This window comes from Archocentrus centrarchus, unplaced genomic scaffold, assembly GCF_007364275.1.
Source record: "Archocentrus centrarchus isolate MPI-CPG fArcCen1 unplaced genomic scaffold, fArcCen1 scaffold_94_ctg1, whole genome shotgun sequence".
In the NCBI taxonomy this organism is placed as follows: domain Eukaryota; kingdom Metazoa; phylum Chordata; class Actinopteri; order Cichliformes; family Cichlidae; genus Archocentrus; species Archocentrus centrarchus.
Window position 1 is genome coordinate 214,757 of NW_022060303.1, and position 72,089 is coordinate 286,845.

Genomic DNA, 72,089 nt, shown 5'->3' on the forward strand with positions numbered 1-72,089 from the left:
GAGACTACAACAACAGCTGCAGACACAACAACCACAGCAGCCGAGACTACAACAACAGCGGCCGAGACTACAACCACAGCTGCTGACACAACTACCACAGCGGCCGAGATTACAACAACCACATCTGCAGAAACCACAACCACAGCGGCCGAGACAAAAACCACAGCTGCCGAGACTACAACCACAGCGGCCGAGACTACAACCACAGCGGCCGAAACAACAACCACAGCAGCCGAGACACCAACCACAGCCGCCGGGACAACAACCACAGAGGCCGAGACAACAACCACAGCGGCCGAGACTACAACCACAGCCGCAGACACAACAACCACAGCGGCCGACACAACAACCACAGCTGCCGAGACAACAACCACAGCGGCCGAGACAACAACCACAGCGGCCGAGACAACAACCACAGCGGCCGAGACTACAACAACAGCAGCCGAGACTACAACCACAGCTTCAGACAAAACAACCACGCAGGCAGACACAACGACCACAGCGGCGGAATCTAAAACCACAGCGGCCGAGACAACAACCACAGCGGCCGAGACAACAACGACAGCTGCAGAAACAACAACCACAGTGGCCGACACAATAACCACAGCTGCCGAGACTACAACAACCACAGCGGCCGAGACAACAACCACAGCGGCAGACACAACGACCACAGCAGCCGAGACTACAACCACAGCTGCAGAAACAACAACCACAGCTGCAGACACAACAACCACAGCGGACGAAACAACAACCACAGCGGCCGAGACAACAACCACAGCGGTCCAGACAACAACCACAGCGGCCGAGACAACAACCACAGCAGCCGAGACTACAACCACAGCAGCGGAGACTACAACCACAGCTGCAGAAACAACAACCACAGCGGCCGAGACAACAACCACAGCTGCCAAGACAACAACCACATCTGCCAACACCACAACCACATCTGTCGAGACTACAACAACAGCAGCCGACACTACAACAATAGCAGCCGAGACCACAACCACATCTGCCGGGAGCACAACCACATCTGCCGGGACCAAAAGCACAGCTGCAGACTCAACAGCCACAGCGGCCAAAACTACAACCACAGCAGCCAAAACTACAAGCACAGCGGCCGAAACCTCAACCACAGCCACCGAGACTACAACCACAGCTTCCGTCTCAACAACTACAGCTCCCGAAACAACAACAGCAGCAGCCAATACAAGCACAGCTGCCGAGTCAACAACCATAACTGCCATAACAATAACAACTTCCATAACAGCAACTACATTTGCTGAAACAACAACCTCAGCATCCGAAACAGCAACTACAGCTCCAAAAACAACAACCGCAGTGGCCAAAACAATAATCACAGCTTCTGAGACTACAAGTACAGTGGCTGAGACTACAACAACACCTGCCAGAATCACAACCACAGCAGTCTTTCCAACCACAGTAGCTGACTCAACAACCACAGTGACCAAGATAACGACCATAGGGGTCGAGACAACAACCAAAGCAGGTGAAACAGCAACCACCGCACCGACACCGACCACACACGTTCCTGCAACAACTACAGCTACTCTAACATCATCAACATCTTCAGCAGCAATAACCAGAGCTACTACAAAGAGATACGTCATCTTCAGATCCCTTCAGAGCAGTTTTACAGAGGACTTGTTGAATCAATCATCTGCAGCCTTCAACAGTCGATCTTCTTCAATAAAGGAACAGGTAAACAGCCTTTGTGAATTCCATAATGTTACTCTTAGATATTTTATCTGCTCATTAAAATTAGCACATAAGTTAACCCTTAACAGCAGCGATTGTCACCGGTGTCCCTGTTACCTGCCCTAACTTGCCGTGATCAGCTAGTTAAGACCAAATGTATATTTCACCGCTGAGACCTCAGATCAAACACACTTTGAATTACCATAATTGCGCAGCCATTTATCCTTTCCGACAATTTAAAATGGTTTCTAAAAGCTGCGAAATTGCCCTTCACTCCCAATATAACTAGTTATTACGGTAATTATTGCCATAATACTGCAAACAGCGGGATAGTGAGGTACTAAAAACTTTGAGTTGAGATTCACTGTTCTGAAAGGCAATTGCATATCATTCATATCATTTTTAAACTCATCAAACTAAATAGTGATCCTCTGTGCAGTCAGGACCCTGAAATTGGTCAAGGCAAAATTAGGATTCAAATGGAAATATGTATTCATCATGCAGTTGGGTCCCATTCCAGACACTCAAAACTCCCCATAAGGGAGCAGCTTTTTGATTTCTTTTTTGTTTGTTTGTTTGGGTGATTCTGTGGGTAATCACAACACAATTTTCTTGCATTTGTTTATTGCCTGCTCATTCTACTTTACAATTTGTCACATTTAAAAACAGATAAACATTGTTTCAAGGAATTCTGTTTTATGTTTTTAGATTGAACCTGCTTACAGGCTTGCGTTCCCTTCTGTCTTTGTCTCTCTGGCCGTGGTGGCGTTCAGGTAATTTCAGTATTTTAACATATTGTGTTAAGAGCACTGATCTAAGTTTGATATTCAAAACTAGGATATTTCTCTCTGTATTTGCAGGCAGGGATCAGTCATCAACACCATGGAACTCCAGTTTGTAAACTCATCCGTTCCTAATGACACTCAGATCAAGGATGTTTTGATTAGTATGACTTTAAAAGTCAAGGGCTTTGACATAGAAAATTCAACCATTTCAGTCAGTGACACATGTAAGTAAATTTTAATCTTTTTGAACACAAAGTATCAAATGTTTAACAGTGACTATATTAAACATTTTCACCCTCTCTCCATCTAAATCTACCACAGCTGCAGCAACAACTACCACAGTTACCCCATCAACAACCACACCGGCAGAAACAGCCATCACACCTGCAGGAACAAATACCACAGCAGCTCCAACCACTATGACAACTGAGAAAACAACTACTGCACCTGTTCAAGTTTTTCTGTTTTTACAGTTCCTTGAACCATATGTACCTGAACTCAATGACCCCAGCAGCAGTGTGTACAAAGATCGCGAAAGACGGGTTAAAGAGACGGTGCGTAATCTTTCAGACTTAACAATTCTCTTATTGACTAAGAATCTTTGCCGTAATTTTTATCTAGCAAACAAATCTAGCAAATCTCACAAAATGTCTTCAGTTCAATAAACATTTGTAGATAATGTAATTTTGAAGGAGTCTTTCCTGAAATGTTTGTATGGTTTAAACTTTTTTTTATCTTCTGTCTGGTTTTTGCAGTGTGATAGAATATACCGCCCAAAATTTCCTTACTACATTGGTGCCGTTCTGATTAAGTTCAGGTAAAACATTTTGCTAACATTATTGTTAAGTTATTTTCATCCATATTACAAGTTAGTTTATTTATTTATTTCAAAATTTGAAAGATTTCAAAATTGTCATGTTCAACTTCAACATAGATAATACAATCAAACATCTCTAATATGAATTTGACATTTGTCTCACTTTCTTTTATCACACAGTGTTGTTACAGTCCAAACACGAGTGGATAGAACTGAGGCAAAGTTGGAGCTTGTGTTCAATCAAACAGCTCCCAATGCAAAAGTCCCAGAGAAGAATGTCATTGTTCAAACTTTAAAAGATGCTATTCAGAATTCCAGCATCAATTTCACCATCACCATATTTCCTGACACAGTATCAGTAACTTCTGGTGAGTATTTGAAAATGGAACCAAAGTTTGTTTTACATTAATCATGGAACAAGAAATTCTCTTAGTCTGTACACATATATTCATTAATCCAATTTTTGAAAATCTTTATATAGTTCCTGTCAATGTCACGACTGCTGCACCAGCAACTACCAATTCCACGACTGCTGCACCAGCAACTACCAATTCCATGACTGCTGCACCAACAACTGCCAGTTCCACTATGGTTGCACCTACAGCTTCCCTACCTGCAACTGCTATATCTACTGCATCAACTGCAACTTCGGGTGGAGCACCTCACAAGATTAGTCCCAGCACTGCTTTCATCTTGGTGCTGTTGTTATGGCTTCTACCAAGTCAGCAATAGCATCTGTGCTGGTTTCCATGTGGATGACCAAGCAAACAACTCTGCCAAGTTGAACTCTTTCACTGATATAAAAAAAGGGATTTGAGGTACTTTAAGATATTCCCATCCAGTTTTTTTTACTGGGTAAAGCAAAAATCCTGACTACATACATGTGTTAAGGCGTGTTTTTTTGCTTGTGAAGGAATGAGTCAGAAACAATTTAGTCCTCATGCAAAAGAATTTATATATATATTGAAGAATCAGAAAAATCACATGTACATGGCTCCTCTCAGCTCGGAAAATCGCAGTCTGCAAGCAGTTAGCTGCAACCAACCTTACTGAGAAGAGTACTTCCTCTAAGCTAACCTAACTTTTTATTTCACTGCTACTCACAACCCTATTAATTCAAAAAGGCATCACCAGCTGAGCTAATGCACATGATCCCACCCAATTGTCAGGTAACAACCCCCTAACTTACCATCCCCACATAGCCACCAGCAAGGGCGTAACTTTGGGTCCAACATTGGGGGGGTTAAGCTCTCTGCCTATTTATTTATTTATTAAATCGTTTACTTTTCTAAAAGTATTCAGGAGATTTTGGGTTAATTAGAAATGTATTAGAAATACATTGTAATGCTTTTACTATGTGTTTATTTAACTTTATTTGTATTTACTCTGCACCTTCAACAATTAAGAAAAGGCTTACATTTTTCACGTTTCTTCCAACAGTAACAAGTATCTTTCATGAACCTGTTTTGTTTTACTACCAGTTTTGCAGCCCCTCATTCCACTTTTAAAGAAACTGTTTTAATTTGGCCTGCCAAATACAATAAATAAAATATTTTACAGCAGTCTGTTCTCCACTGAGCATGTGAGAGTTTAATGCAATCTTTACTATTAAACACGTTCTGTAGAGAAAAAGGTTTTAACTTGATGTGTTTAAAATATAACGAGTCTCATCCTGGACCTTTCTGGGACTCTCATCTTCAGTCCTGTTATCAGTACTAATATTAGTCATTACTAACTAAATACATAAAATGTTATGTGTGTGTTCACTTGAATAAAATTATATACTTGTTTAATGAGTTTAGTTTATTACATATTACAGGTATTGTACTGTGCCGCATGTGTGCAAATAACCACTTTTTTCTTCTTTTTCTTTGACTCATTGTCAGATTAGGAGGAGCAGGTCTAACGGAGCTAAAATACCTGAACCGGTATTCATAGTGTGTCTGGTACACAGCGGCATAGTTATTAAATCATCAGCTAACAATACATTTACATTTACCTCATTTTTATTTTTCCGCTTTTTTACAAGGGGTTCTGTGCTCTTCATTTTTTCAAACTACACCCGCTGCCCAGCAGCTGCTTCCACAAGAAAGCTGCCGCTTGGTAGAGAAAGCGGGTTGGGTGATACCAAGTTTTTGTGGGGGGGGTTACATTACCAAATGATTAAACATGCTAGTAGTTTACCTAAAATTGATAATGAATAAAGAAAAATAACATGTTATCCATGTAAGATGTTTTTTGTAAATCGAAATGATTTGACTTTATTGGGGGTGGTTATAGTGATTGGATGAGATTATTGGGGGGTCATAACCCCCCTACGCCCCCCCGCAAATTACGCACATGGCCACCAGAGGTCTGCCCGAGGGGTATTTTGTCCTGCAAACATGGCTTCAGTGTAGTTATGATTATTTTGCTTAAGATTGATTACATACTCACAGTAATGGCCTGGCAGAATCCCCACTTGAGTCCCGGTTCCATTCCTAGAAAAACAGGTGTAATTTCCTGCATACACTACAACAGAAGGTGGAATGTTAGCACGTTTCACTTTTGGATACAAATAATTCAGAGTGTTACAGGTACCGGGTTTTGGAGCATTGGTCTGTTTAAACAGTTTGACCGTGCAAAGCAGGCCCTCTGGATCATTTCTCAGGCTTAAACGATAAGGCGCTGTACCCAATGTGGGCCGTGCCTTAGCACACGCCACACAATCCATCCATATTCAGCTTGATCGCACTTTTAATGACCCAGCAGACCAACATGTACACATAACACTGTACGAGCGGCAGACATCAGGCACGCATATTCTACCCAAGAAAACAGTTACAACAATGCTTATAATAGTCTCAGTCTGCCCCCTACTGGGCTCAATGTTACTGCAGCATTAACACAGCTATATTAGCTGGCAACATCAAAATAACAAATACTCATCCAGAATGTAAATATGTAAGAACAATTAAACATCTACGATACCACATCTCCTCCCCTTCAAGTTGACAGCTTGTACTTGTCTGAAACATAAAACAGTGGCAGTAAAATATACACCAATATAGAACAATATTATATATATATATATATATATATATATATATATATATATATATTTTTTTTTTTTTTTTTTTTTTTACTCCAAAGACACATCTGTGAACTTAGAGCACATAACTTCTCCAAGAAAAAAGTCTCTATCTAACAAAGTCTTTGAGATGCACATGTGAACGTCTCTCTCTCTCTGAGAACGTTGCACCTCAGGCACAGCTGGTGCATCAGGCTGAGCCTGGATGTTTGGAGCAGGTGGCAGCTCCTGAGGATCACATGACAAGGGTTGTGAAGTTGTGTCCATTATGGTGGGTAAGCAGTTGTGGGAACCCGAGTCTGTTTCAGGTCCCGGCTCCCCCTCTGTGTCCAGTTCACTTGGGACAGTGTCTTTTAATCTGGATCTCACCTGATCCACATGTTGTTTCAGGGTTTGACCATTTCCAATGGTGACAGTGTATGACACAGGACCTGATGAGCTCAAGATAACAGCTGGGATCCACTTTGGACCGTAGGAGTAGTTTCTGATGAACACCTTGTCTCCTGGTGCAAAACTTCTCAGTTTCTTCTTTGTCTCATGACTCTCTTTCTGTTTCAGTTGTTTTTGCTGCACTTTGGTTTTTACACTGCATGAAAAGTGGGTTTTTCGACAGTTTCTTGCATGTAATATTGCCGCGCGCCTTGAGCTTTCGGGCTCTCAGCAGGAGGCTTTGGCCAGAACAATAAACTGTAGGGAAACTGCCGTGGACTCTCTGTGTCAGTGCTTCCTCAGCTCCCCCTCTCCTCAGGTCTAGGGCAGGCTCTCATATGTAAAGGAGGTTTCTGTGAGTCATACAAATGCAAATCAAGTACTCACCAGTGGTCACCAGTACTCGCCAGTGGTCTACCCCTCCCAACAGTTGTAAGCAGCATATTTTTATTTTGAGATATATGTAATCAAATTTACATTATCATCTTTTAAGCCTATTTCCATTACAATGTGACTACACATAAATTATACAGCGAAACATTCAAACAAGACTAAACTCCGAAGAAGTCATTCTATTTTATAAATTAGTATTATCTAGTTGGAAATGTACTTTTGGATGTTTTCAGCTTTTGTCCCTTTTTCCAATAAGGCTGTGAGCTTCTGTCTTGGAGTTTTTTGTGAACCCTGAACTTTAGTGGACTCAGGGAGATAAACAAAGGCTATAACTTGATTTTGGTGACACTACAAGCATTATTTTCATTGAAAAGCATACTCAGTTTTCAGTCTAATTCACTGTAACAAAAAGTCTGTCACACCATCATCCTCTTCTGTGCAGTGGCTTCCCAGCTAGCATTGAACATTCAGACAACATCCCATGAACGCTGCCATAAACGTTCAGTGAATGTTCACATGCATTAATGACATTAAAGACTACCAAGGCAGATGTAATAAGAAAACATATAAAACATATAAACAGAGGAAATCAGTGCTGTTCTCTTCCGTTCAAACTGAATGGCGTTCTTTATCTACGCCGCTTTCCTGGTACGACAATGGAGGTCGTCGTCTATATTTTCAACACCCCAGAAGCTCCTCGTGAAAGCGGGCCTCTGTACCGGCCAGCTTCAACCAGCCCCGCTGCAGACGAGAAGACACTGCTGGCTGCAATGAGTGGGTTATCTCCTGTTTTTTTGCAACTTAAAGACAAGATGGCGTCTATTGTGTAGAGACTCGATGCTCTGGACTCTAACAAAGAAAAGACGGCAGCACAATCTGAAAACTGCGATAAGACTTGGTCGTTTCTGAAACAAAAATACTAAGAGTGGTGGAATGGTCACAGTAAGCTGACAGACGTATTGTGATTTGGTTTCTTATTTTTATTTGGTTTCATCTTATAGGAAGCAGTTCGCGGCCTGCACAACTCCGAATCCAATAAAAGCCGGTATGATCCTCTGCAGAGGTAAGAATCAAAAACAAAGTACGCAGTATTCAATGTGTGGAGGAGAGAAGAACTTACAATGTTTTTACTCTTATTTATTTTCACCTTTATTTTCCACAGACTGTGTTCGCCTCACAACCCGAGTGTGAGTGTTCCGTGATATAATTGTGTGTAAGTATCTATTGGTGGTGTTTGTTTGTGTGTTTTTTGCCTGAAAATGTTTATGTATGCACTGTGTTTATGCTCTTTATTTACAATGTACAAAAATGTTTTCCAGCTTCTTGCAAAACCTACGAGACGGTCCGCCGCAGCTTCCGCTACAGTCAGCCTCACGTTCCGGAAAAGGCGGCAGCCATTAAAAATCCTGCCGGTGACATGCAAGAAGGAAGCCGGTAAGACGTATTGTATTGTATTGTTGGTCTGCTGTATTTGTGTAGTTAGCTTGTAAATGCAGTTTTATTTTTGGGAAATATTACTTATTGTTTTTTTTAACTTTATATAAAATCTGGCTTCTTTTGAACAACCCAAAATGTATATAAAAAGATGATGCAGTGAAGGTGAAAATAATTAACACTGAATGTTTATAGTTTTAGCAGCTGTAACATTTCGGGACCTAAAAGTTAAAAAGTGTATAATCAGTTTAAAGGTGCCTCAAGGGTTAATGACCAAAATCACTTAAGTACTTTTATCAATGTTGCATTTTTTCAAAGTACTTGTTCATTTGTCTTTTATTCACAGGATGCACAGGAGTTGGTACTTTGTCACATAACCATTGTTTTTGATGACAAATGTAACCCACATACTACTGATCGGTATGAATGGGCCCTGAGTTCGTATTCAACGACATTAATTACTTAACCACTATAACATCACACACTCTACAATTGGAATTAACAATACCACACTTTAATTAGAAAACCACCAAAAACACACTTAAATCAATATTTCAGTTCTTTCAGGTCAATTAACGGTTCAAAATTACATGTATCCCCACACACCACAGTCCCAAATAATGTTATTAAACAAAACAAACCCGTTGCAGGCCTGATTCGGAGCTCGGGTACGGTGAGACCAGAAACTTTGCGGTCCTTTCACTCAATTAGAGCCAAAATAAAATAATAAGCCAACAGTACCTTTTTCCAATATGGCGGTGCAAACGTTCAGTCCACGTAGTCCTTCCCACACAGGCAAGAAACACAGGGAATACCCGTCTGGTCGCCGTTTCCCGCGTAGCCAGAGGAACTCTGAACTATAGGTAGCTCAGCGCGCTATCTGGGATCCTCTTTTGTCTGTGTGCGGTAAGAGTCAGCCGAGTCCTGTAGCGATTAGCCGGGCTAGCCAACCGCAGCTTTCAGACGATCAGCGCGGTTAATTTCCGCTCGATTATCTAGCGAGCAAACCACGACTTTCAAGTCCAAACACTTAGAGGCGTAGGCTGCGCCAAATTAAACTGTCCTCCTTCCGTCCACCTGGCCGATGTCCGAACACGGAGTACCAGTTTAACTCTCCATAAAACTTTCACTTTTTCAGTCAAAGTCTAGCGCACCTCTCTTCTCGGGTCTCTCTTTTTCCTTCTCCCTCACGCACACTCACACCACCTCCAATCAGCAGCCAGTACAGAAACAGGTGACTAAAATGAAACACTAGATTGGCTTTCCTTCACAACAAATGAAATGAACAAATAAAATAGAATATTTATGGCAAATTAATTATCTTAACACCTTAACATTTGAAATTTTAACATTCACATAAATGCATTTAACCACATTCAATCAACTTATTTATGTCCATTTCCTACAGGGCTACACCCTCCCCCATCAACACGTCTGATGTCCTCAGCAGACTAACATCTTAAGTAACTTAATGAACTGCATGGTAACAGGAAATGGGTAAAGTGTTTAACATTAGCTGTCTTTTTAGCCCTTTCCAATCTGTATCACAATACCTCTGTGTACAATAGTCAATGGTTGATCTCGAGATTTTCCTGGTTTATCGTAGGTCAACCTTACTACTGGTTTTACTGACCTTTTGGGCCTAGTCCTCTTTGTAGGTAGTCTTGAGCCAGGGCTACTAGACTGTCTTACACCTTCATCATTGTTCGAACCATCGTCAGGCTCAGTGCTGGCTTCATGGTCAGTGTCACGGTCAGAGTCTACAGAAGAATGATCTGGTCGGTCAGAGTAGTTGTCACTCAGTGGAATGTAGTCTCCCACCTGTTCCCCTCTACTCACAGTGTCATCCCTCCTCTGAACCATTTTCTCAAAATAAGTCCTATAGGGTCTAGATGGCAAACCACCCTCAAAATCAGATGACTCACTTGAACTCACCCCTTCACTTTGTATGGAATGATGGGTGCTAACCCTCTCAGGCCGCTTCTGGCTGTCTAATCTCTTTGCTCGCTTATTGGATGCATCCTGTGAGTACTCCATCATTGGGATTCGCACTAAGTCTCCTATAGGAAGAAGATTATCCCTATGTAATGTCCTGACTCTGTCCTTGCCATTCTGGGATTTTACTTTGTAGACCGGCAAATTTGGCATTCTGGCCACAACAACATAGGGAACGTCACACCAGCGATTCTCAAGCTTGTGTTTCCCTTTTATTCCAAGATTTTTCACCAACACTCTGTCACCTGGCTCTAGAGTCTGGGCCACAAGTCTCTTGTCATAAGTCCTCTTGTTTCTCAAGTGCGACTTGCCAGAGGCTTCTGCAGCCTTCTGCAAATCCTCCTTCAGTTTGGTGACATAGGAAGAGTGCTGATGTTCTGCCCTTTCATTTAGATGTGTCCCAAAACACACATCCACTGGAAGTCTAGCTTCTCTTCCAAACATCAAGAAGTACGGCGAATATCCGGTAGCATCACATTTAGTGCTGTTATAAGCGTGCACAAGATGTGTAACATACTGACTCCATTGCCGCTTCTTTTCCTGCTTCAGAGTCCCTAGCATTGACAACAAGGTCCTGTTAAATCGTTCGGGCTGACGATCACCCTGAGGATGGTACGGAGTAGTCCGCGACTTCCGTATGCCAAGGATTTTCAGCATTTCCTTAATGAGTCTCGACTCAAAGTCTCGTCCCTGATCCGAATGAATCCGGGCTGGCAAACCGTAGTGCACAAAATACTTCTCCACCAAAACCTTGGCGACTGTGAGAGCCTTCTGGTTTTTGGTTGGAAATGCTTGGGCATATCTTGTGAAATGGTCTGTGATCACTAGCACATTACTTATTCCTTTGGAGTCAGGCTCCATGGACAGGAAATCAATACAGACCAACTCCATCGGCCCTGTGCTAACTATTTGGTGCAGTGGTGCAACTCTTTGGCATGGAGTTTTCCTCAAGAGGCACTCTCCACAGTTTTTTATGTAGTGTTCTGCCTCGACAGACATCTTGGGCCAGAAGAATCTGCTTCGGAGCATATCAACTGTCCTTTCCACGCCCATATGACCTAAGTCATCATGCATGGATTTCAGCACCACAGCTCTGAATTCAGCAGGTAGCACCAGTTGGTAAGTCTTTTCTCCTGCACGACTTATACTCAGTCGGTGAAGGAGTCTGTCTTTCATAATCAACTTTCCCATTTCTCGTTTCATGGCAAGTAAGTCTGGGTTTGTCTTGATCTCATCTGGCCATCTGCCACTCTTTATGGCCTCAATGGTTGGTCTTATTACAGGATCTTGTTCCTGTGCTGCCATTAGCTCAGGCTTGGACAATTGCCTCAGATTGTTCAACTCCAAGTTTGTAGAAAAGGTGTGAGCATCAGGCACACAATCTGGATGGGCTCCAAGCTGCTGCGCGTATCTTGGTGAGTCCTCAGGAGAATTAAGGCCACCAACTCTCTGGCAAATAGACTTAACACTCTCCTGAGAGATGTTTCGCATTTCTGTCTTCCTTTCTCCTGGCTCCATCCGGGAAAACAGATCAGCATCAATGTTGTTTCTGCCAGGTCGGTAAACAATGTCAAAGTCATACACTGACAAATCTGACAACCATCTATGTCCTGTCGCATTGAGTTTTGCTGACGTAAGGACATAGGTTAGCGGGTTGTTATCAGTGTACACTGTAAAGCGGACTCCATAGAGATAATCGTGGAATTTCTCAACCACAGCCCACTTAAGAGAGAGAATTTCAAGCTGATGGATGGGATAATTCTTTTCTGATGAACTGAGTTTACGGCTGGCAAATGCAACCGGCCGAAGCCCTTCAGGATGCTCTTGATACAAGACTGCACCAAGACCTGACAGGCTAGCATCCACATGCAGCACATATGGCTTACTAGGGTCGGCAAAGGCTAGAACTGGTGCATTCGTGAGGCAGGTTTTAATAGCTTCAAATGCCTCGGTGCACACTTGATCCCATCTGTCTCCAAAGGGATCCCTCTCATCCAAATAGGCATGATTCTGCCCTGTCTTGGGTCTCCTTCCCCGCTGAGTTGGGGCGTACCCTTTAGTGAGGTCTGTCAAAGGGCGGACAATGGCTGAGTAATTGTGGATAAACCTCCGATAGTATCCACAAAACCCTAGAAATGATCGCAAGGTCTTAAGGTTGTGCGGCCTAGGCCAGTTCACGACAGCCTCCAGTTTGCCGGGGTCGGCTGCGACACCTTCTGCTGACACTATGTGACCCACATACTTGACTTGCGTCTGACAGAACTGACATTTGTCAAGTGAAACCTTGAGTCCTGCCTCTTTGAGTCTGTCCAACACTTTCAGGAGTCTCTCTTCGTTCTCCTCTAGTGTTTTCCCAAACACTATTAAGTCGTCCAGGTAAACTAGTACCTGGAGCAAGTTCATGTCACCGACGACCCTCTCCACCAACCTTTGGAAGGTTGCAGGAGCTCCAGTGATGCCTTAAGGCATCCGCTCAAACTGATAGAAACCTAGCGGACATATGGAAGCGGTTTTCTCTTTGTCCTCCTCCTTCATGGCTATCTGGTAGTAGCCACTCCTTAAGTCCAGGACGGAAAACCATTTGCTTCCAGATAGACAATCCAGAACTTCATCAATCCGGGGGCTTGTGTATTGATCAGGCACAGTGCGGCTGTTGAGTGTGCGGTAATCAATGCACATTCTGACTTCTCCGTTTTTCTTTCGAACAATGACAATTGGAGAGGCATAAGGACTCCTAGACTCCTTAATTATGCCTGCTGCCAATAACCTCTGTATGTGACGACGCACATCATCAATATCAGCTGGAGCAATGCATCTGGACCGCTCACGAAATGGTTGCGGGTCTGACAGACGAATTGTATGCTCTACATCTCTGGCTAACCCCACATCAAGTTCATGAGAAGAGAATACATCGGCCCTTTCAGACAATTTCTGACGGAGCCTGGCTTTCCACTCCTCTGGAACAGGAGATGAGCCAAAGTTGATAAGACTGATGTCAAATCCCTCAGACACCAGCTGTTGTTCTGACATGGTTGTAACAACATCAGTCGTGCACAGACAGCCTAAGGTGGTGCCAACTGGAATCGTTATGTCTTTAAGTGACTCGTTTTGCAGAAGAACTGTGAACTGGTTAGCATCCACAGCATTACTTGGGATTGTCATGGACTGTAACAATACACCAGCGGGAAGAGGGTTGGTAGAAGAAGCTTCTACCATCAAGATCTCATGAGGCAAGGGCTGTTTTAGCTCAACTTTACAGGTTGCTTTACAGCTGCTCCCTGCAGGTAGCACAAGAGAACCAGGACCCTGCCACTTGACACACCCTACTTCATCATCATCTTCTTCCTCAGGGCAAGCGCTGTGCACCATCAAGGGTGAAACAGACACACCTGAGGTACCCTCACAGAGCTGGGCTAGCCTCTTGGTAAGGTTGGCAGTGGCATTGGTTCCTAAAATCACTGGAGTCTGGTCAGGGCCTGAGGGGTCAGGACATATCAGTGCTAGGACTGACATAGTGGTTGGTGCTCCCACTACTTTCTTTGGAAACTCTATGTCCACCACCACATAGCCACGATATGGGTAGCTTGAATCACTCAATCCCCAAATGTTTAGCCGACTCACAGGGTGAATAGGGATATCTGATAGGTATCTCTGGTACCAAGACTCAAAGATTATGCTGACTCTTGAGCCGCTGTCTAATAATGCATTACACAGGTGCCCATTGACTTTTAGTGGCTCTAAAGATGGTGGCCCAATCAGGCCTTCTGGAAGCCCATGGGACTCCAACACATCCACTGCACTTTTCCTAACTGTACCGGCCACTTCTTCGGGGATGGTTTTACCTGTAGCTGGTTGGGGTTTACCCCTGGTTTTCTTGAGAACTCCAAGGAGTCTCTGAATAACCTTGTTCTGGTTCTCAGGCTTGTTACACTTTGGCGCTATGTGGCCATTTTCCCCACAGCGGTAACAAAAGCGTTCTGAGTCAGGTGACTGCCTGGCTGATGGAGTCCCCACCGCCATCACAGTTGGAGAAGCTCCCGCCTGACAGGACAGCCGTGTACCTACTTTCTTTTGCAACTGCTTCACTTGTTTCTTTAGGGCAACCACTTCAGGGTCCACATTATTCTCTGAAGCTAGCTCTCTGCTATCCAACTGCTTTTCACCCTTCTCTGTTTCTGCAGGAGAATGGGTAGCAAGTGCTGCAAACATGGCTTTTACTTCTTTAACCACTTAACTGGCGGCTAAAAAAAACAAAAAACGCCTGAAAAAGCATACCCAAATTAAATCAGCTGCTGTTCCTGAACTCTTTGGAGTACACACAAAAGTTTAGTGTCTTTGCGAAGCAGACAACCTATATTTTTCATTTATGTAGTCAAAAGCACTGTAACTGTAATGAGTTTGTAGCTATTAAGTTTGGAACACAGAAAAAGTAGACAATTTTTGCCTCGCCTAGATTTTTCCTGATTGTTATCATGTAACTACACACTGAATATAGAAGGTAACGACTGGAAAATACATTGGAGCTGTAGAATGAAGTCTTTTTGTCGTGCATTTCGAATTTCATCAAGATAGCACAAAAGCCTATTGTTTTGTAAAGGTTTTTGTGCATTGATGCCCTGGCGTGCTCTCTCATGTGCCATTTGGATAGTCCAAGTGCCGCATCTAAGCCCCCTTTGACATGCAAATTTTAAAGGGCTGTAACTCCTCAATGCTTCAACATACAGTCATCAATGAGGGCTCTAATCAAAGATACTGTCCTGAGGAATCCTGTACTACACACAAAATTACTGAATAAATCATAAATAAAGCCATATTAATCCAATAAAATATGAATGACACTATTGTACATTGTAAAAAAAAAATAGTCACAAAACAAATCACCATTTCTGTAAATGCTATTTTATTTTTCAGAGTAATGTAAAAAAAAAAACACAGCACAGCAAACTGCAACTATTTACAATTATTCTGCTCTACCCCCACCCCCCCTCACATGGAATTTTCAATGTGCCACTGGTTATAGCAGTCTCTGTTTGGGACAAAGCACAATGGCTTGTCACATGTGGTGCACTGGCCCTTCTGGCCTGTGCTGTAACAGGCATTAGATCCTCTTCATCAGATGAAGAAGCCTCTTCCACCATCTTCTCTTTGGCTGGCTGCCACTCATGATCAGAGGTTCCCCTAATTTGTAAAAGAAGGAAAATGTCAGGCCTTCATGCACCAAAAACCCAGTCATTTTTCAGTGATTCCCTTACACACGCAAATAAATACATTGTATATCAAAAAAAGTTACAGTAAATGCAGACAGTGCATACACACATAAAATAAAAACCACACAATCCTCCCAGTAGTCCTTGTCTGATACAAAATGTACAACCTCCTCCCATACAATAACCCCCACCCCCAACTTGTAAAACTTTAGACACTTACTGGTCATCTCCATCGGAAAACAAATCTTCTTCTGATGTTGGATCATCAGTTGAACCCAAAAAGTCTGATGCTGAAATGTCGCTCTCTCTCCGTGTGAGCAATTCCACAACCTCCTGAGCGCTGAACTTGGTCTTGCCGGCGGCCCGCTGTGCCATTTCGCAAAACTCCAAAACAACGATGCGATCACGACGAATCTCAAATGAAGCTCTGAGACGCTGTCCACCTCACCTTGCCCTTTTATCGGGTGATGCTGACGTAATAGAGAAGCCCGCGAAACCCCCAATCGATACTTACAGTACACCTTTCCCTACCCCCAAACACCTGGCACATTTCAATACGTAAATCACACCACTATACAGCGCCCACGCAAACACACAATATAAGTGGCGCCACAGCGGCGCACGGTTATATTTTCTGTGTAATGGTGCATGCCAAGCTCAGCATTACATACATATTTACATCAGAACGGCATATAATACGAGGACGAGCTGAGAATAAAAACTTACCTTCTGCCTTCTGAGTAACAGGTGTTCATTTGCAGCGATAAAACTGGTCAAATCAGCGACGACATTCTCTAATACAAAATAATCCACTCTCGTGAGTCATTTAGTCACTTCGTTGAATAAATGTAGTCTGTTTTTGATGCATTCTGACAATCCATTGCCGAGAGAAAACATTGTAAATACTGTTTATGCACGTCAGCGCATAGACTCCTACTTCCTGTTTGGTTTACGCATGGAGGACGCAGCAAATACGCACTGAATACGCAGGGAGTTTATGCCTTCATGTGAAAACACACCCCATAGTGCCATACACCCACGTGTCGGGAATTTTATTGGCTATCCATCTGTGGTTTTAGATTTCAGGTTAGAGTTGACCAATAAGAACGATTGGAGAACATTTGGGGGCATGTCCTTAAATGTCACATGACGCTCTCTGGATATTATTGGCTCTGGAAAATCCATTTCATAACATGATTGGCTAAATGAGGTGTCAATCGAATTCTGAGGGTCTAGTCTGTCATATAAAAGCATCGTGAGGGCGAACGGCAGCGTTACTGTGACGCTATGAGGCTTCAAAGTCGGAAATCGCTACAGAGGGCCCGGGGGCGGGCCCTTGCCAGTTAACAGGTTAAGTTCTGCTTTCAGGCTCTGTATCTCTGATTGCCTGTTGTCAGCTTGTGGCTTAACTTGAACTGAGCTCACTGAGCGGTTCAGCTTAACTCTGGAAGCTTCATATTCTTCCTCTATGCGAATTTCTCGCAGTAGTTCAAGGAAGGTTGGGGGTTTGGTCCTCCTCTCTCTAAGACGGAGGTTAATTAGCATTAAGTCAGCATCTACTGCACCTTTAAGTAGCTGCTCAACACGTGCGGTGTCCATACTGTTAACTGGGATACCACCTCTTTGTACAACTTTTGTCAAAGCACGCTCTAACCTGCGGAGAAAATCAGACAACTTTTCCCCAGGTTGTTGATGCAACAGTCTAAAGGCAAAATACAAGTCATCTTCGGACTCTGCCAGTCCAAAGGCACTCTCTAACGCCTCTAAACATCCTTCAGGGGTCACATCCGGATCAGATAAACGCACTGCTTTTATCACATCTAACGCTGGCCCCTTTAAACTCTCTATGACTCTCCTCCTTTTTTCTTTTGGAGAGCCAGGACTCTCTTCGACCAGCAGGTATGCTTGCTCTAACCAGTGGTCAAATTGTTCCTCACCGGCTGGGGTGGGGATGTTACCTGAAAAAATTCTCAGGCGTCGGTGTCCTGCATTCTCTGGGGACGGTTTAACTGTTTTGTCCAGCAGGTCACCAACAGCACGCAAGATGGACTCAGTAGGAGACACTGGCTGTGATCCAGCCAATAAAGCTTGCACATCCTCGGCAGACTTTCCTTCAGCCTCCAACAGAGCTTTCAGTTTACCAGCAAAATCTTCCTCAACCCCAGGAGTTTCAGCTACTACACAAATTGGCCATGCTGTCAATCCATCAGGAGAGCGAACTTCTTTTGGGACTGCTGAGTCAGTCACTTTTTTTCGACACTCACAAAGCACTAACACTTGATTGTCTGTGTCACTTAGCATTCGTCCTCTGACTCTTACGTGCCCAAAACACTTGATAGTCTGTAGTGCATCTTCTATCTGCGCAATCTCTGTGTGCTCTGGAACTACAGTCAGTAAAGCATGACTTTCATCTAATGTCTCTCCCCTACACCAGTTCTTCAATCTGGTCACTATGCTGGTATCCATGTCAAAGATACTGTATTAACGTTCCCTCATGTAATACAGTTAGAAACTCAATACTTTTTTTTTTTTTTTTGTTTGTTTTGTTTTTATACACATCAAATATAACACAATCCCAGCGGTGCCTCCATTTATGTAACCCACATACTACTGATCGGTATGAATGGGCCCTGAGTTCGTATTCAACGACATTATTTACTTAACCACTATAACATCACACACTCTACAATTGGAATTAACAATACCACACTTTAATTAGAAAACCACCAAAAACACACTTAAATCAATATTTCAGTTCTTTCAGGTCAATTAACGGTTCAAAATTACATGTATCCCCACACACCACAGTCCCAAATAATGTTATTAAACAAAACAAACCCGTTGCAGGCCTGATTCGGAGCTTGGGTACAGTGAGACCAGAAACTTTGCGGTCCTTTCACTCAATTAGAGCCAAAATAAAATAATAAGCCAACAGTACCTTTTTCCAATATGGCGGTGCAAACGTTCAGTCCACGTTGTCCTTCCCACACAGGCAAGAAACACAGGGAATACCCGTCTGGTCGCCGTTTCCCGCGTAGCCAGAGGAACTCTGAACTATAGGTAGCTCAGCGCGCTATCTGGGATCCTCTTTTGTCTGTGTGCGGTAAGAGTCAGCCGAGTCCTGTAGCGATTAGCCGGGCTAGCCAACCGCAGCTTTCAGACGATCAGCGCGGTTAATTTCCGCTCGATTATCCAGCGAGCAAACCACGACTTTCAAGGCCAAACACTTAGAGGCGTAGGCTGCGCCAAATTAAACTGTCCTCCTTCCGTTCACCTGGCCGATGTCCGAACACGGAGTACCAGTTTAACTCTCCATAAAACTTTCACTTTTTCAGTCAAAGTCTAGCGCACCTCTCTTCTCGGGTCTCTCTTTTTCCTTCTCCCTCGCGCACACTCACACCACCTCCAATCAGCAGCCAGTACAGAAACAGGTGACTAAAATGAAACACTAGATTGGCTTTCCTTCACAACAAATGAAATGAACAAATAAAATAGAATATTTATGGCAAATTAATTATCTTAACACCTTAACATTTGAAATTTTAACATTCACATAAATGCATTTAACCACATTCAATCAACTTATTTATGTCCATTTCCTACAGGGCTACACAAAGATGGGCGGATTAATTTTTTTTTTTTTTGCATTCAGGGTCTTATCTGCTATGTGTGCATTCAAAGCCAAGAGACTCAAACTTTCAGTGTAGTTTCCTGATTTTTCACAATATTTCATTTAGTTTCATAATGACTTAATGTGTGCTCTGTGTCAGCAGCAGCTGGATGCGAGGGCGAGTGTCCTGGTGTCATGGTATGGGAGGTTGTGGGTTTCTTTTGGGGCTTTCTGCAGGTGGGCTCCTCCCAGCTGGGCGGAGTGGTGTTTTCATCCTCCGGCTGCACGCACCTGTCCTTGATTTGGGCCAGTATTTAAGGACTAGCGGAGCCGGTTACTCTCCGCCAGATCGTCTTGTACCTCAGTGGTAACCAGTTTTGTTTTAGTTATTTTTTGGTACTTTCAGTTCTTTATGTTTATGTGCTGCATTTCACTCCTTCCAGGATACTTACCACCTCCGCTGGTGTACTGATGTTCTGTTTCTCTGTGGTAGTTGAAAGCTTTCTACAGTGGAGTCCAACCTGTTTTCATCCTAGTGGCTGCTGCAAACTTAAACTCCACTTTCTTGGGACAAGATCTGCTTGCCTACCTGCTTGCCTGGCTTCCCTCATTCGTTGGAGACCTAGGGAATTCTTGTAGCTCCTTCATCATCCCCTACCCTTTTTGTGAATCACCAAGTGGATTCCAAAGTAAGCGCCCTACCATTCAGCCTTAGTCACAATCTTGTAGAGAGCGCTCTTGTGAAAGAAATTAACCCATCTCTATTTCTGTTCCCAGTGGCCCCGTGTTCAGGATTTCTCTTTTCACTCATTTCCCCTGCCAGTGTTGTGAAATAAAGATTATTTTATTGCAGAGCTGTTTTCTCGAGGTTGTGCATTGTTGGGTTCTTTTAATAAGTTGGCTCACGAGCCGTGACAGTACGATCTGGCCAAGACATGGACCCCGCAGACCCCGTTAAAGCAGCTCTGGGAAAACAGGGTGCAATTATTGCCGAACACACCAATGCTTTGCGGTTTCTAGGTGAACAGCAGGCTATTACTAATCAGCGTCTTGAGCATCTTAACAAGTTACTCGAGGCTGCGCCAGTTTCCTCCTCGGTTTCCCCGGCCTTATCCGCTCCTTCTCCAGTTCCGGGTGAGGGAGCGGCTTCTGCGAATGTAACCACCAACACGGTCGCTGCAGCGGCAGTGTTCTGGGATGCCGCACCGCCCTCTCCTGAGCCTTTCAAGGGAGAGGTCGGGACTTGTGGGGGCTTCCTTCTTCAGTGATTTGGCAATTTCTCGCTCTCCTCGCTCCTTCCCTGACGATGCGTCAAAATTGTCATATGTTGTAGGCTTCTTACAAGAAAAGGCACTCACTTGGGCTGAGGCCTTTTTTGTTTCTACACCTATTCACAGTTGCTCGTATAACACATTCATTGAAGAGTTAAAGAAAACGTTTGATCACCCGTTTAGCGAGGGAAATTTGGCTAAGAGATTGCTAAACCTTACACAAGGAAGTAAGTCTATAGCGGAGCACGCCATACAGTTCCGTACTTTAGCAGCTGGGGCGGGGTGGCCGGCAAGTGTCCTTCAGGGGGTTTTTCTAAAATCATTAAATGATCAGATGAAAGACCAACTGGTGTCGCGGGATGAACCATGTTCCTTTGAGGGATTGGTTTCTTTGGCGTTAAAAATTAATAATCATTTGAGGGAGCGGAATAGAGAGAGACACTACAGATTCCGGCAGCCGTCGCTTCTCAATTTGCCGCCAGTTACCGCTGTGCATTCTCCGTCGTCCTCCTTGGTCAGCGCTGATGTAATGGATACCACCGGTGAGCACAGCAGTGAGCCCATGCAGGTGGAACGGGCTCGTTTGACTGTGGAGGAGCGGCAGAAGCGCATGAATGCTCGGTTGTGTCTCTATTGTGGTCAAGCGGGTCATTTTATCGCCTCCTGTCCCATACGGCCAAAAGATTCCGCCCGCCAGTAGAACCGGGGATATTGGTGGGCAGCTTGTCTCAGTCATTAAAGCCCCGTCTTACACTTCCAGCAACTCTTTGGTTCAATAATGATTCTATTCCTCTCCGGGCTCTGATAGACTGGGGTGGAGCAGAATTTACTTGATTTGACTCTTGCTAATCAATTGAATATTCCCGTGCATCCTCTTCCCAAATCTATTATTGCTACTGCATTAAATGGAGACAGGCTGTCCACCATCACTCATTGCACAGATCCGCTTCACCTAGTGGTTTCAGGGAATCATCTTGAGCATATTGTATTCTACTTATTCTCTTCTCCTAGTTCACCAGTTATATTAGGGTTTCCATGGTTAGAGAAACACAATCCCCATATCCAGTGGGCTGAACACAGGTTGGAGAGTTGGAGTTTATTTTGTCACTCACATTGTTTAAGATCAGCTATTCCTCCTTCTCTTAATCCCTCTGAATCCATCTCCAGTGAGCCAGATTTATCACTAGTTCCCCAGGACTACCATGATCTGCGCACAGTATTCAGTAAAGACAGGGCTTTGTCTCTGCCACCTCACCGTCCGTATGACTGTGGTATAGACTTGTTGGCTGTAGCTCAGTAGGTAGAGCAGGTCACCTACTGATCAGAAGGTCAGCGGTTCGATTCCTGGCTACTCCAGGCTACATGCCAATGTATCCTTGGGCAAGATACTTAACCCCAAGTTGCTCTCCGACCGTCCCGTCGGAGTATGAATGTGTGTGAATGATAGTTAATTAAAAAGCACTTAGCTTAGCAAACATGGAAGTGCTTGTATGAATGGGAGTGCATGGGTGAATGTAAACATGTTGTAATAGCGCTTTGAGTGCTCATACTGAGTAGAAAAGCGCTATATAAGAGCTAGTCCATTTACCATTTACCATTTGTTATCTGGCGCCCCCTTGCCCACCAGCAAGCTGTACAATCTTTCCCGGCCTGAGAGGGATTCGATGGAGAACTACTTCAAGGATTCTATCGCTGCTGGCATAATTCAGCCCTCTTCTTCCCCAGTGGGGGTGGGGTTTTTCTTTGTTTCTAAGAAAGATCAGACCCTCCGTCCCTGCATAGATTATCGAGGTTTGAACGATATCACAGTAAAAAATAAATACCCATTACCTCTCATTAGCTCGGTGTTCGATCTACTCCATGGGGTGACTGTATTCACGAAACTCGATCTTCGAAATGCGTACCATCTAGTTCGAATCCATCAGGGAGACGAATGGAAAACTGCTTTTAATACTCCATTAGGACATTTTGAATACCTGGTCATGCCCTTTGGACTTACCAAGGCTCCTGCAGTTTTTCAAGCATTGGTTAATGATGTATTACGGGACTTTCTGAACCTTTTTGTTTTTGTATACCTTGATGATATTCTAATTTTTTCTAAGGATCTCGCAGAACATAAGGTTCATGTCCGCCAAGTACTACAGAGGCTACTGGAGAATCGTGTGTACGTGAAAGCTGAAAAGTGTGAGTTCCATGTGCCTTCCATTGCATTCCTCGGCTACATTTTTGAGGGTGGGCAGGTGAAGACGCACCCAGAAAAAATCAAGGCAGTGGCGGAATGGCCGAGGCCAAATACTCGCAAACAACTACAGCGCTTCTTGGGATTTGCAAACTTTTACCGGAGGTTCATCAGGAATTACAGCCAGGTAGCCACACCGTTAACTAGACTCACCTCTCCTAAGGTTCCCTTTCTCTAATCTCCCGAAGCAGATGCGGCCTTTGTACTCCTTAAGGACAGATTCACTTCAGCACCTGTTCTCACTCAGCCTCGGTCAGAGTTACAGTTTGTGGTTGAAGTGGATGCTTCTAGCTCTGGGGTGGGTGCGGTGTTGTCCCAACGAACTGGTCCTGAGGGTAAGCTACAGCTTTGTGCTTTTTTTCCAGACGACTCTCTCCAGCAGAACAAAACTATGACGTAGGGGACAGGGAGTTGCTGGCTGTTAAGTTAGCCCTGGAGGAATGGCGTCATTGGTTGGAGGGAGCAGAACTTCCCTTTATAGTTTGGACTGATCATAAGAACCTTTCCTACCTGCGATCTGCTAAACGTCTAAACCCGAGACAGGCACGTTGGTCATTGTTTTTTGGGAGATTCAATTTTTCCATTTCTTATCGTCCAGGTACAAGAAATGTTAAACCAGATGCCCTGTCTCGTCAGTTTGCTCCCAAGGGGGACTCTACAGATGTGGCTCCCATTCTGCCCTCTACGTGCACGGTTGGTGGTCTTTCTTGGGAGGTGGAGGATGCTATTCAGCAGGGCCTTCAGGGTGAACCAGCCCCTGGGAACGTTCCTCCCGGTCGGCGTTATGTGCCTACCTCGGCCCGGTCTGCCGTGCTCCATTGGGTCCACATCTCCAGGTTCGCATGTCACCCTGGGGTAAGCCGAACTATTTCTCTATTAGCCCGCTATTTTTGGTAGCCAACGTTAGAGCAAGATACTAGGGAGTATGTGTTGGCCTGCCCAGTGTGTGCTCAAAATAAGAGTGGCAATTTACCACCTTCTGGGCTTTTGCAACCCCTTTCCATACCACACAGGCCCTGGTCCCACATTTCATTGGATTTTGTAACTGGATTACCTGCTGCTAATGGCAAGACTGTGATCTTAACTGTAGTTGACCGATTTTCTAAGGCTGCTCATTTTATTGCTTTGGATAAATTACCTACGGCCCTTGAGACCTCTCAGTTAATGGTGGAGCATGTCTTTCGTCTACATGGGATCCCAGTGGATATTTTTTCTGACCGTGGCTCCCAGTTTACCTCCCAAGTTTGGAAAACCTTCTGCAATACCTTTGGAGCTACGGTTAGTCTTAGTTCCGGTTACCATCCTCAATCTAATGGGCAAACTGAGAGAGTGAACCAGGAGCTAGAAGCTACACTCCGTTGTGTGTGTACTCACAACCCTTCTCAATGGGCTGCACAGTTACCTTGGGTTGAATATGCCCATAATGCTTTAACCACTTCTGCTACTGGGATGTCACCTTTTGAAGCTTCTCTAGGATACCAACCGCCATTGTTCCCGGTTCTGGAGCAGGACTTGGCTGTACCTTCTGTTCAACATCATCTCCAGAGGAGTAAGCGAGCTTGGGAACGTACAAGGCTGGCGTTGCATCACACAGCTGAGCATAATTGTCATCTGGCGGATCGTCGCCGGATCCCGGCTCCTCGGAATGCACCGGGTCAGAAGGTTTGGCTTTCTTCTTGTGACATTCCTTTACGGCATGTTTCCAGGAAATTGGTACCCCGCTTCCTGGGCCCTTATGAAATTGCCTCTATTATTTCTCCTTCTGCGGTACGGTTGCACCTTCCTGCCACTCTACGTGTACATCCTACATTCCATGTGTCTCAGGTGAAGCCTTATCGTTCTAGCCCTCTGTGCCCTCCTGCAGTCCCCCCCCCCCCCCCCCCCCCCCCCCCCCCCGGCTTGTGGATGCCCCCCCGTCTATTCCGTTGGCCGGATTTTGGATGTCCGTTGTCGGGGCCGGGGGCGGCAGTATCTGGTTGACTGGGAGGGCTATGGTCCGGAGGAGAGGTCCTGGGTGTCTCGTGCCCTCATCCTCGACCCGGCTCTCATCGCTGCTTTTCATCGTTCCCGGTCGGGTGGGTCCGGTCGGCCTCCTGGAGGTGGCCGTTGAGGGGGGGGCACTGTCATGGTATGGGAGGTTGTGGGTTTCTTTGGGGGCTTTCTGCAGGTGGGCTCCTCCCAGCTGGGCGGAGTGGTGTTTTCATCCTCCGGCTGCACGCACCTGTCCTTGATTTGGGCCAGTATTTAAGGACTAGCGGAGCCGGTTACTCTCCGCCAGATCGTCTTGTACCTCACTGGTAACCAGTTTTGTTTTAGTTATTTTTTGGTACTTTCAGTTCTTTATGTTTATGTGCTGCATTTCACTCCTTCCAGGATACTTACCACCTCCGCTGGTGTACTGATGTTCTGTTTCTCTGTGGTTGTCGCAAGCTTTCTACAGTGGAGTCCAACCTGTTTTCATCCTAGTGGCTGCCGCAAACTTAAACTCCACTTTCTTGGGACAAGATCTGCTTGCTGACCTGCTTGCCTGCCTGCCCTCATTCGTTGGAGACCTGGGGAATTCTTGTAGCACCTTCATCATCCCCTACCCTTTTTGTGAATCACCAAGTGGATTCCAAAGTAAGCGCCCTACCATTCAGCCTTAGTCACAATCTTGTAGAGAGCGCTCTTGTGAAAGAAATTAACCCATCTCAGCTTCCCCAGCCAGGATCTCAGTGACCTTTGTGCCAAACTGCAAGACAGACTAGAAGCTCACCCTAAATACAACGCCGTGCACCATAAGTGTTTGTATGCTGGACCATGCTCTGAGAGAAAGCCACCACCACCACATGGCCCAGAAGTAGCAAAGCATTATATGTCATAATGTTTTTGTTTTCTTATATATGATGTGTGTGTGTATGTGCATATTGCTTTGTAAATTAAAAAAAAAAAGAAATTCAAACTTGTGCCTCACAATTTGTTTCTCTTAATTGAGTTCCTTTTAGTTGAGGTTATTAGCATGGCATGAATACAACATAACATACAAGGTATAATCACAGAAATATCCATCCATCCATCCATCCATTTTCTTCCGCTTATCCGGGGCTGGGTCGCGGGGGCAGAAGCCTAAGCAGAGAAGCCCAAGCTTCCCTCTCCCCAGCCACCTCCTCCAGCTCATCCGGAGGGACCCCAAGGCGTTCACAGGCCAGCCGAGATACATAATCTCTCCAGCGTGTCCTGGGTCTACCACGGGGCCTCTTCCCGGTGGTCACAGAAATCACAGAAATAATAATTAAAAATAATTTTTATTACTGGGTTATTATTTATTTGGAAGGGGCTTACCCAGGCCTGTCTTTATAAAGGCCAATGGGGGACAGATCTACCAGCCAATCACATGTGAGTGCTGAATTGTGATGGCATTTTTTTCATCCAATGACAGAGAAGCCACGTGTGTCTGTTGCCGCTGCTTCGGCTTGCAGTGCTGCTATTCATATGTAAAGTAGTCAATGCCTGCCGGCTCCCCCGTACCTTTATCCCTGCTGCTTCTGGTGGTACGTAAACGACCATATCCGTCTCAGGCGAACGAAAATGCGGATCCCCGTATGCTGACGAAAGCTGCCGTTTACTAGCGGCGCCCGCGTCAGTATACGGGGACGAATATGCTTCTTTTCGTGCAGTGATTAACAAAACAATTTTCCTCGTAGATTGATGTCTGGATTTTTTTTTCATAAATGAAGTGTCCAAAATCATCACTCAAGAACAAATGCAAACTTTTTCCAGGTAGATCGTTCAGAAAGTATAATACAAAAATTTAATAAAAAATGTCCCTTCATTCACTAATTTTCTAGATTTTTTCTTAAATAAACAAGTTTTACAAATTTAAATTTAAGTTTGCTTTAAATGTTTCATAGCAAATTCCTTTTTTTCCCCAAATAAAATATGTTATGCGTCACATGACAGTATAACAAAACACTGTGGGGAGGGGAGGAGCAAAGTGTGCCTGCTCTGTGCTGTGACAGGAGCGACACTTAGTCAGCTCGCATCTTTGAAGAAACCGCAGCACTGAATACGGAGAGAAACTGAAGCCAAAGTATCGATCTCATTACACTGATATTGATCAATACCAATACCAACGTTGGTATCCATATTATCGATATTAGGATTGATCTACCCACCACTAGCTCAATGTACTAATGACGGAGAAACAACTTACTTCTCTGCCGTTACCATTGGTGGTGTCCATGGTAACTTCAGGGTTCTTGCAAGAAATATTTCTCACCCCAGTGCTAATGCTAATGCTAATTAGTAAGCTAATGCTAACCGCTAAATGCCGCTCCCACTTTTTAATTGAGTGATGGATAGAATGATAATTTTTGCATATAATCCAGAAAAGTTACATTTTTATATCAAGCATTTGATGTGTCCCAGAGTGCCGTTTCCTTCCACTAATGTGTTTGCAGAAATCACATGAAAGAAACATACACGACAAAAACATAATCCAGATTTTTTAACAATCAGCTGCTAAAAGCATTTCCTACATTTGAATATCAGCCACCATGTTCTGAGCATAAACTATCACATTTTTAATGCAACAATAGGAAGTGACATCATCTTGCTGGGAACTGTAGTTTTTTTTATTCTTGAAGGCCTCTCATAGCTCTACTGGTGCTGAAAACTAATGTTTGACTATGGCTTTCTGAATACAAGTAGGGCTGCAACTATCAGTTATTTTAGTAATCAAGTATTCAATTGATTACTCCGTCAATTAATCAAGTAAGAAATAATTTTTCATTTTAACAATTCATCAGCATATTTTAACTTCTGTACTGCAGATGTTTCTCCGTGTGAAACAAACAGGGTGGATGGAGTTGCTACAAAGCTCTCTTTTCTTCATGTTGCTGATCAGGTGGTTGATGAAGGACCTCCAGCTGTTTCCCAGTAAAGGTTTTAAGGTGGTTACAGGAACAAGAGCTCCTTTCACTCCACCTGAGCTCACCCTCTCAGTACTGGCTCCGCCTCTTTGCGCTTGCTGCGGGTGTGCAGACAGACTGCAGGTAAAACAGCTGCTGCTGTGTTTTTGTTGAAAAACTGGGGGCTGAATGAACTTAATGCTGTAATGCTTTTTATTCACAAGCATCCTCCAAATTGCGTTTCTACTGCAGCTCTATTTTTAGTTACTAAACAGGGATTAAAGATAAAAAACATTTTGATGGAGCCCCTCTGTACTGAAGGGGGTGGGGGTAGGGGGGGTGCACCTAACAATTGCTAGTGCTAATTGCAGCCCCCCTTTCCCCAGTACACTGTGGTTATAGATCTGTTCTGGTGGTTACAGCTGACATAAAGAAAAAATAACAGCTGACATCCTCTGCACAACACAGGGCACATTCAAACACACACACTCACAGCACAGAGAAGTGGGGGCGTGGAAAAACATCTCAGCAATCCACTAGGGTAAAGGGTCCGTTTTTTTTTCCAAATGACGGAAATCCGTTATAGCGATGGAGAACTAATGTAGAGGAAATGCTCCGCTTACACGGAGACACCTGAGCTGCAGAGTTGAAACGAAACATCAAAGGATTTTTGATAATTGAATTGAGTTACTCCAAGAATTATTGCAGCCCTAAAATTTGGATTAAATTTTCAGTTTGTGTATCAAAATACATGAAGGTTGGTATTTACCTTTCTTGCTGAGATTTTTTTGTTGAATCGGAAGCCTGAAATTTTCCTTTGATCTTCATTTTCCCTCTTACTTCTCCTCGTGTTCATGTCGGTTGTTATTTTGATTTATGTAGCACACGCATGACCATAGTGAGACCAAACGTGCACATTGTGAATGAAACTGTCCGTGCTCTGTGATAGATTGCAAACTGCGGTGAAATGATACAGGCTTAAGCAGCGATAATAGCAGCGACCTAGCCGGGGCAGAGTCTGTGAGGCGCGCTCCTTTGAGAGGCAGAGGAGCGCAATCTTTGTTGGATTTGAATCAGTACGTTTTGCATCCAATAAACGCAAAGATGTTATCAAATAAATTGGACAATATTCTGGCAATTTAGTGATATTTCCAGAGCTGTGGTCTTGACTGGTCTTGAAATAAAATCCCGAGTCCGCAAGGTCCGAGTCCGTGACAAGACCAAGACCATCAAAAAGCGGTCTCGAGACCAAAACCGATCTCGAGTACTATAACACTAATATATGTATATATGTATATAATGGATATATATATAAAATTCACACAGGTTAAATAAATCCACTTTATCTCAGAGAGAGAGTCACTGTCATTTAGTCATCTGACTAACAATCTTAAAAAAAAAGAGGCGTGACCGACGCATTCCTAAGACTTTACTCTTGAGTCTTGAGATGTCACAGTTGCACCACAAACATGTTCCAAGCCAAATTTTTTCTTAACGTGATGACATAATGGGGAAGTGTCCTAAAAACTGTGGTTTGACAAGCCCACTAGAAAATGTCAAATCTAATTATATTTATTATGTAAAATAAGATACTGATGGCAATTTCAAATATCAAGCATTGTTCTGTCTCTTGACCAGACGCTGCATTGAGCAGGTGGGCCCCTTGCTGTGTTACATCAGTGCATATATCTATGGATTTACTGAGCTGGCAAGAACCCTGATAATTAGAGGATGGAATTTTGTTCATTCAGTCTGTTTACTTGTTTTGTTATTTGAACAGAGTACTAGATGTATGGGAGGGCACTGACGAGAAAGCACTTTGGTGAAGTGTACTTCACTGGAGCCTGGCTTTTTAAATAATGAGTCAGCTTTTGCTATTTTTGCTCTGTATCATTTCTGTTTACATTTTAATAGCACAGCTGTGAGTCTTTTGGTATGGAGGACAAAAACATTAATTTTTTTGAAGAGCATTATTATTTTAACATGCCAAAAGTTTATTTTTGAGTTACAGCTGAATGTTAAGATCAACACACCTTCCTCCATCACAATTTTTTGAAAAGCTGAAGAGAGGACCAATAAATGAACTTTTTGTATTACCAATGAAATCAGGGGATTCAAACATTAAAACTGAACATCCAGGCCATACTAATGCAGTATATAAACAAAAACTTCAGAATCTATAATAAACAATGATGTGTGATTACTTTAATCTTGCATTATCTTGCTTTTCTTCTAAACTCTTTTCACCCTACTACATTTCTGCATTTGTTTTTCATGGCATTTATGATGTAGGAAGCTAGAGGCCATTATACTACGCCAAAAAACTTTCAGTTTGACAGCTGACACGCCTGTGAATCCTGTGATGTTACATTCTTCATTCTCAAGCTAACAAAGCCTTTTATTTGACACACGTCATGAGCCCTTATTCTCCTGAAATATATAAGGACACAAAAGGTGTTGACTGCATCATAAGGTGAAGGCTTTACCAAGGCAAAGAGGTGAACTGCGCTGTTTTAAAATAAAAAATAATTTAAAAGCATCTACAGGAGGGAAAAAAGGGAAATTTTTATTAATTTTCATCTAATCTCAATTTTGGTAAGTACAGTAGAATATAGATTTTATGTATAGTAAATATGACTTTTTTATTTTTACATTTAATCAACTTATAAAATGAATGCTAATTGTTTTGACAATATTATTTTTAAATAGTCATGCATTTCACAATGAATACTCTTAATAATTAAGCAAGTCTTTTTTTTTCTCTTTTTTAAAAACTATATTCATATCCTTGACATTTTTTTCTTTTACAGATTTAAGTGATTGAAGAATGGGGGTTGGATTGATGATATTAATTTCCATGGTGCTAACAGGTGAGCGAAGTAATGTTAAACCTACTGCTGATACAAAATACATGAACTGCTTTAGCAGACACGTGTATGCCATTTTACTGGGTAAACACTTATTTACTTTGGTTGCAGTAAGGAAATCTAGGTGAATAGTGGACAATCTGAGTTTGCTATGTCTGAGATGAGGAAATTTTGCATACCTGTTCTTTAAAACACCCCAAGATTCTCTCTGACTCTGACACGTTGTTATTCACATAGTCTATATCGCAGTGTATGGATTATACTTGAAAGCAAAAAATGGGCTGAAATTTTGCACTTTATTAAATTTTCACTTTATATAATTTTTGGCCTCACTTTGTATAATTTTTGAGCCTATATTTTTGAGCTCTCATAACATTAAAGTAGAACATATGGCCATGAGACATTTTTAAGGCTGAAAGAAATACATTCAAGCTCTGTTAAAAACTTCAAGTCTTGTTTTGATAACTTTAAAAAACAATACCATTTTTAGTGTAACAAATGACTATATTTGAAAATAATTTTGACAAAGCATAACAGGTTAAGGTTGCGTGTTATCAATTGCAATTACATTCTCTATTCCATTTTATTTCTATAGCACCGGATCCCAAGGTGCTTTATATTGTAAGGTAAAGGCTACAATAATATAGAAAGCCATTTATGCTGGAGAGTGATATAAATCTTGAAAGTGTGTGGCAGGCTGAGAGTGGACCCAAATGCTGGACACTGAAGGCAAAATGTGAACTCAAAAATACAGCTTTATTGCTGATTTCCAACAACATAGGAAAAGCTAGATTAGTTTTTACAAACACTAACTGGAAGACCGTGGAAAACTGGAACAAAATCAAACTACCATGACGGAGGACACAGAAGAAAACTGAGGGCTTGAATACACATAGCACGTGAATAGCAAGATGGGGAACCACTGGGGGAAAACAGGGCACAGGTAAACAGATCCTGACTCATTAGAAAAGGGGAACAATGCACATAACACAAGGATTACAAAAGAGTTGAGAAAACCCAGAAACACTAAGTCACAGGCAGATTTGACAACAAACAACAATATTGAAATTATTATGTCTCCCATGATATTAAAATACATATAAGGTCAAATAAAAAATTGCTAGAATGTTGAGTTTGGGCTTCAATGTGTGATATTTGTAAAAGGTATTGCAGACACTACAACCACAGCTGCAGACACAACAACCACAGCTGCAGACACAACAACCACACCTGCAGACACAACAACCACAGCGGCCGAGACTACAACAACAGCTGCCGAGACTACAACCACAGCAGCCGAGACTACAACTACAGCTGCAGACACAACAACCACACCTGCAGACACAACAACCACAGCTGCAGACGCAACAACCACACCTGCAGACACAACAACCACACCTGCAGACACAACCACAGCGGCCGAGACTACAACTGCTGCCGAGACTACAACCACAGCAGCCGAGACAACAACCACAGCTGCAGACACAACAACCACAGCAGCCGAGACTACAACAACAGCTGCAGACACAACAACCACAGCAGCCGAGACTACAACAACAGCAGCTGAGACTACAACCACAGCTGCAGACAAAACAACCACAGCGGCGGAGACTACAACAACAGCGGCGGAGACTACAACCACAGCAGTGGAGACTACAACCACAGCTGCAGACACAACAACTACAGGTGCAGACACAACAACCACAGCTGCTGAGACTACAACAACTACAGGTGCAGACACAACAACGACTGTACACACCACAACCACACGGGCGCAGACTACAACCACAGCTGCAGACACAACAACCACAGCGGCCGAGACTACAACCACAACTGCCGAGACTACAACTACAGCGGCCGAGACCACAACAACAGCTGCAGACACAACAACCACAACAGCCGAAACTACAACAACAGCGGCTGAGACCACAACCACAGCTGCAGACACAACGACCACAGCGGCCGAGATTACAACAACCACTGTACACACCACAACCACAGGGGCCGAGACAACGGCCACAGCGGCCGAGACAACAACCACAGTGGCCGAGACTACAACCACAGCAGCTGAGACTACAACAACAGCCGCAGACACAACAACCACAGCAGCCGACACTACAACAACAGCAGCTGAGACTACAACCACAGCTGCAGACACAACAACCACACCTGCAGACACAACAACCACAGCAGCCGAGACTACAACCACAGCTGCAGACACAACAACTACAGGTGCAGACACAACAGCCACAGCTGCTGAGACTACAACAACAGCTGCAGACACAACAACCACTGTACACACCACAACCACACCGGCCGAGACTACAACCACAGCTGCAGACACAACAACCACAGCGGCCGAATCTACAACAACAACTGCCGAGACTACAACTACAGCGGCTGAGACTACAACCACAGCTGCAGACACAACAACCACACCTGCAGACACAACAACCACAGCAGCCGAGACTACAACAACAGCTGCAGACACAACGACCACAGCGGCCGAGATTACAACAACCACTGTACACACCACAACCACAGCGGCCGAGACAACGGCCACAGCGGCCGAGACTACAACCACAGCAGCCGAGACTACAACAACAGCTGCAGACACAACAACCACACCTGCAGACACAACAACCACAGCTGCAGACGCAACAACCACACCTGCAGACACAACAACCACACCTGCAGACTCAACCACAGCGGCCGAGACTACAACAGCTGCCGAGACTACAACCACAGCAGCCGAGACAACAACCACAGCTGCAGACACAACAACCACAGCAGCCGAGACTACAACAACAGCTGCAGACACAACAACCACAGCAGCCGAGACTACAACAACAGCAGCTGAGACTACAACCACAGCTGCAGACATAACAACCACAGCGGCGGAGACTACAACAACAGCGGCGGAGACTACAACCACAGCAGTGGAGACTACAACCACAGCTGCAGACACAACAACTACAGGTGCAGACACAACAACCACAGCTGCTGAGACTACAACAACAGCTGCAGACACAACAACGACTGTATACACCACAACCACACGGGCGCAGACTACAACCACAGCTGCAGACACAACAACCACAGCGGCCGAGACTACAACCACAACTGCCGAGACTACAACTACAGCGGCCGAGACCACAACAACAGCTGCAGACACAACAACCACAACAGCCGAAACTACAACAACAGCGGCTGAGACCACAACCACAGCTGCAGACACAACAACCACAGCGGCCGAGATTACAACAACCACTGTACACACCACAACCACAGGGGCCGAGACAACGGCCACAGCGGCCGAGACAACAACCACAGTGGCCGAGACTACAACCACAGCAGCTGAGACTACAACAACAGCCGCAGACACAACAACCACAGCAGCCGACACTACAACAACAGCAGCTGAGACTACAACCACAGCTGCAGACACAACAACCACACCTGCAGACACAACAACCACAGCAGCCGAGACTACAACCACAGCTGCAGACACAACAACTACAGGTGCAGACACAACAACCACAGCTGCTGAGACTACAACAACAGCTGCAGACACAACAACCCCTGTACACACCACAACCACACCGGCCGAGACTACAACCACAGCTGCAGACACAACAACCACAGCGGCCGAATCTACAACAACAACTGCCGAGACTACAACTACAGCGGCTGAGACTACAACCACAGCTGCAGACACAACAACCACACCTGCAGACACAACAACCACAGCAGCCGAGACTACAACCACAGCTGCAGACACAACAACCACAGCGGCCGAGACTACAACTGCTGCCGAGACTACAACCACAGCAGCCGAGACAACAACCACAGCTGCAGACACAACAACCACAGCAGCCGAGACTACAACAACAGCTGCAGACACAACAACCCAAGCAGCCGAGACTACAACAACAGCAGCTGAGACTACAACCACAGCTGCAGACCGAACAACCATAGCGGCGGAGACTAAAACAACAGCGGCGGAGACTACAACCACAGCAGTGGAGACTACAACCACAGCTGCAGACACAACAACTACAGGTGCAGACACAACAACCACAGCTGCTGAGACTACAACCACAGCTGCAGACACAACAACCACAGCGGCCGAGACTACAACCACAACTGCCGAGACTACAACTACAGCGGCCGAGACCACAACAACAGCTGCAGACACAACGACCACAACAGCCGAAACTACAACAACAGCGGCTGAGACCACAACCACAGCTGCAGACACAACGACCACAGCGGCCGAGATTACAACAACCACTGTACACACCACAACCACAGGGGCCGAGACAACGGCCACAGCGGCCGAGACAACAACCACAGTGGCCGAGACTACAACCACAGCAGCTGAGACTACAACAACAGCCGCAGACACAACAACCACAGCAGCCGACACTACAACAACAGCAGCTGAGACTACAACCACAGCTGCAGACACAACAACCACACCTGCAGACACAACAACCACAGCAGCCGAGACTACAACCACAGCTGCAGACACAACAACTACAGGTGCAGACACAACAACCACAGCTGCTGAGACTACAACAACAGCTGCAGACACAACAACCACTGTACACACCACAACCACACCGGCCGAGACTACAACCACAGCTGCAGACACAACAACCACAGCGGCCGAATCTACAACAACAACTGCCGAGACTACAACTACAGCGGCTGAGACTACAACCACAGCTGCAGACACAACAACCACACCTGCAGACACAACAACCACAGCAGCCGAGACTACAACCACAGCTGCAGACACAACAACCACAGCGGCCGAGACTACAACTGCTGCCGAGACTACAACCACTGCAGCCGAGACAACAACCACAGCTGCAGACACAACAACAACAGCAGCCGAGACTACAACAACAGCTGCAGACACAACAACCACAGCAGCCGAGACTACAACAACAGCAGCTGAGACTACAACCACAGCTGCAGACATAACAACCATAGCGGCGGAGACTAAAACAACAGCGGCGGAGACTACAACCACAGCAGTGGAGACTACAACCACAGCTGCAGACACAACAACTACAGCTGCCGACACAACAACCACAGCTGCTGAGACTACAACAACAGCTGCAGACACAACAACGACTGTACACACCACAACCACACGGGCGCAGACTACAACCACAGCTGCAGACACAACAACCACAGCGGCCGAGACTACAACCACAACTGCCAAGACTACAACTACAGCGGCCGAGACCACAACAACAGCTGCAGACACAACAACCACAACAGCCGATACTACAACAACAGCGGCTGAGACCACAACCACAGCTGCAGACACAACGACCACAGCGGCCGAGATTACAACAACCACTGTACACACCACAACCACAGGGGCCGAGACAACGGCCACAGCGGCCGAGACAACAACCACAGTGGCCGAGACTACAACCACAGCAGCTGAGACTACAACAACAGCCGCAGACACAACAACCACAGCAGCCGACACTACAACAACAGCAGCTGAGACTACAACCACAGCTGCAGACAAAATAACCACACCTGCAGACACAACAACCACAGCAGCCGAGACTACAACCACAGCTGCAGACACAACAACTACAGGTGCAGACACAACAACCACAGCTGCTGAGACTACAACAACAGCTGCAGACACAACAACCACTGTACACACCACAACCACACCTGCCGAGACTACAACAACAGCTGCAGACACAACAACAACAGCGGCCGAATCTACAACAACAACTGCCGAGACTACAACTACAGCGGCTGAGACTACAACCACAGCTGCAGACACAACAACCACACCTGCAGACACAACAACCACAGCTGCCGAGACTACAACAACAGCTGCAGACACAACTACCACATCGGCCGAGATTACAACAACCACTGTACACACCACAACCACAGCGGCCGAGACAACGGCCACAGCGGCCGAGACTGCAACCACAGTGGCCGAGACTACAACCACAGCAGCCGAGACTACAACAACAGCTGCAGACACAACAACCACACCTGCAGACACAACAACCACAGCTGCAGACACAACAACCACACCTGCAGACACAACAACCACAGCTGCAGACACAACCACAGCGGCCGAGACTACAACTGCTGCCGAGACTACAACCACAGCAGCCGAGACAACAACCACAGCTGCAGACACAACAACCACAGCAGCCGAGACTACAACAACAGCTGCAGACACAACAACCACAGCAGCCGAGACTACAACAACAGCAGCTGAGACTACAACCACAGCTGCAGACATATCAACCACAGCGGCGGAGACTACAACAACAGCGGCGGAGACTACAACCACAGCAGTGGAGACTACAACCACAGCTGCAGACACAACAACTACAGGTGCAGACACAACAACCACAGCTGCGGAGACTACAACAACAGCTGCAGACACAACAACGACTGTACACACCACAACCACACGGGCGCAGACTACAACCACAGCTGCAGACACAACAACCACAGCGGCCGAGACTACAACCACAACTGCCGAGACTACAACTACAGCGGCCGAGACCACAACAACAGCTGCAGACACAACAACCACAGCAGCCGAGACTACAACAACAGCGGCTGAGACCACAACCACAGCTGCAGACACAACGACCACAGCGGCCGAGATTACAACAACCACTGTACACACCACAACCACACCGGCCGAGACTACAACCACAGCTGCAGACACAACAACCACAGCGGCCGAATCTACAACAACAACTGCCGAGACTACAACTACAGCGGCTGAGACTACAACCACAGCTGCAGACACAACAACCACACCTGCAGACACAACAACCACAGCAGCTGAGACTACAACAACAGCTGCAGACACAACGACCACAGCGGCCGAGATTACAACAACCACTGTACACACCACAACCACAGCGGCCGAGACAACGGCCACAGCGGCCGAGACTGCAACCACAGAGGCCGAGACTACAACCACAGCAGCCGAGACTACAACAACAGCTGCAGACACAACAACCACACCTGCAGACACAACAACCACAGCTGCAGACACAACAACCACACCTGCAGACACAACAACCACACCTGCAGACACAACCACAGCGGCCGAGACTACAACTGCTGCCGAGACTACAACCACAGCAGCCGAGACAACAACCACAGCTGCAGACACAACAACCACAGCAGCCGAGACTACAACAACAGCTGCAGACACAACAACCACAGCAGCCGAGACTACAACAACAGCAGCTGAGACTACAACCACAGCTGCAGACATATCAACCACAGCGGCGGAGACTACAACAACAGCGGCGGAGACTACAACCACAGCAGTGGAGACTACAACCACAGCTGCAGACACAACAACTACAGGTGCAGACACAACAACCACAGCTGCTGAGACTACAACAACAGCTGCAGACACAACAACGACTGTACACACCACAACCACACGGGCGCAGACTACAACCACAGCTGCAGACACAACAACCACAGCGGCCGAGACTACAACCACACCTGCCGAGACTACAACTACAGCGGCCGAGACCACAACAACAGCTGCAGACACAACAACCACAGCAGCCGAGACTACAACAACAGCGGCTGAGACCACAACCACAGCTGCAGACACAACGACCACAGCGGCCGAGATTACAACAACCACTGTACACACCACAACCACAGGGGCCGAGACAAGGGCCACAGCGGCCGAGACAACAACCACAGTGGCCGAGACTACAACCACAGCAGCTGAGACTACAACAACAGCCGCAGACACAACAACCACAGCAGCCGACACTACAACAACAGCAGCTGAGACTACAACCACAGCTGCAGACACAACAACCACACCTGCAGACACAACAACCACAGCAGCCGAGACTACAACCACAGCTGCAGACACAACAACTACAGGTGCAGACACAACAACCACAGCGGCCGAGACTACAACAACAGCTGCAGACACAACAACCACACCTGCAGACACAACAACCACAGCTGCAGACTCAACAACCACACCTGCAGACACAACAACCACACCTGCAGACACAACCACAGCGGCCGAGACTACAACTGCTGCCGAGACTACAACCACAGCAGCCGAGACAACAACCACAGCTGCAGACACAACAACCACAGCAGCTGAGACTACAAAAACCACAGCTGCAGACACAACAACCACAGCAGCCGAGACTACAACAACAGCAGCTGAGACTACAACCACAGCGGCGGAGACTACAACAACAGCGGCGGAGACTACAACCACAGCAGTGGAGACTACAACCACAGCTGCAGACACAACAACCACAGCTGCTGAGACTACAACAACAGCTGCAGACACAACAACGACTGTACACACCACAACCACACGGGCGCAGACTACAACCACAGCTGCAGACACAACAACCACAGCGGCCGAGACTACAACCACAACTGCCGAGACTACAACTACAGCGGCCGAGACCACAACAACAGCTGCAGACACAACAACCACAACAGCCGAAACTACAACAACAGCGGCTGAGACCACAACCACAGCTGCAGACACAACGACCACAGCGGCCGAGATTACAACAACCACTGTACACACCACAACCACAGGGGCCGAGACAACGGCCACAGCGGCCGAGACAACAACCACAGTGGCCGAGACTACAACCACAGCAGCTGAGACTACAACAACAGCCGCAGACACAACAACCACAGCAGCCGACACTACAACAACAGCAGCTGAGACTACAACCACAGCTGCAGACACAACAACCACACCTGCCGACACAACAACCACAGCAGCCGAGACTACAACCACAGCTGCAGACACAACAACTACAGGTGCAGACACAACAACCACAGCTGCTGAGACTACAACAACAGCTGCAGACACAACAACCACTGTACACACCACAACCACACCGGCCGAGACTACAACCACAGCTGCAGACACAACAACCACAGCGGCCGAATCTACAACAACAACTGCCGAGACTACAACAACAGCGGCTGAGACTACAACCACAGCTGCAGTCACAACAACCACTCCTGCAGACACAACAACCACAGCAGCCGAGACTACAACCACAGCTGCAGACACAACAACCACAGCGGCCGAGATTACAACAACCACTGTACACACCACAACCACAGCGGCCGAGACAACGGCCACAGCGGCCGAGACTACAACCACAGTGGCCGAGACTACAACCACAGCGGCCGAGACTACAACAACAGCTGCAGACACAACAACCACACCTGCAGACACAACAACCACAGCTGCAGACGCAACAACCACACCTGCAGACACAACAACCACACCTGCAGACACAACCACAGCGGCCGAGACTACAACTGCTGCCGAGACTACAACCACAGCAGCAGAGACAACAACCACAGCTGCAGACACAACAACCACAGCAGCCGAGACTACAAAAACAGCTGCAGACACAACAACCACAGCAGCCGAGACTACAACAACAGCAGCTGAGACTACAACCACAGCGGCGGAGACTACAACAACAGCGGCGGAGACTACAACCACAGCAGTGGAGACTACAACCACAGCTGCAGACACAACAACCACAGCAGCCGAGACTACAACAACAGCAGCTGAGACTACAACCACAGCTGCTGAGACTACAACAACAGCTGCAGACACAACAACGACTGTACACACCACAACCACACGGGCGCAGACTACAACCACAGCTGCAGACACAACAACCACAGCGGCCGAGACTACAACCACAACTGCCGAGACTACAACTATAGCGGCCGAGACCACAACAACAGCTGCAGACACAACAACCACATCAGCCGAAACTACAACAACAGCGGCTGAGACCACAACCACAGCTGCAGACACAACGACCACAGCGGCCGAGATTACAACAACCACTGTACACACCACAACCACAGGGGCCGAGACAACGGCCACAGCGGCCGAGACAACAACCACAGTGGCCGAGACTACAACCACAGCAGCTGAGACTACAACAACAGCCGCAGACACAACAACCACAGCAGCCGACACTACAACAACAGCAGCTGAGACTACAACCACAGCTGCAGACACAACAACCACACCTGCAGACACAACAACCACAGCAGCCGAGACTACAACCACAGCTGCAGACACAACAACCACAGGTGCAGACACAACAACCACAGCTGCTGAGACTACAACAACAGCTGCAGACACAACAACCACTGTACACACCACAACCACACCGGCCGAGACTACAACCACAGCTGCAGACACAACAACCACAGCGGCCGAATCTACAACAACAACTGCCGAGACTACAACTACAGCGGCTGAGACTACAACCACAGCTGCAGACACAACGACCACAGCGGCCGAGATTACAACAACCACTGTACACACCACAACCACAGGGGCCGAGACAACGGCCACAGCGGCCGAGACAACAACCACAGTGGCCGAGACTACAACCACAGCAGCTGAGACTACAACAACAGCCGGAGACACAACAACCACAGCAGCCGACACTACAACAACAGCAGCTGAGACTACAACCACAGCTGCAGACACAACAACCACACCTGCAGACACAACAACCACAGCGGCGGAGACTACAACCACAGCAGTGGAGACTACAACCACAGCGGCAGACACAACAACCACAGCTGCTGAGACTACAACAACAGCTGCAGACACAACAACGACTGTACACACCACAACCACACGGGCGCAGACTACAACCACAGCTGCAGACACAACAACCACAGCGGCCGAGACTACAACCACAACTGCCGAGACTACAACTACAGCGGCCGAGACCACAACAACAGCTGCAGACACAACAACCACAACAGCCGAAACTACAACAACAGCGGCTGAGACCACAACCACAGCTGCAGACACAACAACCACACCTGCAGACACAACAACCACAGCAGCCGAGACTACAACAACAGCTGCAGACACAACAACTACAGGTGCAGACACAACAACCACAGCTGCTGAGACTACAACAACAGCTGCAGACACAACAACCACTGTACACACCACAACCACACCGGCCGAGACTACAACCACAGCTGCAGACACAACAACCACAGCGGCCGAATCTACAACAACAACTGCCGAGACTACAGTTACAGCGGCTGAGACTACAACCACAGCTGCAGACACAACAACCACACCTGCAGACACAACAACCACAGCAGCCGAGACTACAACCACAGCTGCAGACACAACAACCACAGCGGCCGAGATTACAACAACCATTGTACACACCACAACCACAGCGGCCGAGACAACGGCCACAGCGGCAGAGACTACAACCACAGTGGCCGAGACTACAACCACAGCGGCCGAGACTACAACAACAGCTGCAGACACAACAACCACACCTGCAGACACAACCACAGCGGCCGAGACTACAACTGCTGCCGAGACTACAACCACAGCAGCCGAGACAACAACCACAGCTGCAGACACAACAACCACAGCAGCCGAGACTACAAAAACAGCTGCAGACACAACAACCACAGCAGCCGAGACTACAACAACAACAGCTGATGCTACAACCACAGCGGCGGAGACTACAACCACAGCAGTGGAGACTACAACCACAGCTGCAGACACAACAACTACAGGTGCAGACACAACAACCACAGCTGCTGAGACTACAACAACAGCTGCAGACACAACAACGACTGTACACACCACAACCACACGGGCGCAGACTACAACCACAGCGGCAGACACAACAACCACAGCGGCCGAGACTACAACCACAACTGCCGAGACTACAACTACAGCGGCTGAGACTACAACCACAGCTGCAGACACAACAACCACACCTGCAGACACAACAACCACAGCAGCCGAGACTACAACCTCAGCTGCAGACACAACAACCACACCTGCAGACACAACAACCACAGCAGCCGAGACTACAACCACAGCTGCAGACACAACAACCACAGCTGCAGACACAACAACCACAGCGGTCGAAACAACAACCACAGTGGCCGAGACAAAAACCACAGCTGCAGACACAACAGCTACAGGTGCAGACACAACAACCACAGCTGCTGAGACTACAACAACAGCTGCAGACACAACAACCACTGTACACACCACAACCACACCGGCCGAGACTACAACCACAACTGCCGAGACTACAACTACAGCGGCTGAGACTACAACCACAGCTGCAGACACAACAACCACACCTGCAGACACAACAACCACAGCAGCCGAGACTACAACCTCAGCTGCAGACACAACAACCACAGCAGCCGAGACTACAACCACAGCTGCCGAGACTACAACCACAGCTGCAGACACAACAACCACAGCTGCAGACACAACAACCACAGCGGTCGAAACAACAACCACAGTGGCCGAGACAACAACCACAGCGGCCAAGACTACAACAACAGCGGCCGAGACTACAACCACAGCTGCAGAAACAACAACCACAGCGGCCGAGACAACAACCACAGCGGCCGAGACTACAACCACAGCTGCAGAAACAACAACCACAGCCACAGACACAACAAACACAGCGGCCGAGACAACAACCACAGTGGCCAACACAACAACCACAGCGGCCGAGACATCAACCACAGCGGCCGAGACAACAACCACAGCGGCCGAGACTACAACAACAGCAGCCGAGACTACAACCACAGCTTCAGACAAAACAACTACGCCGGCAGGCACAACGACCACAGCAGCGGAAACTAAAACCACAGCGGCCGAGACTACAATCACAGCGGCTGAGACCACAACCACATCTGTAGACACAACAACCACAGGTGCCGAGACTTCAACCACAGCTGAAAACACAACAACCACAGCTGCCGTGACGACAATAACCACTGCGGCAGACACAACAACCACAGCGGCGGAAACTACAACTACAGTGGCGGAGAGTACAACCACAGCGGCGGAGACTACAACCACAGCTGCAGACACAACAACCACAGCTGCAGACACAACAACCACAACTTTCGAGACAACAACAACAGCGCCTGAGACCAAAACCACATCTGCAGACACAATAACCACAATGGCCGAAACTACGACCACAGCGGTCGAGACTACAACAACAACAGCTGTCGAGACTACAACCACAGCTGCAGATACAACAACCACATCTGCAGACACAACAACCACAGCTGCCAAGACTACAACAACAGCGGCTGAGACCACAACCACAGCTGCAGACACAACGACCACAGCGGCCGAGACTACAACAACCCCTGTACACACCACAACCACAGCGGTCAAGACAACAACCACAGCGGCCGAGACAACAACCACATCTGCAGACACAACAACCACAGCTGTCGAGACTACCACAACAGCTGCAGACACAACAACCACAGCGGCCAAGACCATAACCACAGCAGCTGAGACAACAACCACGTCGGCCGAGACTACAACCACAGCTGCCAAGACTACAACAACAGCGGCCAAGACCACAACCACAGCTGCAGACAAAACGACCACAGCTGCCGAGACTACAACAACCACAGCGGCAGACACAACAAACACAGTGGCGGAAACTACAACCACAGTGGCGGAGACTACAACCACAGCGGCGGAGACTACAACCACAGCGGCGGAGACTACAACCACAGCTCCAGACACAGCAACCACAGTTGCAGACACAACAACCACAGCTGCCGAGCCTACAACAACAGCGGCTGAGACAACAACCACAGCTGCAGACACAACGACCACAGCAGCCGAGACTACAACAACCACTCTAGACACAACAACCACAACAGCCGAGACAACAAACACAGCGGCCAAGACAACAACCACAGCTGCAGACACAACAACCACAGCGGCCGCCACAACAACCACAGCGGCCGACACAACAACCACAGATGCAGACACAAAAACCACAGCTGCAGACACAACAACCACAGCTGCAGACACAGCAAACACAGTGGCGGAAACTACAACCACAGTGGCGGAGACTACAACCACAGCGGCGGAGACTACAACCACAGCGGCGGAGACTACAACCACAGCTACAGACACAGCAACCACAGTTGTAGACACAACAACCACAGCTGCCGAGCCTACAACAACAGCGGCTGAGACAACAACCACAGCTGCAGACACAACGACCACAGCAGCCGAGACTACAACAACCACTCTAGACACAACAACCACAACAGCCGAGACAACAAACACAGCGGCCAAGACAACAACCACAGCTGCAGACACAACAACCACAGCGGCCGCCACAACAACCACAGCGGCCGACACAACAACCACAGCTGCAGACACAACAACCACAGCTGCAGACACAGCAACCACAGCGGGAGACACAACAACCACAGTGGCACACACGACAACCACTGCTGCTGAGACTACGACAACAGCTGCCGAGACTACAACCACAGCGTCTGAGACCACAACCACAGCTTCACACGCAACAACCACAGCGACCGATACAACAACAACCGCGGCCGAGACTACATCCACAGCGACCGAGACTACATCCACAGCGGCCGAGACTACAATACCAGCGGCGGAGACTACAACCACAACTGCAGAAACTACAACCACAGCGGCCGAGACTACAACCACAGCGGCTGCAAAAACAACCACAACGGCTGAGAGAACAACCACAGCGGCAGACACAACAACCACAGCTGCCGAGACTACAACCACAGCGGCCGAGACTACAACCACAGCGACCGAGACTACAACCACAGCTTCAGAAAAAACAACCGCAGCGGCCGAGACTACAACAACCACTGAAAACTCAACAACCACAGCTGCCGAGACAACGACCACAGCGGACGATACAACAACCACAGCTGCCGAGACTACAACCACAGCTGCAGACACAACGACCACAGGGGCTGAGACCAAAAACACAGTGGCTGAGACAACAACCACAGCGGCCGAGACAACAACCACAGCGGCCGAGACTACAACAACAGCAGCTGAGACTACAACCACAGCTTCAGACAAAACAACTACGCCGGCAGACACAACGACCACAGCGGCGGAAATTAAAACCACAGCGGCCGAGACAACAACCACAGTGGCCGAGACCACAACAACCACAGTGGCAGACACAACAACCACAGCTGCAGACACTGTAACCACAGTGGCGGAGACTGCAACCACAGCTGCGGAGACTACAACCACAGCAGCCAAGACTACATCCACATCTGCCAACACCATAACCACATCTGTCGAGACTACAACAACAGCGGCCGACACTACAACAATAGCAGCCGAGACCACAACCACATCTGCCGGGAGCACAACCACATCTGCCGGGACCACAAGCACAGCTGCAGACACAACAGCCACAGCGGCCAAAACTACAACCACAGCAGCCAAAACTACAACCACAGCGGCCAAAACCTCAACCACAGTGGCCGAAACTACAACCACAGCGGCCGACACTACCACCATAACTGTCAACACCACTACCACAGCCACCGAGACTACAACCACAGCTTCCGTCTCAACAACTACAGCTCCCGAAATAACAACAGCAGCCAATACAAGCACAGCTGCCGTGTCAACAACCACAGCTGCCATAACAATAACAACTTCCATAACAGCAAATACATTTGCTGAAACAACAACCTCAGCATCCGAAACAGCAACTACAGCTCCTAAAATAACAACCGCAGTGGCCAAAACAATAATCACAGCTTCTGAGACTACAAGTACAGTGGCTGAGACTACAACAACACCTGCCAGAATCACAACCACAGCAGTCTCTCCAACCACAGTAGCTGACTCAACAACCACAGTGACCAAGATAACGACCATAGGGGTCGAGACAACAACCAAAGCAGGTGAAACAGCAACCACCGCACCGACACCGACCACACACGTTCCTGCAACAACTACAGCTACTCTAACATCATCAACATCTTCAGCAGCAATAACCAGAGCTACTACAAAGAGATACGTCATCTTCAGATCCCTTCAGAGCAGTTTTACAGAGGACTTGTTGAATCAATCATCTGCAGCCTTCAACAGTCGATCTTCTTCAATAAAGGAACAGGTAAACAGCCTTTGTGAATTCCATAATGTTACTCTTAGATATTTTATCTGCTCATTAAAATTAGCACATAAGTTAACCCTTAACAGCAGCGATTGTGACCGGTGTCCCTGTTACCTGCCCTAACTTGCCGTGATCAGCTGGTTAAGACCAAATGTATATTTCACTGCTGAGACCTCACATCAAATACACTTTGAATTACCATAATTGCGCAGCCATTTATCTTTTCTGACAATTTAAACTGGTTTCTAAAAGCTGCGAAATTGCCCAATATAACTAGTTATTACGGTAATTATTGCCATAATACTGCAAACAGCGGGATAGTGAGGTACTAAAAACTTTGAGTTGAGATTCACTGTTCTGAAAGGCAATTGCATATCATTCATATCATTTGTAAACTCATCAAACTAAATAGTGATCCTCTGTGCAGTCAGGACCCTGAAATTGGTCAAGGCAAAATTAGGATTCAAATGGAAATATGTATTCATCATGCAGTTGGGTCCCATTCCAGACACTCAAAACTCCCCATAAGGGAACAGCTTATTTTTTTTGTTTGTTTGTTTGTTTGGGTGATTCTGTGGGTAATCACAACACAATTTTCTTGCATTTGTTTATTGCCTGCTCATTCTACTTTACAATTTGTCACATATAAAAACAGATAAACATTGTTTCAAGGAATTCTGTTTTATGTTTTTAGATTGAACCTGCTTACAGGCTTGCGTTCCCTTCTGTCTTTGTCTCTCTGGCCGTGGTGGCGTTCAGGTAATTTCAGTATTTTAACATATTGTGTTAAGAGCACTGATCTAAGTTTGATATTCAAAACTAGGGTATTTCTGTCTGTATTTGCAGGCAGGGATCAGTCGTCAACACCATGGAACTCCAGTTTGTAAACTCATCTGTTCCTAATGACACTCAGATCAAGGATGTTTTGATTAGTATGACTTTAAAAGTCAAGGGCTTTGACATAGAAAATTCAACCATTTCAGTCAGTGACACATGTAAGTAAATTTTAATCTTTTTGAACACAAAGTATCAAATGTTTAACAGTGACTATATTAAACATTTTCACCCTCTCTCCATCTAAATCTACCACAGCTGCAGCAACAACTACCACAGTTACCCCATCAACAACCACACCGGCAGAAACAGCCATCACACCTGCAGGAACAAATACCACAGCAGCTCCAACCACTATGACAACTGAGAAAACAACTACTGCACCTGTTCAAGTTTTTCTGTTTTTACAGTTCCTTGAACCATATGTACCTGAACTCAATGACCCCAGCAGCAGTGTGTACAAAGATCGCGAAAGACGGGTTAAAGAGACGGTGAGTAATCTTTCAGACTTAACAATTCTCTTATTGACTAAGAATCTTTGCCGTAATTTTTATCTAGCAAACAAATCTAGCAAATCTCACAAAATGTCTTCAGTTCAATAAACATTTGTAGATAATGTAATTTTGAAGGAGTCTTTCCTGAAATGTTTGTATGGTTTAAACTTTTTTTTATCTTCTGTCTGGTTTTTGCAGTGTGATAGAGTATACCACCCAAAATTTCCTTACTACATTGGTGCCATTCTGATTAAGTTCAGGTAAAACATTTTGCTTACATTATTGTTAAGTTATTTTCATCCATATTCCAAATTAGTTTATTTATTTATTTCAAAATTTGAAAGATTTCAAAATTGTCATGTTCAACTTCAACATAGATAATACAATCAAACATCTCTAATCAGAATTTGACATTTGTCTCACTTTCTTTTATCACACAGTGTTGTTACAGTCCAAACACGAGTGGATAGAACTGAGGCAAAGGTGGAGCTTGTGTTCAATCAAACAGCTCCCAATGCAAAAGTCCCAGAGAAGAATGTCATTGTTCAGACTTTAAAAGATGCTATTCAGAATTCCAGCATCAATTTCACCATCACCATATTTCCTGACACAGTATCAGTAACTTCTGGTGAGTATTTGAAAATGGAACCAAAGTTTGTTTTACATTAATCATGGAACAAGAAATTCTCTTAGTCTGTACACATATATTCATTAATCCAATTTTTGAAAATCTTTATATAGTTCCTGTCAATGTCACGACTGCTGCACCAGCAACTACCAATTCCACGACTGCTGCACCAGCAACTACCAATTCCACGACTGCTGCACCAGCAACTACCAATTCCATGACTGCTGCACCAACAACTGCCAGTTCCACTATGGTTGCACCTACAGCTTCCCTACCTGCAACTGCTATATCTGCATCAACTGCAACTTCGGGTGGAGCACCTCACAAGATTAGTCCCAGCACTGCTTTCATCTTGGTGCTGTTGTTATGGCTTCTACCAAGTCAGTAATAGTATCTGTGCTGTTTCCATGTGGATGACCAAGCAAACAACTCTGCCAAGTTGAACTCTTTCACTGATATAAAAAAAGGGATTTGAGGTACTTTAAGATATTCCCATCCAGTTTTTTTCTACTGGGTAAAGCAAAATCCTGATGACTTACATGTGTTAAGGCGTGTTTTTTTGCTTGTGAAGGAATGAGTCAGAAACACTTTAGCCCTCATGCAAAAGAATTTATATATATATTGAAGAATCAGAAAAATCACATGTACATGGATCCTCTCAGCTCGGAAAATCGCAGTCTGCAAGCAGTTAGCTGCAACCAACCTTACTGAGAAGAGTACTTCCTCTAAGCTAACCTAACTTTTTATTTCACTGCTACTCCACAACCCTATTGGTTCAAAAAGGCATCACCAGCTGAGCTAATGCACATGATCCCACCCAATTGTCAGGTAACATCCCCCTTAACTTACCATCCCCACATAGCCACCAGCAAGGGCGTAACTTTGGGTCCAACATTGGGGGGATTAAGCTCTCTGCCTATTTATCTATTTATTTATTAAATCGTTTACTTTTCTAAAAGGATTCAGGAGATTTTGGGTTAATTAGAAATGTATTAGAAATACACTGTAATGCTTTTACTATGTATTTATTTAACTTTATTTGTATTTACTCTGCACCTTCAACAATTAAGAAAAGGCTTACATTTTTCACGTTTCTTCCAACAGTAACAAGTATCTTTCATGAACCTGTTTTGTTTTACTACCAATTTTGCAGCCCTTCATTCCACTTTTAAAGAAACTGTTTTAATTTGGCCTGCCAAATATAATAAATATAATATTTTACAGCAGTCTGTTCTCCACTGAGCATGTGAGAGTTTAATGCAATCTTTACTATTAAACACGTTCTGTAGAGACAAAGGTTTTAACTTGATGTGTTTAAAATATAACGAGTCTCATCCTGGACCTTTCTGGGACTCTCATCTTCAGTCCTGTTATCAGTACTAATATTAGTCATTACTAACTAAATACATAAAATGTTATGTGTGTGTTCACTTGAGCAAAACTATATACTTGTCTAATGAGTTTAGTTTATTACATATTACAGGTATTGTACTGTGCCGCATGTGTGCAAATAACCACTTTTATCTTTTTCTAACGGAGCTAAAATACCTGAACCGGTATTCATAGTGTGTCTGGTACACAGCGGCATAGTTATTAAATCATCAGCTAACAATACATTTACATTTACCTCATTTTTATTTTTCCGCTTTTTTACAAGGGGTTCTGTGCTCTTCATTTTTTCAAACTACACCCGCTGCCCAGCAGCTGCTTCCACAAGAAAGCTGCCGCTTGGTAGAGAAAGCGGGTTGGGTGATACCAAGTTTTTGTGGGGAGAGGGGGGGGGGGTTACATTACCAAATGATTAAACATGCTAGTAGTTTACCTAAAATTGATAATGAATAAAGAAAAATAACATGTTATCCATGTAAGATGTTTTCTGTAAATCGAAATGATTTGACTTTATTGGGGGTGGTTATAGTGATTGGATCAGATTATTGGGGGGGGGGTCATAACCCCCCTATGCCCCCCCGCAAATTACGCGCATGGCCACCAGAGGTCTGCCCGAGGGGTATTTTGTCCTGCAAACATGGCTTCAGTGTAGTTATGATTATTTTGCTTAAGATTGATTACATACTCACAGTAATGGCCTGGCAGAATCCCCACTTGAGTCCCGGTTCCATTCCTAGAAAAACAGGTGTAATTTCCTGCATACACTACAACAGAAGGTGGAATGTTAGCACGTTTCACTTTTGGATACAAATAATTCAGAGTGTTACAGGTACCGGGTTTTGGAGCATTGGTCTGTTTAAACAGTTTGACGGTGCGAAGCAGGCCCTCTGGATCATTTCTCAGGCTTAAACGATAAGGCGCTGTACCCAATGTGGGCCGTGCCTTAGCACACGCCACACAATCTGACTTGGCTGTTGTAACATCTTCAGGAAATAATCATCCATATTCAGCTTGATCGCACTTTTAATGACCCAGCAGACCAACATGTACACATAACACTGTACGAGCGGCAGACATCAGGCACGCTTATTCTACCCAAGAAAACAGTTACAACAATGCTTATAATAGTCTCAGTCTGCCCCCTACTGGGCTCAATGTTACTGCAGCATTAACACAGCTATATTAGCTGGCAACATCAAAATAACAAATACTCGTCCAGAATGTAAATATGTAAGAACAATTAAACATCTACAATACCACATCTCCTCCCCTTCAAGTTGACAGCTTGTACTTGTCTGAAACGTAAAACAGTGGCAGTAAAATATACACCAATATAGAACAATATTATATATATATATATATATATATATATATATATATATATATATATATATATATATATATATATATATATATATATATTCTTTTTTTTTTTTTTACTCCAAAGACACATCTGTGAACTTAGAGCACATAACTTCTCCAAGAAAAAAGTCTCTATCTAACAAAGTCTTTGAGATGCACATGTGAACGTCTCTCTCTCTCTGAGAACGTCGCACCTCAGGCGCAGCTGGTGCATCAGGCTGAGCCTGGATGTTTGGAGCAGGTGGCAGCTCCTGAGGATCACATGACAAGGGTTGTGAAGTTGTGTCCATTATGGTGGGTAAGCAGTTGTGGGACCCCGAGTCTGTTTCAGGTCCCGGCTCCCCCTCTGTGTCCAGTTCACTTGGGACAGTGTCTTTTAATCTGGATCTCACCTGATCCACATGTTGTTTCAGGGTTTGACCATTTCCAATGGTGACAGTGTATGACACAGGACCTGATGAGCTCAAGATAACAGCTGGGATCCACTTTGGACCGTAGGAGTAGTTTCTGATGAACACCTTGTCTCCTGGTGCAAAACTTCTCAGTTTCTTCTTTGTCTCATGACTCTCTTTCTGTTTCAGTTGTTTTTGCTGCACTTTGGTTTTTACACTGCATGAAAAGTGGGTTTTTCGACAGTTTCTTGCATGTAATATTGCCGCGCGCCTTGAGCTTTCGGGCTCTCAGCAGGAGGCTTTGGCCAGAACAATAAACTGTAGGGAAACTGCCGTGGACTCTCTGTGTCAGTGCTTCCTCAGCTCCCCCCCTCCTCAGGTCTAGGGCAGGCTCTCATATGTAAAGGAGGTTTCTGTGAGTCATACAAATGCAAATCAAGTACTCACCAGTGGTCACCAGTACTCGCCAGTGGTCTACCCCTCCCAACAGTTGTAAGCAGCATATTTTTATTTTGAGATATATGTAATCAAATTTACATTATCATCTTTTAAGCCTATTTTCATTACAATGTGACTACACATAAATTATACAGCGAAACATTCAAACAAGACTAAACTCAGAAGAAGTCATTCTATTTTATAAATTAGTATTATCTAGTTGGAAATGTACTTTTGGATGTTTTCAGCTTTTGTCCCTTTTTCCAATAAGGCTGTGAGCTTCTGTCTTGGAGTTTTTTGTGAACCCTGAACTTTAGTGGACTCAGGGAGATAAACAAAGGCTATAACTTGATTTTGGTGACACTACAAGCATTATTTTCATTGAAAAGCATACTCAGTTTTCAGTCTAATTCACTGTAACAAAAAGTCTGTCACACCATCATCCTCTTCTGTGCAGTGGCTTCCCAGCTAGCACTGAACATTCAGACAACATCCCATGAACGCTGCCATAAACGTTCAGTGAATGTTCACATGCATTAATGACATTAAAGACTACCAAGGCAGATGTAATAAGAAAACATATAAAACATATAAACTTTTATTTTGCTATACATGGATGTACATAAGAGATATCAGCAAAACCTTCATGAGAAAAATGTAACAAAAAAAAAAAAACGGACAGTGGATGTGTGTCTTCCAGCTCATAGGGGGTCGTTTTGACTGTTGGGTTTTCTCTGTATTATTGTAGGGTCTTTACCCACAATACAAAGCGCCTTGAGGCGACTGTTTGTTGTGATTTGGCGCTATATAAATAAAATTGAACTGAATTGAAATGAAATGAATTGAATTCCGTGTGGCAGCTTCCTCGCCTGTGATTGGACAATACAGATCACGTGCGGATCATGCTGAAGGTCTCGCAAGACCAGAGGAAATCAGTGCAGTTCTCTTCCGTTCAAACTGAATGGCGTTCTTTATCTATGCTGCTTTCCTGGTACGACAATGGAGGTCGTCGTCTATATTTTCAACACCCCAGAAGCTCCTCGTGAAAGCGGGCCTCTGTACCGGCCAGCTTCAACCAGCTCCGCTGCAGACAAGAAGACACTGCTGGCTGCAATGAGTGGGTTATCTCCTGTTTTTTTGCAACTTAAAGACAAGATCACAAGTCTATTGTGTAGAGACTCGATGCTCTGGACTCTAACAAAGAAAAGACGGCAGCACAATCCGAAAACTGCGGTAAGACTTGGTCGTTTCTGAAACAAAAATACTAAGAGTGGCGGAATGGTCACAGTAAGCTGACAGACGTATTGTGATTTGGTTTCTTATTTTTATTTGGTTTCATCTTATAGGAAGCAGTTCGCGGCCTGCACAACTCCGAATCCAATAAAAGCCGGTATGATCCTCTGCAGAGGTAAGAATCAAAAACAAAGTACGCAGTATTCAATGTGTGGAGGAGAGAAGAACTTACAATGTTTTTACTCTTATTTATTTTCACCTTTATTTTCCACAGACTTTATTTTCCACTGTGTTCACCTCACAACGCGAGTGTGAGTGTTCCGTGATATAATTGTGTGTAAGTATCTATTAGTGGTGTTTGTTTGTGTGTTTTTTGCCTGAAAATGTTTATGTATGCACTGTGTTTATGCTCTTTATTTACAATGTACAAAAATGTTTTCCAGCTTCTTGCAAAACCTACGAGACGGTCCGCCGCAGCTTCCGCTACAGTCAGCCTCACGTTCCGGAAAAGGCAGCAGCCATTAAAAATCCTGCCGGTGACATGCAAGAAGGAAGCCGGTAAGACGTATTGTTGGTCTGCTGTATTTGTGTAGTTAGCTTGTAAATGCAGTTTTATTTTTGGGAAATATTACTTATTGTTTTTTTTAACTTTATATAAAATCTGGCTTCTTTTGAACAACCCAAAATGTATATAAAAAGGTGATGCAGTGAAGGTAAAAATAATTAGCACTGAATGTTTATAGTTTTAGCAGCTGTAACATTTCGGGACCTAAAAGATAAAAAGTGTATAATCAGTTTAAAGGTGCCTTAAGGGTTAATGACCAAAATCACTTAAGTACTTTTATCAATGTTACATTTTTTCAAAGTACTTGTTCATTTGTCTTTTATTCACAGGATGCACAGGAGTTGGTACTTTGCCACATAACTATTGTTTTTGATGACAAAGATGGGCGGATAAATTTTTTTTTTTTTTTGCATTCAGGGTCTTATCTGCTATGTGTGCATTCAAAGCCAAGAGACTCAAACTTTCAGTGTAGTTTCCTGATTTTTCACAATATTTCATTTAGTTTCATAATGACTTAATGTGTGCTCTGTGTCAGCAGCAGCTGGAGGCGAGTGCGAGTGTCCTGGTGTCATGGTATGGGAGGTTGTGGGTTTCTTTTGGGGCTTTCTGCAGGTGGGCTCCTCCCAGCTGGGCGGAGTGGTGTTTTCATCCTCCGGCTGCACGCACCTGTCCTTGATTTGGGCCAGTATTTAATGACTAGCGGAGCCGGTTACTCTCTGCCAGATCGTCTTGTACCTCAGTGGTAACCAGTTTTGTTTTAGTTATTTTTTGGTACTTTCAGTTCTTTATGTTTATGTGCTGCATTTCACTCCTTCCAGGATACTTACCACCTCCGCTGGTGTACTGATGTTCTGTTTCTCTGTGGTTGTCGCAAGCTTTCTACAGTGGAGTCCAACCTGTTTTCATCCTAGTGGCTGCCGCAAACTTAAACTCCACTTTCTTGGGACAAGATCTGCTTGCTGACCTGCTTGCCTGCCTGCCCTCATTCGTTGGAGACCTAGGGAATTCTTGTAGCACCTTCATCATCCCCTACCCTTTTTGTGAATCACCAAGTGGATTCCAAAGTAAGCGCCCTACCATTCAGCCTTAGTCACAATCTTGTAGAGAGCGCTCTTGTGAAAGAAATTAACCCATCTCTATTTCTGTTCCCAGTGGCCCGTGCTCAGGATTTCTCTTTTCACTCATTTCCCCTGCCAGTGTTGTGAAATAAAGATTATTTTATTGCAGAGCTGTTTTCTCGAGGTTGTGCATTGTTGGGTTCTTTTAATAAGTTGGCTCACGAGCCGTGACACCAGGCAGTGAAGGAGGTTGCCTTCTGGAACAGTGTCACCACTGACCTCATGTTGGATGAGGAGGATGGCGTCTCAGAGGGCGTATCGGGCTGGATTAAGACCCCCAAGCTTCCCCAGCCAGGATCTCAGTGACCTTTGTGCCAAACTGCAAGACAGACTAGAAGCTCACCCTAAATACAACGCCGTGCACCATAAGTGTTTGTATGCTGGACCATGCTCTGAGAGAATGCCACCACCACCACATGGCCCAGAAGTAGCAAAGCATTATATGTCATAATGTTTTTGTTTTCTTATATATGATGTGTGTGTGTGTGTGTATGTGCATATTGCTTTGTAAATTAAAAAAAAAAAGAAATTCAAACTTGTGCCTCACAATTTGTTTCGCTTAATTGAATTCCTTTAATTGAGGTTATTAGCATGGCATGAATACAACATAACATACAAGGTATATCACAGAAATAATAATTAAAAATAATTTTTATTACTGGGTTATTATTTATTTGGGAGGGGCTTACCCAGGCCTGTCTTTATAAAGGCCAATTGGGGACAGATCTACCAGCCAATCACATGTGAGTGCTGAATTGTGATGGCATTTTTTTCATCCAATGACAGAGAAGCCACGTGTGTCTGTTGCCGCTGCTTCGGCTTGCAGTGCTGCTATTCATATGTAAAGTAGTCAACGCCTGCCGGCTCCCCCGTACCTTTACCCCCGCTGCTTCTGGTGGTACGTAAACGACCATATCCGTCTCAGGCGAACGAAAATGCGGATCCCCGTATGCTGACGAAAGCTGCCGTTTACTAGCGGCGCCCGCGTCAGTATACGGGGACGAATATGCTTCTTTTCGTGCAGTGATTAACAAAACAATTTTCCTCGTAGATTGATGTCTGGATTTTTTTTTCATAAATGAAGTGTCCAAAATCATCACTCAAGAACAAATGCAAACTTTTTTCCAGGTAGATCGTTCAGAAAGTATAATACAAAAATTTAATAAAAAATGTCCCTTCATTCACTAATTTTCTAGATTTTTTCTTAAATAAACAAGTTTTACAAATTTAAATTTAAGTTTGCTTTAAATGTTTCATAGCAAATTCCTTTTTTTCCCCAAATAAAATATGTTATGCGTCACATGACAGTATAACAAAACACTGTGGGGAGGGGAGGAGCAAAGTGTGCCTGCTCTGTGCTGTGACAGGAGCGACACTTAGTCAGCTCGCATCTTTGAAGAAACCGCAGCACTGAATACGGAGAGAAACTGAAGCCAAAGTATCGATCTCATTACACTGATATTGATCAATACCAATACCAACGTTGGTATCCATATTATCGATATTAGGATTGATCTACCCACCACTAGCTCAATGTACTAATGACGGAGAAACAACTTACTTCTCTGCCATTGGTGGTGGCCATGGTAACTTCAGGGTTCTTGCAAGAAATATTTCTCACCCCAGTGCTAATGCTAATGCTAATTAGTAAGCTAATGCTAACCGCTAAATGCCGCTCCCACTTTTGAATTGAGTGATGGATAGAATGATAATTTTTGCATATAATCCAGAAAAGTTACATTTTTATATCAAGCATCTGATGTGTCCCAGAGTGCCGTTTCCTTCCACTAATGTGTTTGCAGAAATCACATGAAAAAAACATACACGACAAAAACATAATCCAGATTTTTTAACAATCAGCTGCTAAAAGCATTTCCTACATTTGAATATCAGCCACCATGTTGTGAGCATAAACTATCACGTTTTTAATGCAACAATAGGAAGTGACATCATCTTGCTGGGAACTGTAGTTTTTTTTATTCTTGAAGGCCTCTCATAGCTCTACTGGTGCTGAAAACTAATGTTTGACTATGGCTTTCTGAATACAAGTAGGGCTGCAACTATCAGTTATTTTAGTAATCAAGTATTCAATTGATTACTCCGTCAATTAATCAAGTAAGAAATAATTTTTCATTTTAACAATTCATCAGCATATTTTAACTTCTGTACTGCAGATGTTTCTCCGTGTGAAACAAACAGGGTGGATGGAGTTGCTACAAAGCTCTCTTTTCTTCATGTTGCTGATCAGGTGGTTGATGAAGGACCTCCAGCTGTTTCCCAGTAAAGGTTTTAAGGTGGTTACAGGAACAAGAGCTCCTTTCACTCCACCTGAGCTCACCCTCTCAGTACTGGCTCCGCCTCTTTGCGCTTGCTGCGGGTGTGCAGACAGACTGCAGGTAAAACAGCTGCTGCTGTGTTTTTGTTGAAAAACTGGGGGCTGAATGAACTTAATGCTGTAATGCTTTTTATTCACAAGCATCCTCCAAATTGCGTTTCTACTGCAGCTCTATTTTTAGTTACTAAACAGGGATTAAAGATAAAAAACATTTTGATGGAGCCCCTCTGTACTGAAGGGGGTGGGGGTAGGGGGGGTGCACCTAACAATTGCTAGTGCTAATTGCAGCCCCCCTTTCCCCAGTACACTGTGGTTATAGATCTGTTCTGGTGGTTACAGCTGACATAAAGAAAAAATAACAGCTGACATCCTCTGCACAACACAGGGCACATTCAAACACACACACTCACAGCACAGAGAAGTGGGGGCATGGAAAAACATCTCAGCAATCCACTAGGGTAAAGGGTCCGTTTTTTTTTCCAAATGACGGAAATCCGTTATAGCGATGGAGAACTAATGTAGAGGAAATGCTCCGCTTACACGGAGACACCTGAGCTGCAGAGTTGAAACGAAACATCAAAGGATTTTTGATAATTGAATTGAGTTACTCCAAGAATTATTGCAGCCCTAAAATTTGGATTAAATTTTCAGTTTGTGTATCAAAATACATGAAGGTTGGTATTTACCTTTCATGCTGAGATTTTTTTGTTGAATCGGAAGCCTGAAATTTTCCTTTGATCTTAATTTTCCCTCTTACTTCTCCTCGTGTTCATGTCGGTTGTTATTTTGATTTATGTAGCACACGCATGACCATAGTGAGACCAAACGTGCACATTGTGAATGAAACTGTCTGTGCTCTGTGATAGATTGCAAACTGCGGTGAAATGATACAGGCTTAAGCAGTGATAATAGCAGCGACCTACAGTAGCCGGGGCGGAGTCTGTGAGGCGCGCTCCTTTGAGAGGCAGAGGAGCGCAATCTTTGTTGGATTTGAATCAGTACGTATTGCATCCAATAAAAGCAAAGATGTTATCAAATAAATTGGACAATATTCTGGCAATTTAGTGATATTTCCAGAGCTGTGGTCTTGACTGGTCTTGAAATAAAATCCCGAGTCCGCAAGGTCCGAGTCCATGACAAGACCAAGACCATCAAAAAGCGGTCTCGAGACCAAGACCGATCTCGAGTACTATAACACTAATATATGTATATATGTATATAATGGATATATATATAAAATTCACACAGGTTAAATAAATCCACTTTATCTCAGAGAGAGAGTCACTGTCATTTAGTCATCTGACTAACAATCTTAAAAAAAAAAGCGGCGTGACCGACGCATTCCTAAGACTTTACTCTTGAGTCTTGAGACGTCACAGTTGCACCACAAACATGTTCCAAGCCAAATTTTTTCTTAACGTGATGACATAATGGGGAAGTGTCCTAAAAACTGTGGTTTGACAAGCCCACTAGAAAATGTCAAATCTAATTATATTTACCATGTAAAATAAGATACTGATGGCAATTTCAAATATCAAGCATTGTTCTTAGCTGCTTATTCAATTTAGGGTACCCTGTCTCTTGACCAGACGCTGCATTGAGCAGGTGGGCCCCTTGCTGTGTTACATCAGTGCATATATCTATGGATTTACTGAGCTGGCAAGAACCCTGCTAATTAAAGGATGGAATTTTGTTCATTCAGTCTGTTTACTTGTTTTGTTATTTGAACAGAGTACTAGATGTATGGGAGGACACTGACGAGAAAGTACTTTGGTGAAGTGTACTTCACTGGAGCCTGGCTTTTTAAATAATGAGTCAGCCTTTTGCTATTTTTGCTCTGTATCATTTCTGTTTACATTTTAATAGCACAGCTGTGAGTCTTTTGTTATGGAGGACAAAAACATTAATTTATCTGAAGAGCATTATTATTTTAACATGCCAAAAGTTTATTTTTGAGTTACAGCTGAATGTTAAGATCAACACACCTTCCTCCATCACAATTTTTTGAAAAGCTGAAGAGAGGACCAATAAATGAACTTTTTGTATTACCAATGAAATCAGGGGATTCAAACATTAAAACTGAACATCCAGGCCATACTAATGCAGTATATAAACAAAAACTTCAGAATCTATAATAAACAATGATGTGTGATTACTTTAATCTTGCATTATCTTGCTTTTCTTCTAAACTCTTTTCACCCTACTACAATTCTGCATTTGTTTTTCATGGCATTTATGATGTAGGAAGCTAGAGGCCATTATACTACGCCAAAAAACTTTCAGTTTGACAGCTGACACGCCTGTGAATCCTGTGATGTTACATTCTTCATTCTCAAGCTAACAAAGCCTTTTATTTGATACACGTCATGAGCCCTTATTCTCCTGAAATATATAAGGACACAAAAGGTGTGGACTGCATCATAAGGTGAAGGCTTTACCAAGAAAGAGGTGAACTGCGCTGTTTTAAAATAAAAAATAATTTAAAAGCATCTACAGGAGGGAAAAAAGGGAAATTTTTATTAATTTTCATCTAATCTCAATTTTGGTAAGTACAGTAGAATATAGATTTTATGTATAGTAAATATGACTTTTTTAATTTTACATTTAATCAACTTATAAAATGAATGCTAATTGTTTTGACAATATTATTTTTAAATAGTCATGCATTTCACAATGAATACTCTTAATAATTAAGCAAGTCTTTTTTTTTCTCTTTTTTAAAAAACTATATTCATATCCTTGACATGTTTTTCTTTTACAGATTTAAGTGATTGAAGAATGGGGGTTGGATTGATGATATTAATTTCCATGGTGCTAACAGGTGAGCGAAGTAATGTTAAACCTACTGCTGATACAAAATACATGAACTGCTTTAACAGACACGTGTATGCCATTTTACTGGGTAAACACGTATTTACTTTGGTTGCAGTAAGGAAATCTAGGTGAATAGTGGACAATCTGAGTTTGCTATGTCTGAGTTGAGGAAATTTTGCATACCTGTTCTTTAAAACACCCCAAGATTCTCTCTGACTCTGACACGTTGTTATTCACATAGTCTATATCGCAGTGTATGGATTATACTTCAATGCAAAAACTGGATTGAAATTTTGCACTTTATTTAATTTTCACTTTATATAATTTTTGGCCTCACTTTGTATAATTTTTGAGCCTATATTTTTGAGCTCTCATAACATTAAAGTAGAACATATGGCCATCATATATTTTTAAGGCTGAAAGAAATACATTCAAGCTCTGTTAAAAACTTCAAGTCTTGTTTTGATAACTTTAAAAAACAATACCATTGTTAGTGTAACAAATGACTATATTTGAAAATAATTTTGACAAAGCATAACAGGTTAAGGTTGCGGGTTATCAATTGCAATTACATTCTCTATTCCATTTTATTTCTATAGCACCGAATCCCAAGGTGCTTTATATTGTAAGGTAAAGGCTACAATAATATAGAAAGCCATTTATGCTGGAGAGTGATATAACTCTTGAAAGTGTGTGGCAGGCTGAGAGTGGACCCAAATGCTGGACACTGAAGGCAAAATGTGAACTCAAAAATACAGCTTTATTGCTGATTTCCAACAACATAGGAGAAGCTAGATTAGTTTTTACAAACACTAACTGGAAGACCGTGGAAAACTGGAACAAAATCAAACTACCATGAGGGAGGACACAGAAGAAAACTGAGGGCTTGAATACACATAGCACGTGAATAGCAAGATGGGGAACCACTGGGGGAAAACAGGGCACAGGTAAACAGATCCTGACTCATTAGAAAAGGGGAACAATGCACATAAGACAAGGATTACAAAAGAGTTGAGAAAACCCAGAAACACTAAGTCACAGGCAGATTTGACAACAAACAACACTATTGAAATTATTATGTCTCCCATGATATTAAAATACATATGAGGTCAAAGAAAAAATTGCTAGAATGTTGAGTTTGGGCTTCAATGTGTGATATTTGTAAAAGGTATTGCAGACACTACAACCACAGCTGCAGACACAACAACCACACCTGCAGACACAACAACCACAGCGGCCGAGACAACAACAACAGCTGCAGACACAACAACCACAGCTGCCGAGACTGCAACCACAGCTGAAGACACAACAACCACAGCAGCCGAGACTACAACAACAGCGGCTGAGACCACAACCACAGCTGCAGACCCAACGACCACAGCGGCCGAGATTAAAACAACCACTGTACACACCACAACCACAGCGGCCGAGACAACGGCCACAGCGGCCGAGACTACAACCACAGTGGGCGAGACAACAACCACAGCGGCTGAGACTACAACCACAGCTGCAGACACAACAACCACAGCTGCAGACACAACAACCACACCTGCAGACACAACAACCACAGCGGCCGAGACTACAACAACAGCTACTGAGACTACGACCACAGCTGCCGAGACAACAACCACAGCTGCAGACACAACAACCACAGCAGCCGAGACTACAACAACAGCTGCAGACACAACAACCACAGCAGCCGAGACTACAACAACAGCAGCTGAGACTACAACCACAGCTGCAGACATAACAACCACAGCGGCCGAGACTACAACAACAGCGGCGAAGACTACAACCACAGCAGTGGAGACTACAACCACAGCTGCAGACACAACAACTACAGGTGCAGACACAACAACCACAGCTGCCGAGACTACAACAACAGCTGCAGACACAACAACCACTGTACACACCACAACCACAGCGGCCGAGACTACAACCACAGCTGCAGACACAACAACCACAGCTGCCGAGACTACAACCACAGCTGCAGACACAACAACCACAGCAGCCGAGACTACAACAACAGCTGCAGACACAACAACCACAGCAGCCGAGACTACAACAACAGCGGCTGAGACCACAACCATAGCTGCAGACACAATGACCACAGCGGCCGAGATTACAACAACCACTGTACACACCACAACCACAGCAGTGGAGACAACAACCACAGTGGCCGAGACTACAGCCACAGCTGCAGACACAACAACCACAGCTGCAGACACAACAACCACACCTGCAGATACAACAACCACAGCTGCAGACACAACCACATCTGCAGACACAACAACCACACCTGCAGACACAACAACCACAGCTGCAGACACAACAACCACAGCGGCCGAGACAACAATCACAGCTGCAGACACAACAACCACAGCGGCCCAGACAACAACCACAGCTGCAGACACAACAACAACAGCAGCCGAGACTACAACCACAGCTGCAGACATAACAACCACAGCGGCAGAGACTACAACAACAGCGGCGGAGACTACAACCACAGCAGTGGAGACTACAACCGCAGCTGCAGACACAACAACTACAGGTGCAGACACAACAACCACACCTGCAGATACAACAACCACAGCTGCAGACACAACCACATCTGCAGACACAACAACCACACCTGCAGACACAACAACCACAGCGGCCGAGACAACAACCACAGCTGCAGACACAACAACCACAGCAGCCGAGACTACAACCACAGATGCAGACATAACAACCACAGCGGCCGAGACTACAACAACAGCGGCGGAGACTACAACCACAGCAGTGGAGACTACAACCGCAGCTGCAGACACAACAACTACAGGTGCAGACACAACAACCACAGCAGCCGAGACTACAACAACAGCTGCAGACACAACAACCACAGCAGCCGAGACTACAACAACAGCGGCTGAGACCACAACCATAGCTGCAGACACAATGACCACAGCGGCCGAGATTACAACAACCACTGTACACACCACAACCACAGCAGTGGAGACAACAACCACAGTGGCCGAGACTACAGCCACAGCTGCAGACACAACAACCACAGCTGCAGACACAACAACCACACCTGCAGATACAACAACCACAGCTGCAGACACAACCACATCTGCAGACACAACAACCACACCTGCAGACACAACAACCACACCTGCAGACACAACAACCACAGCGGCCGAGACAACAATCACAGCTGCAGACACAACAACCACAGCGGCCGAGACAACAACCACAGCTGCAGACACAACAACAACAGCAGCCGAGACTACAACCACAGCTGCAGACATAACAACCACAGCGGCCGAGACTACAACAACAGCGGCGGAGACTACAACCACAGCAGTGGAGACTACAACCGCAGCTGCAGACACAACAACTACAGGTGCAGACACAACAACCACACCTGCAGATACAACAACCACAGCTGCAGACACAACCACATCTGCAGACACAACAACCACACCTGCAGACACAACAACCACAGCGGCCGAGACAACAACCACAGCTGCAGACACAACAACCACAGCAGCCGAGACTACAACCACAGATGCAGACATAACAACCACAGCGGCCGAGACTACAACAACAGCGGCGGAGACTACAACCACAGCAGTGGAGACTACAACCGCAGCTGCAGACACAACAACTACAGGTGCAGACACAACAACCACAGCTGCCGAGACTACAACAACCACACCTGCAGACACAACAACCACAGCTGCCGAGACTACAACAACAGCTGCCGAGACTACAACTACAGCGGCTAAGACAACAACGACATCTGCAGAAACAACAACCACAGCTGCCGAGACTACAACCACAGCTGCAGACACAACAACCACAGCAGCCGAGACTACAACAACACCTGCAGACACAAAAACCACAGCAGCCGAGACTACAACAACAGCAGCTGAGACCACAACCACAACTGCAGACACAACAACCACACCTGCAGAGACAACAACCACAGCTGCAGACACAACAACCACATCTGCAGACACAACAACAACACCTGCAGACACAACAACCACAGCTGCAGACACAACAACCACAGCGGCCGAGACTACAACAACAGCTGCCGAGACTACAACCACAGCTGCCGAGACAACAACCACAGCTGCAGACACAACAACCACAGCTGCCGAGACAACAACCACAGCTGCAGACATAACAACCACAGCGGCCGAGACTACAACAACAGCGGCGGAGACTACAACCACAGCAGTGGAGACTACAACCGCAGCTGAAGACACAACAAATACAGGTGCAGACACAACAACCACAGCTGCCGAGACTACAACAACAGCTGCAGACACAACAACCACTGTACACACCACAACCACAGCGGCCGAGACTACAACCACAGCTGCAGACACAACAACCGCAGCTGCAGACACAACAACCACATCTGCAGACACAACAACAACAGCGGTTGAGACCACAACGACATCTGCAGACACAACAACCACAGCTGCCGAGACTGCAACCACAGCTGCAGACACAACAACCACAGCAGCCGAGACTACAACAACACCAGCAGACACAACAACCACAGCAGCCGAGACTACAACAACAGCAGCTGAGACCACAACCACAGCTGCAGACACAACAACCACACCTGCAGATACAACAACCACAGCTGCAGACACAACAACCACATCTGCAGACACAACAACCACACCTGCAGACACAACAACCACACCTGCAGACACAACAACCACAGCGGCCGAGACAACAACCACAGCTGCAGACACAACAACCACAGCAGCCGAGACTACAACCACAGCTGCAGACATAACAACCACAGCGGCCGAGACTACAACAACAGCGGCGGAGACTACAACCACAGCAGCGGAGACTACAACCGCAGCTGCAGACACAACAACTACAGGTGCAGACACAACAACCACAGCTGCCGAGACTACAATAACCACACCTGCAGACACAACAACCACAGCTGCTGAGACTACAACAACAGCTGCCGAGACTACAACTACAGCGGCTAAGACAACAACGACATCTGCAGAAACAACAACCACAGCTGCCGAGACTGCAACCACAGCTGCAGACACAACAACCACAGCAGCCGAGACTACAACAACACCTGCAGACACAAAAACCACAGCAGCCGAGACTGCAACAACAGCAGCTGAGACCACAACCACAGCTGCAGACACAACAACAACAGCAGCAGAGAATACAACCACAGCTGCAGACACAACAACCACACCTGCAGACACAACAACCACACCTGCAGGCACAACCACAGCGACCGAGACTACAACAGCTGCCGAGACTACAACCACAGCTGCCGAGACTGCAACCACAGCTGCAGACACAACAACAACAGCAGCCGAGACTACAACAACAGCTGCAGACACAACAACCACAGCAGCCGAGACTAAAACAACCGCGGCTGAGACCACAACCACAGCTGCAGACACAACAACAACAGCAGCCGAGACTACAACAACAGCTGCAGACACAACAACCACAGCAGCCGAGACTAAAACAACCGCTGCTGAGACCACAACCACAGCTGCAGACACAACGACCACAGTGGCCGAGATTACAACAACCACTGTACACACCACAACCACAGCGGCCGAGACAACGACAACAGCTGCCGAGACTACAACCACAGCGGCCGAGACTACAACCACAGCGGCCGAGACTACAACCACAGCTGCCGAGACTACAACCACAGCGGCCGACACAACAACAACAGCTGCAGACACAACAACCACAGCGGCCGAGACTACAACCACAGCTGCAGACACAACAACCACACCTGCAGACACAACAACCACAGCGGCCGAGACTACAACAACAGCTGCCGAGACTACGACCACAGCGGCTGAGACCACAACCACAGCTGCAGACAGAACAACCACAGCGGCCGAGACTACAACAACAGCTGCAGACACAACAACCACAGCTGCCGAGACTACAACCACAGCTGCAGACACAACAACCACAGTGGCCGAGACTGCAACAACAGCTGCAGACACAACAACCACTGTACACACCACAACCACAGCAGCCGAGTCAACAACCACAGCGGCCCAGACTACAACCACAGCGGCCGAGACTACAACCACAGCTGCAGACACAAAAACCACACCTGCAGACACAACAACCACAGTGGCCGAGACTACAACAACAGCTGCCGAGACTACAACCACAGCGGCTGAGACCACAACCACATCTGCAGACACAACAATCACAGCTGCCGAGACTGCAACCACAGCTGCAGACACAACAACCACAGCAGCCGAGACTACAACAACATCTGCAGTCACAACAACCACAGCAGCCGAGACTAAAACAACCGCGGCTGAGACCACAACCACAGCTGCAGACACAACAACAACTGCAGCCGAGACTACAACAACAGCTGCAGACACAACAACCACAGCTGCCGAGACTACAACCACAGCTGCAGACACAACAACCACAGTGGCCGACACTACAACAACAGCTGCAGACACAACAACCACTGTACACACCACAACCACAGCAGCCGAGTCAACAACCACAGCGGCCAAGACTACAACCACAGCGGCCGAGACTACAACCACAGCTGCAGACACAAAAACCACAGCTGCAGACACAACAACCACAGTGGCAGAGACTACAACAACAGCTGCCGAGACTACAACCACAGCGGCTGAGACCACAACCACATCTGCAGACACAACAATCACAGCTGCCGAGACTGCAACCACAGCTGCAGACACAACAACCACAGCAGCCGAGACTACAACAACATCTGCCGACACAACAACCACAGCGGCCGAGACTACAACAACAGCTGCCGAGACTACAACCACAGCGGCTGAGACTACAACAACAGCTGCAGACACAACAATCACAGCTGCCGAGACTGCAACCACAGCTGCAGACACAACAACCACAGCAGCCGAGACTACAACATCATCTGCAGTCACAACAACCACAGTGGCCGAGACTACAACAACAGCTGCAGACACAACAACCACAGCCGCCGAGACTACAACCACAGCTGCAGACACAACAACTACAGGTGCAGACACAACAACCACAGCTGCCGAGACTACAACAACAGCTGCAGACACAATAACCACTGTACACACCACAACCACAGCTACCGAGACAACAACCACAGCGGCCAAGACTACAACCACAGCGGCCGAGACTACAACCACAGCTGCAGACACAACAACTACAGCGGCTGAGACTATAACAACAGCTGCCGAGACTACAACCACAGCGGCTGAGACCACAACGACATCTGCAGACAAAACAACCACAGCTCCCGAGACTGCAACCACAGCTGCAGACACAACAACCACAGCAGCCGAGACTACAACGACAGTGGCTGAGACTACAACCACAGCTTCAGACACAACGACCACAGCCACCGAGATGACAACCACACCGGCCGAGACTACAACAACCACAGCGGCAGAAACTACAACCACAGCGGCGGAGACTACAACCACAGCTGCAGACACAACAACCACAGCTGCCGAGACTACAACAACAGCTGCAGACACAACAACCACTGTACACACCACAACCACAGCGGCCGACACAACAACCACAGCGGCCAAGACTACAACAACAACGGCCGAGACTACAACCACAGCTGCAGACACAACAACCACAGCGGCCGAGACTACAACAACAGCTAACGAGACTACAACCACAGCGGCTGGGACCACAACGACATTTGCAGACAGAACAACAACAGCTGCCAAGACTGCAACCACAGCTGCAGACACAGCAACCACAGCAGCCGAGACTACAACAAAAGCTGCAGAAACAACAACCACAGCAGCCGAGACTACAACAACAGCTCCCGAAACAAAAACAACAGCAGCCAATACAAGCACAGCTGCCGAGTCAACAACCATAGCTGCCGAAACAATAACAACTTCCATAACAGCAACTACATTTGCTGAAACAACAACCTCAGCATCCGAAACAGCAACTACAGCTCCTAAAACAACAACCGCAGTGGCCAAAACAATAATCACAGCTTCTGAGACTACAAGTACAGCGGCTGAGACTACAACAACACCTGCCAGAATCACAACCACAGCAGTCTCTCCAACCACAGTAGCTGACTCAACAACCACAGTGACCAAGATAACGACCATAGGGGTCGAGACAACAACCAAAGCAGGTGAAACAGCAACCACCGCACCGACACCGACCACACACGTTCCTGCAACAACTACAGCTACTCTAACATCATCAACATCTTCAGCAGCAACAACCAGAGCTACTACAAAGAGATACATCATCTTCAGATCCCTTCAGAGCAGTTTTACAGAGGACTTGTTGAATCAATCATCTGCAGCCTTCAACAGTCGATCTTCTTCAATAAAGGAACAGGTAAACAGCCTTTGTGAATTCCATAATGTTACTCTTAGATATTTTATCTGCTCATTAAAATCAGCACATAAGTTAACCCTTAACAGCAGCGATTGTCACCGGTGTCCCTGTTACCTGCCCTAACTTGCTGTGATCAGCTGGTTAAGACTAAATGTATATTTCACCGCTGAGACCTCAGATCAAACACACTTTGAATTACCATAATTGCGCAGCCATTTATCCTTTCCGACAATTTAATATGGTTTCTAAAAGTTGCCCTTCACTCCCAATATAACTAGTTATTACGGTAATTATTGCCATAATACTGCAAACAGCGGGATAGTGAGGTACTAAAAACTTTGAGTTGAGATTCACTGTTCTGAAAGGCAATTGCATATCATTCATATCATTTGTAAACTCATCAAACTAAATAGTGATCCTCTGTGCAGTCAGGACCCTGAAATTGGTCAAGGCAAAATTAGGATTCAAATGGAAATATGTATTCATCATGCAGTTGGGTCCCATTCCAGACACTCAAAACTCCCCATAAGGGAACAGCTTATTTATTTATTTTTTTTGTTTGTTTGTTTGGGTGATTCTGTGGGTAATCACAACACAATTTTCTTGCATTTGTTTATTGCCTGCTCATTCTACTTTACAATTTGTCACATATAAAAACAGATAAACATTGTTTTAAGGAATTCTGTTTTATGTTTTTAGATTGAACCTGCTTACAGGCTTGCGTTCCCTTCTGTCTTTGTCTCTCTGGCCGTGGTGGCGTTCAGGTAATTTCAGTATTTTAACATATTGTGTTAAGAGCACTGATCTAAGTTTGATATTCAAAACTAGGATATTTCTGTCTGTATTTGCAGGCAGGGATCAGTCATCAACACCATGGAACTCCAGTTTGTAAACTCATCCGTTCCTAATGACACTCAGATCAAGGATGTTTTGATTAGTATGACTTTAAAAGTCAAGGGCTTTGACATAGAAAATTCAACCATATCAGTCAGTGACACATGTAAGTAAATTTTAATCTTTTTGAACACAAAATATCAAATGTTTAACAGTGACTATATTAAACATTTTCGCCCTCTCTCCATCTAAATCTACCACAGCTGCAGCAACAACTACCACAGTTACCCCATCAACAACCACACCGGCAGAAACAGCCATCACACCTGCAGGAACAAATACCACAGCAGCTCCAACCACTATGACAACTGAGAAAACAACTACTGCACCTGTTCAAGTTTTTCTGTTTTTACAGTTCCTTGAACCATATGTACCTGAACTCAATGACCCCAGCAGCAGTGTGTACAAAGATCGCGAAAGACGGGTTAAAGAGACGGTGAGTAATCTTTCAGACTTAACAATTCTCTTATTGACTAAGAATCTTTGCCGTAATTTTTATCTAGCAAACAAATCTAGCAAATCTCACAAAATGTCTTCAGTTCAATAAACATTTGTAGATAATGTAATTTTGAAGGAGTCTTTCCTGAAATGTTTGTATGGTTTAAACTTTTTTTTTATCTTCTGTCTGGTTTTTGCAGTGTGATAGAGTATACCACCCAAAATTTCCTTACTACATTGGTGCCATTCTGATTAAGTTCAGGTAAAACATTTTGCTAACATTACTGTTAAGTTATTTTCATCCATATTACAAGTTAGTTTATTTATTTATTTCAAAATTTGAAAGATTTCAAAATTGTCATGTTCAACTTCAACATAGATAATACAATCAAACATCTCTAATCAGAATTTGACATTTGTCTCGCTTTCTTTTATCACACAGTATTGTTACAGTCCAAACACGAGTGGATAGAACTGAGGCAAAGGTGGAGCTTGTGTTCAATCAAACAGCTCCCAATGCAAAAGTCCCAGAGAAGAATGTCATTGTTCAAACTTTAAAAGATGCTATTCAGAATTCCAGCATCAATTTCACCATCACCATATTTCCTGACACAGTATCAGTAACTTCTGGTGAGTATTTGAAAATGGAACCAAAGTTTGTTTTACATTAATCACGGAACAAGAAATTCTCTTAGTCTGTACACATATATTCATTAATCCAATTTTTGAAAATCTTTATATAGTTCCTGTCAATGTCACGACTGCTGCACCAGCAACTACCAATTCCACGACTGCTGCACCAGCAACTACCAATTCCATGACTGCTGCACCAGCAACTACCAATTCCATGACTGCTGCACCAACAACTGCCAGCTCCACTATGGTTGCAAATACAGCTTCCCTACCTGCAACTGCTATATCTACTGCATCAACTGCAACTTCGGGTGGAGCACCTCACAAGATTAGTCCCAGCACTGCTTTCATCTTGGTGCTGTTGTTATGGCTTCTACCAAGTCAGTAATAGTATCTGTGCTGTTTCCATGTGGATGACCAAGCAAACAACTCTGCCAAGTTGAACTCTTTCACTGATATAAAAAAAGGGATTTAATGTCACTATAAATCCAAGGTATGTGATTATCTAAAGGGTTGTTTCATTTAAGGTGAACTTATAATCAGATCCATTTTTGTATTTATCGGACACATCAAAAAGAGTGGATTAGGTCTGTTGTCAGTATGAGTAAGTCGTTAGCCTAATAGTATAATTGCCTAAGTCATATTTTGGACAAAACTGAGATATCTATCTAAATGAATCTACACTGTTAGCAGAGTAGAATTAGGTAGGTATCTCAAAATATGCCAAAATATGACTTAGGCAATTATGCTATTAGGCTAACGAAGTATTGTTGGTTGGGAATGACCCTGACCTGAACAGAATGACACAGACAACTTTAAGCTGTTAATTGAATCATCAGCATAGACAAAAGATTAAGAAGTATGGGTGCTTTTATAGCCTAGAGACTTAGTACTTCATTCAGTCGCTGAGTTTAAGTCAGCTCCAGGTCTCTAGCTTTTTGTTTTGTCCCCATCTTCATGTCTGTTAACGGTTTCTTTCTCATATAAGAGAAAACATAAACAAATTGATGTTTTAGAATTTAAATAAAATAACAACAATAAACATTTTCATAGTATTCAAATGCTTGTAAAATTACACGTTTTGTTTGACTTCATGTAGATATCATGTATATTACTGTAACTTTGGAAAAAAAAAAAAAAAAAAAAAAAAAATATATATATATATTTTGTGTGCTGTGTGTGTGTATATATACACACACACACAGCAGCACCGGGGGTGGGGCAAATAACTGGGCCCTTTATACCCAAATAATAAAGCTCATCACAACATAATTTTACAACATACACATGCCCACAACAGCGGGAATGTGTATGTTATGAAGTGCCACTCATATTAGCATAGTCTGTAAAAATGCTCCACTTA

The 72,089-nt window shown here is 45.1% G+C and overlaps 3 protein-coding genes across 3 annotated transcripts; all 3 read left to right on the top strand.

The window, feature by feature from the left end:
• The first annotated feature begins 1,238 nt into the window (after positions 1–1,238).
• On the top strand, positions 1,239–4,651 carry LOC115778018 (location of vulva defective 1-like). The gene is made up of 8 exons (XM_030726027.1): positions 1,239–1,507; positions 1,592–1,719; positions 2,425–2,489; positions 2,577–2,725; positions 2,823–3,055; positions 3,257–3,318; positions 3,499–3,686; positions 3,800–4,651. Exons 4-8 carry the CDS (start codon positions 2,599–2,601, stop codon positions 4,048–4,050), a joined length of 861 nt encoding a protein of 286 aa, XP_030581887.1. The 5' UTR covers positions 1,239–1,507; positions 1,592–1,719; positions 2,425–2,489; positions 2,577–2,598; the 3' UTR covers positions 4,051–4,651.
• Positions 4,652–20,391: 15,740 nt separating this feature from the next.
• On the top strand, positions 20,392–49,727 carry LOC115778015 (mucin-5AC-like). Its single transcript, XM_030726024.1, has 12 exons — positions 20,392–20,691; positions 22,830–23,093; positions 23,214–23,301; positions 23,565–23,711; positions 45,477–46,562; positions 46,647–46,774; positions 47,469–47,533; positions 47,621–47,769; positions 47,867–48,099; positions 48,301–48,362; positions 48,543–48,730; positions 48,844–49,727. The coding sequence occupies exons 1-12, from the start codon at positions 20,392–20,394 to the stop codon at positions 49,116–49,118; spliced, it is 2,985 nt and encodes a 994-aa protein (XP_030581884.1). The 3' UTR covers positions 49,119–49,727.
• Positions 49,728–67,996: 18,269 nt separating this feature from the next.
• LOC115778017 (mucin-5AC-like) lies at positions 67,997–71,787 on the top strand. Its single transcript, XM_030726026.1, has 7 exons — positions 67,997–68,761; positions 69,461–69,525; positions 69,613–69,761; positions 69,859–70,091; positions 70,294–70,355; positions 70,536–70,723; positions 70,837–71,787. Exons 3-7 carry the CDS (start codon positions 69,635–69,637, stop codon positions 71,112–71,114), a joined length of 888 nt encoding a protein of 295 aa, XP_030581886.1. The 5' UTR covers positions 67,997–68,761; positions 69,461–69,525; positions 69,613–69,634; the 3' UTR covers positions 71,115–71,787.
• Positions 71,788–72,089: the final 302 nt, after the last annotated feature.

Bases quoted from the DNA above. Each gene is read 5' to 3' on its own strand.
- LOC115778018 (XM_030726027.1), top strand. From the start codon at position 2,599: ATGGAACTCCAGTTTGTAAACTCATCCGTTCCTAATGACACTCAGATC. The intron at 2,726-2,822 runs GTAAGTAAATTT...AATCTACCACAG, and splicing joins CATTTCAGTCAGTGACACAT to CTGCAGCAACAACTACCACA. The intron at 3,687-3,799 runs GTGAGTATTTGA...ATCTTTATATAG, and splicing joins CACAGTATCAGTAACTTCTG to TTCCTGTCAATGTCACGACT.
- LOC115778015 (XM_030726024.1), top strand. From the start codon at position 20,392: ATGGACCCCGCAGACCCCGTTAAAGCAGCTCTGGGAAAACAGGGTGCA. The intron at 23,094-23,213 runs GTAGCCACACCG...GTTCTCACTCAG, and splicing joins TCATCAGGAATTACAGCCAG to CCTCGGTCAGAGTTACAGTT. The intron at 48,731-48,843 runs GTGAGTATTTGA...ATCTTTATATAG, and splicing joins CACAGTATCAGTAACTTCTG to TTCCTGTCAATGTCACGACT.
- LOC115778017 (XM_030726026.1), top strand. From the start codon at position 69,635: ATGGAACTCCAGTTTGTAAACTCATCCGTTCCTAATGACACTCAGATC. The intron at 69,762-69,858 runs GTAAGTAAATTT...AATCTACCACAG, and splicing joins CATATCAGTCAGTGACACAT to CTGCAGCAACAACTACCACA. The intron at 70,356-70,535 runs GTAAAACATTTT...TTTATCACACAG, and splicing joins GCCATTCTGATTAAGTTCAG to TATTGTTACAGTCCAAACAC.